The sequence below is a fragment of the Octopus sinensis genome, unplaced genomic scaffold (assembly GCF_006345805.1).
Source record: "Octopus sinensis unplaced genomic scaffold, ASM634580v1 Contig18750, whole genome shotgun sequence".
Lineage (NCBI taxonomy): Eukaryota > Metazoa > Mollusca > Cephalopoda > Octopoda > Octopodidae > Octopus > Octopus sinensis.
In genome coordinates, this window is record NW_021835997.1 from 270,516 (window position 1) to 342,604 (window position 72,089).

At 35.2% G+C, this 72,089-nt stretch overlaps 1 protein-coding gene, 1 long non-coding RNA gene and 2 pseudogenes across 2 annotated transcripts; 1 reads left to right on the forward strand and 3 right to left on the reverse strand.

The window, feature by feature from the left end:
• Window positions 1-25,723: 25,723 nt before the first annotated feature.
• On the reverse strand, window positions 25,724-26,433 carry LOC118761947. Its single transcript, XR_004997749.1, has 3 exons — window positions 26,303-26,433; window positions 25,846-26,272; window positions 25,724-25,812 (listed from the first exon to the last, which is right to left on the reverse strand). It is a non-coding gene; the product is annotated as an uncharacterized LOC118761947 (long non-coding RNA).
• A 778-nt stretch (window positions 26,434-27,211) lies between these two features.
• LOC115231705 lies at window positions 27,212-29,287 on the reverse strand (annotated as a pseudogene).
• A 10,784-nt stretch (window positions 29,288-40,071) lies between these two features.
• On the forward strand, window positions 40,072-43,859 carry LOC115231707. Its single transcript, XM_029801668.1, has 3 exons — window positions 40,072-43,201; window positions 43,319-43,519; window positions 43,675-43,859. The coding sequence occupies exons 1-3, from the start codon at window positions 40,072-40,074 to the stop codon at window positions 43,857-43,859; spliced, it is 3,516 nt and encodes a 1,171-aa protein (XP_029657528.1).
• A 6,580-nt stretch (window positions 43,860-50,439) lies between these two features.
• Window positions 50,440-56,882, reverse strand: LOC115231709 (annotated as a pseudogene).
• Between the last annotated feature and the right edge of the window lie 15,207 nt (window positions 56,883-72,089).

Here is a 72,089-nt window from a genome sequence, read left to right on the forward strand (position 1 = left end):
GAATCATATTCAAAATGACTCATTTCCAATTCAATAAATCGTTTATCCTTCAAAATAACTCATTATGACAACCTTATTGCAAACCATCCACTGCTTTAGCAAAGAATTGATGGTCAGCAAGGCAATGGTTTTATCGAATGTTACTGATTCTACATTGAATTTAGAGAAAAGTCTCAGTCCAGTTAAGACAACGCCACTTTTAATATCTTGTACAGACTTGTCTGTGTTTGCAGGTAAACCAAGTATTCCGGGACAGTCAATGTCGGGAATCATTTCAATCGATTTTAAAAAACCCTTAAAATCATTCAAATAAATATTTTTTACATTATATGTGCATTCTGAGGGGACTTTAAAATACCTGATTGTTGGAATCCTGAGCGCGGGAATTAAAATATTTGTTTATTAAGTGTTTAAGAATCCGCATATCAAATTGATTATCTACTCGGCCGCCGTAAACTGCGATTTCGAACAAGCCGTGGACTATTTCCAATCTGATCTTCCCAGAAGCTATAAATAAGGGTAGAATGGCCGAATATTACCCTTTGAAATTATTCTATTAAGTATTTCCAGACCAATTTTAAAATCCGAGTATGAAAACTCATAGAACATACTCCACCCCTAAAAGAATTGTTTTCAAAAATCAAACTTGTGGTATAAATCGACACCTCTCTTGCACAACCACGTGAAAGCACATGGGAGAAAATACTGCTTGTGACAAAGAAGGCATCGAAGATGTGATAAATTCATTAGGAATGGAACTAACACAGCGAAACATGTTATTTCTCACTCCGGGTGGAGCCTATATATAAACCAAAGAAATACTTCGTAAGTAATCTTGACACATATTTGAAGCAACGTGGATGGGAAATTACAGTGCTGTTCAGTTGACATAAATAAACGAAAGTCAGCATGTTGGTCTTTTAGAGAAGTAAGTTCCTATTGAGGTTTATTTTTTTAATTTTACCTTTTCCAACGATAGTAACCAATGTGTTACAAGATGGAGATTTTTCAGACAAATCCAATGCCCTAGTTTGGCAGTTTTCGCAAGTTCATTAATGGCAGTTTCGCACTGACCGTTCCCCATTGATATCTGATGAAATTGACCAAATTTGCCCATTTTCTCAGCCAATTCTTGAAGCTCTTCCGACGGATGTAAAAATCGCTTAAATTTAAAATTCAAAATAAACTTGAAGTTAAATCATTTAGTGAATAATTCCAACTTGATTTAATCATATTATGTAATAAATCGTCGAATATTTCTAAGGATTCAACTTTTTTGATTTTATCACGAAATAAACGTAGAATTTCATGTACTAACACTTTCAATAACTAATTTTGACTAAAAATTATCTTTTACATATTTTGAATCATATTGTGCTGAAAAGTCATAATTAGCGAACCTGAAAATTATTTTGCTTAAGTCTTTGGGACTAAATATACATTGAGGATTTTTATCCAAGTCAATTTTTTTTCTCAACTATAATTTATTAAATTACTCACAAGAAACCTCAACAAAAAACTTAACCAGGAAATTTATCAGTTCCATGTTTTTGTGTTCAGTCAATCCAGAGAAGCCAGGAAGTTTGAAATTCAAAACGTAATTATAAAATATTTTTTTTCATTTCCTCTTCTTCTGTCGGTCTAGCGAGATTTTAACCATTTTTAGTTCACTCGATATAGCACACTGGAATCTCAGAGGTGAATCGACTTGACAACACATGCCGACCAGTATCATGGTCACTAATTCCGCACACAATTTGAATTCCCTCAAAAAGAACAAATTCACGATTATCGTCGTAAAATCCATTATACGTGAAAATCTAAATTTATAACAACTCAAAACTTGTTGAAGAAAAGCAACAAGTTGAGTCGTTGCCCATTTATCTGGTTTACAATAATCAATGTTTTTTAGATATAAAACAATTCTTTCACAATCTTTTGGTCTGTAAACTCTTCCTGTCGCAGTGGTTAACATAATGCATAGTTGAGAAAGGCGGAGAATTAAATGTTGAGGACTCGTCTCTGTACTGCAGTAAATTGTGGTCAAATAAACAGATCTTCTGTCTCGACAACATTTTTCAAGCATTAGACTAGTAAATAAGAGCTCTGTTTATTAAAATACGTTTTCCCGCTTCCTGGTGGTCCAACCATTAGAAAGTTGTGAATATTGTCCGAATCTAATAGTCTTGTGTAGAAACTCATTTTTTGTTGCGCGAGTGCAGTGTTTACAAAAAACGTTTCTTTTACAGAATCGGCATCGAACTATTTATAATTTAGACAGAATACATCATCGGTGAAGGTTTTTAACTTTTCTCCGTCAAAATACCACCCAACTTGATCAGCTGATTTCTTATTTTCTCTAATAAGTTCAAAAACCTGAAAAAATAATAAATAAAAGAATTTACGTAGTGGGCTAAACGCTGACGGAAAATTGTTTTTCCGTTACTTCCGAATCCACGAATCATTGCGATGGCAAATTCCAACAAATTCGAAACTCCTTTTAGATGTGACAACCCACTATTAACTACTCCAACAGCACTAATCGGGATGACTGTCCCAATCTAGAAATTCTGCAAATTTGTGGAAACCTCTTTGAGACACCAATCAAAAACTTTGTGAAAATAAGTTTCAATCCATTCAACAAGTTTTTCGTTGTCTGAGCTAAATTTTTTAATCCAAGATTTCACAATTGCGGAGAAATCTATAGTTTCATTACTAGTCGGCATATTTTGTTAAAAAATACCTGATATAGGGAAATTGTGGCTGGAGGAGCATTCGTCAGATCATGAGTTTCAAAAATAAAATTGACATTTTCTCAAAATTTAATTCTTTCACCAGATGGGAGTGTCAAAAGGTGATTATCGTCGAGGACAGAATTAAGGGATTCGATCCATTCCGGGTCAATGTCTCCATCACAGACCACGAAAGAGAGTATTTCTGAGGACTCTCTAACAATTTGACAAGCAGCGCATGTTAAGATCCCATCAGTCCATTCTCGAGTGTCATAGTCAATCTGTCCTAACAACTATAATATATTTTTATTGTTTTTGATTAAAAAACTTGCAATTTTGTCACTGCTTTCGGGTTTAGGGCATATAGTCGGACTATTTGTCCATTTTTTATCAAAGCATTTTTTAATAATTTCCAAAGAGTCGACTTTCCTGATCCACTGGGACCTACATTCACGACCCCAATACGTTGTTGAATTTGCTCATGTAGTTCGAAAACCTTTTGAATCTAAGAAATTTTATACCCTTTTAATAAAAAAACCTGCATAGAAGATTCAGTAAGATTCATTTCAACATAACTCTGTTTCACATATTCAGTCAGGCTGTTGTTAGTGACATTGCTCAGATGAACAGACTGAAACACAGCTTTGACCAAATCATTAAACACGAGCGAATCATAATGAGACAATTTTGACAAAGTATTAAGACGCAGAGCTTCAACCACAACATGAAATTCAATATCATTATAACCAGCTTAAAAATGTTTTAACTGTTAAAAAAACCTTTTTCTCGATCTACTTTTTGGATAATATTTCCACAGCTTTTCAAAACTGTCTTAAGTGCCCGTAATCCCCAATCATAATGTTGACGATATGTAAGAAGACTTCTTGGAAATAACATAATAAATATCACTCGGCAGAAGAAAATATTGAAACAAGTTTTTTCCCAATTTTCTTAGCTTCAACAAATCCTTCAGAAAACAAAATCACTTCAGCGATCAGTTCATTGTCGGGTTTGGACATGACGACTGGCCGAAACAGTTGTTTTAAATTATCAGGAAGCTTTTGTCGCCCACCATATCCTTTTCCAGTCGGATTCATTATTATAAACATATTTGAGTTGAAATTGACATCAATCTGAAATGTTTGACCTTAAAATAGGAACATGAGAGATTGGACAATCAACTGATTATCCCCAATCTTATACTAACAAATCCAAAAATACGTAGGAAAGTAGTTCTTTCCATTCTTTAATGATTTTAACCACAGAATTGTCCGATGCAATGTAATTTGTCAATGAGAACGTAAAACTTGAACCCCAAAAGTCGAGTTCTCTCAATGATCTTCTAATGGCGATCTCACCTTTGGCCCTTTTATTTATTTCCTATAAAATTTAATTTTTATTTACTTTTATGATTTCGAATTGAAGAATAATTTCTTGTTTTTGATTCAAAATATCTCGAAATAAAAGTTTCTCAATTGTCATATCTTTAGGAAGTCTGATCAAATTAAAAAGTTCAATCCAGTGGTCTACGGTCAGATCATCACCTCGGAGCCATTTCAAGCATGGAATTAATTCCTAATTTTCCGTTTTTAATTTACTTTGAATTTTTCGATTTCGTTGCATAATTTTATGTTTATGAACGTTTTTTGTTCGGATTTGAGTTTGTTTTGCCATCGGTTAATCAAGTCAGTAAAATCTTCCGTGTTTGATCTGCAGTTGATAATGCGGAAAAAACCTGAATGAAATCCAGTCCTCAGATTCGAGCTTTTTTAATTCTGAAAAAAATTCTAAAAACAAATTCCATTTTTCTTGGCTCATAGAAATTTGTTGGATTATTTTTCCAATGTTTTCAAGTTCAGATGAATCAGCCTCAAAGTATTTGACATTCCGTCTAAAATAAAACATTTTATTTACCGTAAAATTTCGACTTGTTTTATAAAAATGTCAAAATTATTTTTTGAGAAATAATTTGATTGGTTTTTTCTTTGATTTTTTCAAAATCATCCTCGAAATCTTCGTCATTTTGAACTAAATGATTCCACCGCGATTTAATTTTATCAACTTTTTTCCGTGCTTCGATCACATCACTCGAAATTTGTTCTTTAATTGCTTTAATCTTTGAATAATTTAAAATTTTATGCCTGTTTTTTTAGCATTACGTCATAGTTATTTATCGTTGATTCGAATTTTTGAAAATTTCTCCGAGCCATTCCAACAGATTGAACACTTTTTCCCGCGACAATTTTTAACAATTTATTCTTTTTTTCAACCGAATCAATTTCAATTTTTAACTAAATATAATTTAGTAAATAAACAGAATTAAGTTCACGAGTCCATTCAATCTTCTTGTTGGAATATTCAACAACTTCTTCGACTGACTGAGGAGTCTTTTCCAATGAAGATTGTGCCTCGAAAATATTTTGAGTCAATTTTTTGTTCGTGGCTTGGATCGAATCACTCAATGTGACCACCAATGCCTCAAAATACTTTTCCAACAAGTCGTCGATAGCTACCTTCATCAAAACTGTGTTTATCAAAACACAATCCACTTTTATCTCACTTTTGTAAATATAGAAAACTCTACTTTGGAATTCTTTCTGCTTCTCTTCCTTTTGCTTTCATTTCTCGAAAGTTTTCCTCAAATTCTTCAATTTTCGTTACGTTTTTAGCAACAAAAGTCTCAATTTCAACCGAACTGAGAACAAACCACAGCTAAAAATATAAAATACAAAAAATAACTTTAAAACTGACGAGAATATCTTCTAATTTTTCAAAAATGTTCTCAATTTTATCATAAACAGATTTAATTCTGTCAACGTTTAAGTTTATCATTGTCGGAAAAATTCGATTTTGTTTTCCCGCGCTGACTCCTCTAAATTGTCTTGGAGTAGTGACGAATCTCCTGACTTCCTTCATGAAGCTCATTCTCGAGTCTTCAAGAGAAGGCTTGAATTGCAATTTATTTTGTCTAAACATTAATCGACTTAAAAATATGCTTAAAAATTAAATCTATTTTGAATGGAGAGAAAATATCATTAAATAATTCCATTCCAATCTGATATTGGAAATCGAGAGCTTTGAAAAGTTGGTGATCCCACTGATTTCTCCAACCCTGCATATCTTCCGGCGAATATCCCTATTTCGTGTTATTAATGAAGACTTGGGATTTAGGGATGTGAATATTTGCCGAAACGTGACCATTTCACTCTTCCACTGTTGTTGATTACGTAATAAATCAACGTCAAATAACATTATTGTCTGATTTTTTTATTTCTACAACAAACCTTGTCTATGAGTTGCTCGTGGCTTGACATTAGACGTCGATTTTCTTTGGAAAGTTTTTCGCTGATTTCTTTGAGTTTTTAAACATAATTTTCCAATTCTTCACAGTTTTTCCACGTGATTTCGTCGGTTCCTGTTTTAAGGTGGTTTAAAAACATTTCCGACCATTTTGTTTTTTTCGGATAATTTCCTCGAAGGCTCTTGCCGTGGAAATCATCATTGGTTTCTGACAGGGGATTATTTGACGGTTAATCGAGTTGTAAAAATGTGCGACCTGTTTTTTACTGGAACAAACTTTTTTATACTTTCCGAAGAGAAATTCCATAATTATAATATTTTTGTCCTTCGTTGACAATTTCCATTATTTTTGACGGAATGGTAAAACCGAGGTTTGACGAATGATGGACATCCTCCAGTAGGGCAACCAACTCGTCACTATAGCTTACTTTCAGCTTCCCATTTGTATGGTCCATCGTCATTACTTTGCCCGTGATGACCAGCCTTTGGATTTGAGTTTACAAAATTACTTATTTTCTGAGGAATCTGCTTTTTTGAGAATTTCTCGACACCAGTCGTTGTATTTATCCTGCTTCCATAATGATAGTTCTGTTTTTATGCCATTTAGGGTGTTTAGAAAATCCGTCTAAATCGCTTAAAATTGCTTTTCCAATCGCAATATATTCTTCTACCTATATAAATTATTTTATAAATTTGTTTTTGACTTTTTTGTTTTGATGGAATACCCAGGACATTTGATTAATAAATAAAGATTGGTGGATTATTCTAGAAGGTTCCGTCTTGTGTGACATAATTGAGTGAACCTCTTCTTGGAAATGTATTACATCAATATTCATTTGACTTAAAAGATTCTTTCTATTTAAAAAATATTAATATTTTTTTAACCTCTCGTCTATTAATTTCTCCTTAATTTGAGGCATAGCAACAAGGTCGGTGAATTGCCCAAGTTTTGTTAAAAGCTTAAAATAAAAAATATCCACTACTTTACACGAGTTTTGGCTGAATTGTATGAAATATTCTTTTAATTTATCAATAAAACATGGCAAAAAAGTTGAAATAATTTTTTCATGTTCAGCCACTGCTTTTCCCCAGTCCCTAGCCGTATACACACTGGATTGAAATACGTCCAAGTCTTATTTATTTAAAAAACTGTCAAAAGGCTTAAATATTTGTTATTTTGTAAACATCCTGTTTTCTTTATCCACAAATCTAGAAAACTGTTCACAACATGTTCTGATTTTTGTAATCTGAGGTGTAAATATTTCAATTTAACTTCTTTAATTCTTTTGCCTAATTGATTCGTCATTTTAGGCTTGAAGGGTCCCCCCTTCCATTTATGGGGAACGTATTGAGGCCAGAATTGTTCGGTGAGAGATATACACATTTCTTCGAATCTATCAGTGACCTTTATCCCCATTTCTAATAAATTTTTTGATTTAATAAAAGTTTCTTTCCAAATATTTTCCTTGCTGAGGACAGTTTATATTTGGCATGCAAAAGTGTTGTCTTAAACATTTAAGGAATGGTTTAATTACCTAAAACAAACATAAAATGCTCCATTCTGTTTTCTGGATAGTTTTCATAATCTGAATGGCGCCATAAATCGTCGAGAACATCAAAACAAATTTCAACAACTTCATTCAACTCGGAAATCCCAAAACATTAAAGTCCGTCGAATTTTCGACTTAAAGGAGAGAGAATTGTATTGTATTTATGAGCGATTTTTGATTTGATTTCACAATTTTCACAACTCAGGTTGGCCCAATATTCAAATTCGTCAAACGGGGTTAAAACAACTAAAAAATATCATTATGAATTATTTACATCCATAGTCCTGGGCTGTTGAGTTTTTGAGGAATTTTTTAGGACCCCAGTCTAGTTGTGATGTAATATTTTTGAGTGTCGGGTCCAATTTTTGTTTTATTTCTGAACAACTGAGTAAAGGACCATAAAGCTGGAAGCAATAAGCCTCTTTAGTTCAGATATTAATTTCTTCTTCCCAAACTTCAAATTGAAGTAATCCACAGTCAAAGGCCATCCTCCTCTAGGCATCCGCTTAAACCGATCTTTGACGAGCCCGAAGAGCTGAGTCATCCATTCACCAGGATTCGAAGAGTTGACAGAGTCACACAAAGCTTTCAGAGGTAGCAGACTTGTCGATATCTGCTGGGGAGGTCCAGTGAGTGAATTTCCGGAGGAATAAGGGTAATCTCCAAGTTTCGACCAAGTATAAATCTCGACGTATAAGCAATAGATTTTAATTATTTTTTCATTTTTTATTAATTTTAATGGGATTGTCTATTGGATTGTCTGGATTTTATATTTTTTTAAAAAATAAAAATTAAGCCGAAAAAACATATTTGTTAACTATTAGGAGCAGAAATTCTTGGAATATCTTCTCTTTATCAACTAACGAGGTCCGCCACGTGAATTCGTCCAAATAAGATTCAAATAACGATCGCGATGTTTTTAAAAATAAAATAAATTTACGAGTTTTACCAAATTACTGTGAAAAAATTTGCACTCGTCGATTTCCACTATCGACTCTTCTAAAAATTAAAATTAAATAAATTACGTAACCACGAGTCCCCCAAGTTTAATTGGACCATTTGCAAGAGACACCGTAATAAGTTCTCTGCAAAAGTTCGTCCAATCTGTAATCGTATTTTGCGAAATTTCTAGTTCGTACGAGATGCAATATCCTTCGTAATTTAATGCCCACATATACGTAAGCATCAAAATTTTCGCTAACGGGAAATGACTTCCTAAAATTAGTTTGAGGATGACTTACTGGAAAACCAGCTGTTCGTTCTTATACTTCGAGAAGTATTGCATTGAATACATACCCAAATTGCGTTGTCCACGTTTCTTTTTGCCTTAGATAAACGGCAGCGTCTCTATTTGTAAGAATATAGGTCTTACTTTACAGCGAACGCATTTCATTGTGTTAGAGATCAACCGCCTCTCTGCGCACCAAATTACACACTCTTCTATATTATCGCCGAAGAGCCTGTATAGAGACAATAACCGGTAATATTCCTGCATTATTTGCTCATTAGACTTGATTGCAGCCGCATCAAGAATAGACAAACCCATTTAAAATTAGACAATCCCATTAAAATTAATAAAAAATGAAAAAATAATTAAATCTATTGCTTATATGTCGAGATTTATACTTGGTCGAAACTTGGAGATTACCGGAATAAGGACGACCATGAACATTTAAATCCACTCTTCCATTACAATTTTCAATGTTATTTTCACTACGTATTCAATATTATCGCACTTAGCTTTCCATCATTAAATAAAAGGACTGAAAAATTTTACAGCACCTGGTCTAATGAAAGTTAATGTATCCTTATGTTATGAGCTTGATGGAATTCTGCATTTGGTTGTTTATGATATGAACTTTAATGTTTATGACATTTTGAATTAAGAGAATATCAGTTAAAATAAAGAGGAATATTGCAGAAATCAAAAAATTTACAGACAAAGAAAGGAAAAAGTCCAGTTTACAAAACTAATTCATTTATTGGAATCTCTGTAGTGGTTGATTTGGGAGAGCAAAGGACTATCTCCAGGTAGAACACACGAAATTGTCCTTTTTACATAATAATCGGAATCCCAGTTCAAATTTTCGATAATATCCTCCAATAAGTGTGCTTTCCCCACGCCATAACCAGTCAGTCCACATTTCAAACTCACAAAATGAACATGAAAATGATAAAATGTGGGTTGGTAATGAACAAACACTCGTAAGGAAGCTCTCGGAAAAACATACTCTCGCTCAATTTCTCTCTAAGTATGATTAATCACAGAATCTAACCATTCCGCTCTCCAAAATGTTTCTGAGGAGGGGAATATGACTTTGTCGGAGATCTCGAATGCTCATAATGTCGCCTCGATTGCAGATAGCTAGAGTGTAGAGTTCATCCAGCGCATTTTGATTCCACTTTAAATCCGGGACCATCACGAATCCTGTTGAAGGATCGGAATCTCGAAAAATCACTTTCTCACAATCACTGGCCAAGAGGTTTTGAATCCACTAAAAATAAAGTAGACAAAGTACTGTGGTATTAAATTGGCACGTTTTTAAGTAAGGGAGGACTGCATTGATGTATTCTTCGCCAGTTTCTCTTAACATGACCAAAGAAGATGGCTCGCTGTATTTCTCAATGTGGAGAGGGGTGGCTGGACAAATTAGAGTTGTGTTTAATTCTAGAAATAAGCATATAAACAATTCTTTCCCAGAAAATCAGAACACGTTTTCAAATGGCATCGATGATAGATGTCGTTAGAAATTTGATTTGAAAATTTGTTTGCTTCAAAGTCGACAATTTGATTGATTTTGGTGACGTTTAGATTTGAGTGCTGCATGATTACAATCGCGTCGTGTTGATTGTGTTTGAATAGACAAAATATTGTGTTTGATGTTTTATCTTGTCTTAAGACACGAACAAATTTCAACGTCTTAAAAACACCACTTAGATCCATTATCATATTTTTTCTATTAATTTTTTATCTAATAAAGTTATATTTCAGGCAATTTATTATTATAGCACATCCCGTATGGACATGAACAGAAAGAGGTACATTCCCACACGTGCCACACACGATATGATTTTTTAACCATAATTATCCAACTTCTGCGGTTTCTAGCTTACCTGTGGAGTTTGTCCTGGCTATTGCAGTTGTTTAGGGTTTTCTCCACGCGAATTAAATCAAGTTGCAAAACAGCCGGCTCCAGAATCCCTCTGTTTGATGTTAAATTTATTTCGCGGATGTGGAAAAATACCAAAATATTTCAATAACGACATCCCCACGGTTTCCGTGGAAGTCGACAACTCAGTCAAATCTATCCGTCCGTTTGTCCCTTTCTTACAGACATTGATCTCACTGGTCCCAGTGTGTATACTCATCTGATTAATCTTCAAACAAAACTTTACCAAAATATCGGAAGGTGATTTTATGTTTGAAATTTTCCAGAAATCGGTCACTATTTTTGATGGGGGCCCACGATTTTGATAAACTAAGTCCTCCCTTCTTGTATACGACTACTCCACCGTCGGAAATATGATTTGTCCCGTTGAATCAGTCAAGGGAAATGAACGGATTAGAAATGATGGAATCCTGTCAAGTTTTATGACTAAGTTCATAAAAGGACACTCATCTCAAGACTTATCTTCCACTAATTCGCGACGCTGAGAGGTATCCAGTGATCTACGACAGCAATGGAGTAGTTCTCTCAGTGGTCCATTTTGAGTTGGAAATTGGTAGGAAATATTCCAAAGTAACAACTCAAACTAAAAATATTTTTATTGAAATGACTGCAACGGACTACCGTCGGGCTGTCATTGCAATGGACACGATCGTCACTACTCTCAGTCAGTACTGTCTTCGGGAGGTTTATGACTGTGGGGAGTCAGTGAGAGTGGAGTATTCCGGCAGAGTGGATATAACTCCCTTTTTGTGGTGTTTTGAGACTTTCAGAGTATTTTTTATGGAGAGGAAATAGTTGATTGTAACAGAATGAATAAGCTTTTGAATGTTGATGAGTCTCCCAAGTCGATTCAGACTTATTTGGCCGAATGGGCTTGAAAAGTACTCTGGAAGAGGATGGAAGGTCCCTAAAAGTAGTCATTCCTCCCACACGTCATGGTAATTCCCTATTTTAACCAGATATCATTCACTGGCACGACATTGCTGAGGATTTGGCCATTGCCTTTGGCTATAACAACATTCCAAGCAGATTTCCTCCAACCCTGTCCGTGGGCCGACCAGTATGTCCATTCTTCGTTTATATTTAGTCCCCAATAAACAGTCTATGCGAGGCAGTTCGACTGGAGATGGCAATTATGGGGTACACAGACGTCTCCAACTTTCGTACTTAGTCCACTTAATTGTAGTGCTCCATTGAGAACATCAAGATGAATGTTGGTTGGCCTTTGGACTCTTGCGTCAAAATTCTGAACCCCAAAACTGCGGATTTTCAAGTTTAGTTATTGGAATATTGAAGGTCATTTGTAATTTCCTGTTTCCTGGTCTTCTAAAGTGCATTCGCTCGAACAGACAGTCGCCTCTTCCAATCAGCATATTTGAAGTTGTGGACATTGTTCTTAAGGATGCCTCGACGGGTGGTGTTGTTAATCTGACTAATTAGATGTGGGGACTAGGAATTATGCTCATGTCTGTGCACTCCATTGTAAGCGTTCCTATGCCTTCGAGTGGATTCATGGATCCCTGGATGATTTGTTGAACTCGTTAGGATTACGTCATGTTTCGATTCCTGGGGGTACATATGAGCTTAAACCAATCGGGGTTGATGGTCATGGCAAGTTTTTTTTGCCTGGACGTTGTGCCGACGTGGTTTGCAATGAACAGGTCATTGGGTTTTTTGGAGAATTGAGTCCTGTTGTCCTTAAAGAGTTTGATGTTCTTTTTAGTCTAGAAATTGATTTTACAACTTGGTTTTATATTATTCCTGATTTTTTGTTTTTTATTGACTTATTGAAAAGATTTTTTTAATTTGATAAAGAGTTTTAAATCAAAAAAATAGTAATGTTTGAAAACAGCTAAAGTTTCATCGTTAAAGATTATGTCTGTTTAATTTATTGGATTTATTGTAAAAGATTTTTTAAAACTAAAAAAGGTGTTTACTCAATAATAGATCGAAAATTTAACCGAAGAGGAGCTAGAAGGTTGAAGAATTTAAAAAATTTTAGAATTCTATCAAGTTTTCAATTTTTTTGATTCTGATAAAAATGGAAAAATAACTCTCCAAGAATTCCAAAGCGCTGTGCATTCTATTAATCTAAGTTTTAAAGAACATGAACTTGAAGAATTTATCAAAGAATATGACGAAAACAGTTTTTGTGCAGCATTAATGATTTAGAAAGTAATACAATTGAATTCCCAGAATTCTTGACTTTTATGTCAAAGAAATAACTTGTGAAAGATTTTGACAATTAAAATAGAAATATTTTCAGACTATTTGACAAAAATGGAGACGGAAAGATTAGTTCCCAAGAACTGAAAGACGCAATGCTTATGTTGAATAACAATCTGACAGAAGACGAAGTAAAACAAATAATGAATGAGGCGGACGAAGATGAAGATGGATTTATTGACTACGAAGGTTAAATTTCTTTAATAATTTACAGAGTTCATTTCTGTAATTTCAAAAGCAGAAGACAAAGGGAACTTATTCTAATTTTTAATTTATTTTTTGTTATTAAAATGTAGTAAAAATGCATTATTGACTTTGGGAATATTATACATACGATTACTAAACAAATAACCACTTAATTTCTACCTGGAAATTAATAGATAAAAAAACAAATTAATAATTGAACAAAACATACTTGAATATTTTTGTATACACAAGCGATCTTATAAAATAAAAGAGATTGTTAAGCGATATTTTCAAGAGAACCCTTGACTCAGCAGCCTTTGTTCTATTCTAAAGCCTGTGGTTCTAATAGATTTCGGGAATGGAATGACGCTTCTTTCTTTTCAAAAAGCAATTTTCTCGTCTGAAATATCACTTTTGTGGACTTATTCGGAAAATATAATCTAGTTCACTCTGTCTGCATTTCCCAAATTACCTCCGATTTTGCCGAGAAATCGGAAATCGTAAAATACCGGGCCGTTAGTAAAGACTTCTTTTTGACACCAACTTCTTTTTGACATCAAGTGAAGACTTTGGTTTTTCGAGCGGATATCCCTTGCGATAGTACGCTCTAATTCTTTCTCGATCGCGTCGGCTTCCCGTCCATGAAGCTTTCGAACACTTGACCGAATTCTTTTTTTGGTAATAAACAAATTCCGTTAAAAAAACTGCATCCTCGAAGCAAAAGCCTGTGACTTTTTTTGCGGGTTCTATCATCTCAAAAAGAACTTAAGACTCTAAAGAGTCGATCTGGTTGTTTCACCGTCTTCTTTGGCAATTGTGTCCGGAAATTGCGTCGCAATTCGCTGTGCTTAGAAGTTCTCCTATCTCTTTTCCATTAAATCTTTTTTTGAAATTAAGATTCTAAAACAAAGATGTACTATGTTTAATGTAATAGTTTTATTTAAAAAATAAACGTGAGATTTAGTAATAGTCAATAGTCCGAACATTATAAAAATCGAAAGTATTTAAATGAGACACTGATTTTCGTTCACCGTCAGCATTCTGTTCCCGATCTAATATAATAAAATTTCGCGATAAAAATATCAGAACACTAAGCTTTTTTTTACAAAATTAGTTACATATAAAATAACGGAAATCACTGTCTCATTGAAATACTTTCGGCTTTTAAAGATCTGAAAAATTCAAGAGTAAATGTATTTAATCTGATTTTATACAAAATATTTTTTGATTTGAACGTAAAAATTTTATTTATGAACTTTCGCGATGCCAAATTTTTAATGCAACGGGCTAAGATGTCGATGTGTACTCCACCTAGAAATCAGAATAACAACAATATTATTTATTATAACATTCCTAGACCAGGATGGACAACCGCATCGGAGAGGCAGAAGTCCGGTGGACGGAACATCGTTCTTGCCATTGCAGAAGGGACTGAGTGCACGATCCATGAGGACTGGGTTAAATTACGTCCTTTCCCAAGTGTTGGGAAGTGCTTCCAGAATGGCCAGGAATAGGTAGCCTACCCTGCTTCAGTGCTTCAATCGACGATTTCTCTAGAACTTATCGTTGAATGAAGAAATTTGACGAGACTCCTACTTCTGGCTTGCTAGTGAGACTGTCGGATGCGGTCACTCCGATAGTATGCCTTTCGTGTTCTAAACAACACGAGCACCAGAGTAGCAGTTTTCACTACCCTTGCAAGTTAAGGAGATATTTAGTAGGCATATCTCTCGAATCATGTTGTTCCCCTTGCGGACCGCAGAGTGACCCGAAAGATACCTCGGTGACAACTTAGGAGTTACGTTATGAGTTGCATCAATCGTGTCATATCTTACGTGATCGTGCGTAAGGCTCCATAGACAATGGACAAGATTTTTCTCTATTTCTACTCGCCACAGACAACCTATGAAGGAATAATCCAGAAGCCTATGTCAAAAAGTAGGTGAAAGGAAAACATTGAAACGAAGGTAGCCGCAAGAAAGGCTGAGCTGGAAGCTCTGACTGGGCACATTCATAATGTGGGCAATGCGGTCAATGGCAAGACTCCCCTCTTAGTGCGTACTGTACTTTGTCGAGAACGAACTGTCAAATGGGACCTATGCTCTCTTGATGACCGAGTCTTGTGGTGTTTCTGACATCCACAAAAATTTCGATGAGGCACTAACCCGTCTCTCGGACTGGAAGACAGTTGGCGTCGATAAGGTGCATAATTTTTTTATAAAAAAATGTAAAAAAATCCATGATTGCATGTCCCGAGCAATCGAACAGTTCACTTTGACCCTGGTTTGATTCCAGAATGATTATGTACTACGGTCACTTATTTGATTCCCAAAGTAAATAACTCGATAACCTGTATGAGACCAGCTGGTTGAATTGGTCTCAGTACGTTGTTCAGAGCTCTTTCAAATCGTAAGGCTGACGTACTCTTCCTTGGCAGCCTCTTGATACATTACAAAATTATCATGTACATTGCTTTTTGTACTCTCTGTTGACCATATTGCAGGTAACCTTTCAGCTAGTGTTATCTTCTGGTACTTGGATAAAGTGACGATAGAGGCTGTCATGAGCACATAAACAGAATCACCCTGCTTTCTCCAAGATCGAACTAACTTTAAACGGTGGCAAATGCGAACTTAATTTCCCTTGCCCCCGCCTTTCTGTGCCACACATTCTCCTCTCTCTCAGCATGATCGATGGGTTAAGGCTTAGGCCTACCAGCCATCTAAGAATCCTGGATCCGACCGATCTTATTGTTTAAATGGGGCGAATTTTACTTTTCAATTTTAACAGATCTAGTAAAACCACTTGGGTGCATACCATAAGAAATAAAAAATACACATCTACTCAAAGTAATTTGGTTTTTTTGTCTCTTTCATTTTTGCATGTTAAATGAAATAATTATTATTGATAACTTAATCGTGAACATTGAGTTCTTTAACCTCCTTGTAGTGGGTCCATTGATGGCAATGATAAAAAACACGAAGTGCCTTTTTGGTATGATTATGCATTAACTTGAGTTGCCAGTCGATCGTGAATAGAAGGTAAGCTGTCACAAACGAGGAATACAGAAAAGAAACGTTTATTCTAATATCAGAGCAGAATCAAAATTCAATGAGGCATGGGAAAATTTTGAACAGATATAAAAAAATACGAAAAATCTGAATTAGAAATAAAACAGCTCATTTGCCAGAATTAACTAATGATTGACGAATAAATTAAAATATTGTAGCAGACTCAAACTGTCATTGATTAGCTTTTTACTTGTAATTTAATAGTAAATAATAAGTGGCCACATGGCCGTATGGATAGTACTGCATAAACTCGAGTCACAAATCACAACAAAAAGCATATAAATGCGACCCTCCAATAAAAGCGACCTTCAGTGGTTGCGGGGCATGAAAAGGAAAAGCCTCATTTTTTACACCGACAAATTAAATCGGCATGGAAAGTGTGCTGAAACAATTGAATCCTATGTTTATTTTTCAAATCAATAATATTTAGTTTTTAATTTTTGACCGTTCGAGATTTTGAATTTTAGGTCAGTGAGAACGTAAACAATCTGACAAATCCCATCTTTCGTTTTGAAAAAAAGAAGGCTTGGCGAAACTGTACTTTTCTGACAAAAACAGTACTGTCACTGTGAACAAAGCGATGGCCCTTACAAAAAATCGATTACTAGGTCTTTGAATGACTTGGTTGAAGAAGAATACATTCTTCGCATACAAGCTGATGCACGTGAGGACTTCTTCGCTGGTGATTAAGGATGCCTGAAATGCCCAGTTTAGGGAGTTTCGGGGAAAGTGGGTCTTTTTAAGGCTTCTAACAATTCAGAAGATACATGGAAGACTGCTTGGCATTCCACAGTCAATGTCTTACAAATATGGTAGCATGGAATCTAACGGAAGGGAAAAACTGGAAAAATCAATTTAAATGCAATGAATGCACTTCGAGACTAGCTTAACTCACAGAAGAGAAAAACTGATTCTTACCCTAAAGGTCCTAATTTTTTAACGTTAACAAACAGGCCAGTTACATCGCTTCTCTACATTTGATGATATAATGACTGTCTTTTCTTTGGCTGATAAAAATATTCGAATCTGGATTTCAGAATAATCAGCAAAACTCTTATTCTAATATCAGAGCAGGAATAATTAAGTCGAATTATTATCTTAATTAATGTTTCTTCTTTTAGGACACCTACTTCGCTGACATGTTACGTATCCACACCTCTCCTTTTCTTATTGTAATAAGAAAGTCAACTCCTCTGACTGGTTTACTGACATTCTCAGTTCCTCTCTTCTAGCAATAAGACTATTCGTCTCCTCCGAAACTTGATGGTTGTCAACCCTCTTGCCATTTCTGTTTCCTCCATCCTTTTCTTGATTGTCACTGATTGGATTGACGCCATAGTTGAGAAATCTATATTCAATTCAAAATTACGTTTTTTGGTCTTGTAAAAGTGCTACTCCTACACTAAGTTTTGATCGACGCTTCAAATATTGTGGGACGCTTCTCTTGTTCTATTTAGACTGTTACGTCATTTAAATTCTTACCATCTTCAATACAATGATAACGATTGCCAATTTTTTGAAAAATGTTGGTTCAAGAGAATTCAGATATTTATATCTTGATCCTGACCTCGAATGACGAACCACGCCTTATTAAACTCCCAGTGAGTACGCGTTAACCAAAAATACTTGAAATACAACTAAAAAACGCAATTTGTTTTCTCTACAAGAAACCAATCCATTAAAAGTCTGTAGTTTAAGCTGTCTATTAATTTAACTACATTTGTTAAAAACAATTTCACATTTGACAAACAAATATTAAATTAATCTTCGACATCCGAATCTTCAAAATTTAATAAACCAAATATTTCACCTAAAATAAAGAAAAACCCATACTTGTTCTGCTAAATCTCGTTTTTCCTCCAACCCTAAACTCATCGCCTTTTCTGCCGTAAAAACATAAATAGTGACCTCGCATTCCTCGTAAATCAGAGAACAATTCGTCATTTATCAATAAATCAGATTTATAGTTATTTCTCTCCTTTTTCATTTCTAAGCATGGTCATCTGTGAGCTGACAGTTATTCAATAATCCTTGAAATTCCATAACTCTCTTCATTCCCCAGAGGTATCATTTCGACTAATTCGCACTGAGATTTGAAACAAAAATCTTTTATTTTCGTTTCTTAATTTATTAAAATAATTATTAGTACAAGTTTTCGCATCAAAAGAATCTAATTTCTGACAACTGCATATAAGTTTAATGGAAGGATTTAATTTCGATAGAAATATACTCGCATTCTCAAAGGATTCATAATAAGTAAATGATACAAAAAATACTTTATCATCAAAGAATAAAACTATGGCCTCTAATTTTTGTTGCTCATTCGTGTCAATTTCTGTTATTATGTTGATTTTGCAGGTATAATATTTTGTTGAATGTGACCAGACGGTTATATCTTTTCGAGTATAATATTCCCTACCTTCTAGCATTTCTATATTTATTTCTATGTGTGAATTATAACTCTTTAAATAATATTCTGAAGATTTCACAGCAAAACTCTTTAATAAACATGCACCGACCATTAATTATATAACAAAAATAAGAATTTAATAAATTTTTAATAAATATTAATAAACTCAAAAATAATTTTGGTACTTTTGTCGAAGTGGTCGCAGTTTTTTTAGGCCTTTTAAAAAATCTAATAATTTTTGAGGTGGAATATATTATATTTTATTTAAGTCGCTCTATCAATAATTTAAAATATTATTAAATTTTTTACTAATTTATTTTCTAATTTTTTTAATATTATGGCGAGCATGTACCTAATATTGATATAAACTGGCACTATAGGTCACATGGAAAATTCTGTTGTGGACTTATGCAACATCAAATTCCGACAGCTCCCAATAAGTAAGGAGGATGCAGTGCATTTTCTGCAAAATGTGGATATCCTTTCAAAATCACGTATATGTCCGAAGGGACATCAGATGGAATTAGTCTTGGGACCGAAGCTCAATTGGAAATGCTCAAGAGTTGGTTGTAGAGTCCAATGTTCTATTAAAAAAGGTATAATTTCTCTCAAATAATTCTAGATACCTGGTTAGAGAATTGTAGATTGCCATTTGAGGATGTCATCGCCTACATATACTTATGGAGTTACGATAGGCATACCTTCAAATGGCTTCATCACGAATACAATTGGGGTGAACATACATATGTCGATTGGGCTATGTTTTTACGTGAAGTCTGTGTGGAAAGCTCAAAGAGGAGCTGTAAGACATCATCTGGGATCTTATTTCGCAGGTTTTTTTAGTTAGTTATTTTTTCAGAATTTATGTGGCGAAAACAAATACAGAACTATAAGGAATCTTTTGCACAGATTGTAAAAGACATAAATTCCTTCTACAGTCCTGGAATTTAAACAATGAAGGCGAACTTTTGTTTTTACTATACTAAGGATCTCCATCGCTTGCGAAGTGCATCGGGGATCACTGGGATTATAATTAACTGGACTACTCAGTTTTACTGGTCTAATAAATAAATAATGGGAGAATAATGCGGTTTAGTCGTGGTCGGCCTTGTGCAGAGGATTTTTTAACTTCCAAACGAAATAATAGAAGCAGTACATTTTTAAGAATCTTTCAGCTTCATAAGACATCCTTGGTTGACTCAAGTATAATTAACTTTGATTTATTTAAATCTAATTAAGACTGATATAATTCTGCAGCATTACCAACCGAGTTTATTCGTCTTCGATTAAAAAATATAATATTTTAGATTCAAGTTGAGATAAAATCTGTCCGAAGCTGTTTTAAGTGGAGATCAAGAAACTCAGAAAATGGGATTTCCAATCTGAGAAAGTGGAACTAATATTCTACGAAAAAGTGAACATTGTCCCGATTTTACTAACTTTGATGCACTCATGAAAAGTATATGGAGTAAGGAAGATCAATAAATATGAATGAGTCAGTCATTGATAATTAAAAACAGACTAGGAAGTAAAATTGTGTATTTTTAAAAACAAAATTGTTCCATAGAAAAGGAACATTGAGCTAGATAGTAGAATACATTATATTATACTAGCTCGGCAGCTCGCTTCGCTCACCGCGACCTAGCTCCTGCGGAGGGCCTGTTTCATCAAACAACTATAAGTTTATGTAGATGTATAAAACTACCTGGTTTAATGTAACCCTATTCTATCGCCTGTTGATAAACGATGTTTGTCGTCCGTCCTTCCTTGGCATATATGAATAAATTTTCTCTTCTGCCTACCCTCGAGCATCCCACATACAGCTGTCCATGTGAAAAGCACTCATTCTCTAAAAATAACCCAACTACCTTTAATGACTGTCACTGGGCCTTGTTTATTGTCATTGCAAAACTCATCCTCAAAGGAAATTGCAGCCTTTTAAATCTAAATGGTAATTCATCAGAAATTATCGGAATTCGTGGAATATAAACATCCTCACCTCTATACTTACCTGTTAATATCGTCGCCTCTATTACGTTAGCCATTAAATTTTTGATAACTAACCTCGTTCCGTTGCATAATTTAGGTGGCGCAAGATTTCGTAATAAAACCACTGGCGGAAATGGGGCAGGCAGAGTAGCAGCAGCCAAAAAAGCGACACACAAAAAGATTTAATTAATTACCTTAAGGTGCCCGTTTTTTCTTCAGCTTCGTTTTTCTTCCTTCGGTTATCTATTTAAAAAATTATTTTTGAATAATAAAAAATATTAGAAAAAAAGAGGCATACAGAAAATAAATTCTATCTTTACGAAAAACTTATTTTCTTAAGGTCGTCTTCCCTCCTTCGGTTATCTATTGAAAAAATTATTTTTGAATAATAAAAAAGTTTAGGAAAAGAGACATACCGAAAATAAATTCTATCTTTACGAAAAACTTAACTAAATAGTGAATATTTTTACGCAAATTCTTCAGATTGCGCTGTCAATTGGTGGTAAATTGTGTTAATTATTGTGCTAATGTGGTTTCAACTATCAAAGTGTTTTTCAAAATCTGTTAATTGCACACTCTATTCAAGGTCGTGCGTCAATTGGTGGTAAATTGTGTTAATGATTGTGCTAATGTGGTTTCAACTATCAAAGTGGTTTTTCAAAATCTGTTAATTGCACACTCTATTCAAGGTCGTGCAATCTGTAATTGCACATTCTGTCAAAGTCAAATATAATAGCTTTAATTTTGATTCATGTCGATAATGGTATATGCATTTAATTTTAAAGAGAAAAACATAGGATGAATTGAATTTCTTTCTCGCGAATAATTAGGAGTTCATCAGTGTTAATATTCTCGCTGTCGTTTTCATCAAAGATATTCTTAACACGTAAGATTTTTGCCTGGAAGGTTTTAATGGACCTCATCATGAATGTCGAGGACATTCGCGTTGTTCATTTTAACCAAAATGCAGAAATTTTTTTTTTAATTTTTTTTTAGGGGGAAGGTTTTAAGGACCTCATCATGTAAGTCGAGGACATCGTAGTTGTTCATTTTGACCAAAATGCAGAAAAATTTTTTTTAATTTTTTTTGGGGGAAAGGTTTTAAGGACCTCATCATGTAAGTCGAGGATATCGTAGTTGTTCATTTTAACCAAAATGCAGAAACTTTTTTTTTAATTTTTTTGGGGGGGGAAGGTTTTAAGGACCTCATCATGTAAGTCGAGGACATCGTAGTTGTTCATTTTGACCAAAATGCAGAAAAATTTTTTTTAATTTTTTTTGGGGGAAAGGTTTTAAGGACCTCATCATGTAAGTCGAGGATATCGTAGTTGTTCATTTTAACCAAAATGCAGAAAATTTTTTTTTAATTTTTTTGGGGGGGAAGGTTTTAAGGACCTCATCATGTAAGTCGAGGACATCGTAGTTGTTCATTTTGACCAAAATGCAGAAAAATTTTTTTTAATTTTTTTTGGGGGAAAGGTTTTAAGGACCTCATCATGTAAGTCGAGGATATCGTAGTTGTTCATTTTGACCAAAATGCAGAAAATTTTTTTTTAATTTTTTTGGGGGGGGAAGGTTTTAAGGACCTCATCATGTAAGTCGAGGACATCGTAGTTGTTCATTTTGACCAAAATGCAGAAAAATTTTTTTTTTTTTTTTGGGGGAAAGGTTTTAAGGACCTCATCATGTAAGTCGAGGACATCGTAGTTGTTCATTTTGACCAAAATGCAGAAAATTTTTTTTTAATTTTTTTGGGGGGGGAAGGTTTTAAGGACCTCATCATGTAAGTCGAGGACATCGTAGTTGTTCATTTTGACCAAAATGCAGAAAAATTTTTTTTAATTTTTTTTGGGGGAAAGGTTTTAAGGACCTCATCATGTAAGTCGAGGACATCGTATTGCCAATTTGAAGTTGGTGTGCACACACAGACAGACAGACAGAACGACAGACAGACAGACACACACCATACCATTTTATTATTAAGATTTGACACGATTGTTCCTTTGCAGTTGATAAGTCAAGAGCAAGGATACAGACGTGCTTACGTGAAATCTTTCACGATGAACTAAATAAATGGGACTGAATGCCTGAAGGGAGAAATGAATGTCACCATGTAGATAGCGTCGAGTTTACTAGTCAAAGATGAAACTGACTAGTTAATAGCTTACTTTTATATGCCATGATTACATAAAGAAATGTGTATGAAAAAAATAAATAACATTTTTTTGAAAAAATTGTTAATAAGGGCCATAACCTTTATATCGAAGGATGTAAATTGTCATCATTGAAATGAACCCCAAAATGAAGATTACAAAATATAATATTTTTTGCTTCCGGAATTTTCTTAAGGAATATCTTTGCGCATCTGGAGAGACCTTAAATTAAGTAATCGACCTCTAAACCACGTATATAATCTGATTCGACTGTTGCAATTTTGGTGCTGACTGTATCTTAATATTTTCCTTATAACTTGGCGGATCCATATTATTATCACACGATCTACTTAACTAACAAATACAGACAATTTTATTTATTAATTAATATTTTTAATACAAAATAAAAAACAAATTAAAATTAATCATTTCTTTATATCATATTTTGATAAACAAATAAATAAGTATTTATAATTTTTTAGACTTGATAAATTAATCATAAATATTTTTCAGAGAATAAGGCAAATTTTAATGATATTACATTCATTTTCTCTCACCAACGGTGTGGGTAACCTTCACGTGGTGTTGTTTAGATCCTGTTTTAACAGCAACTAAAAGACCTTCAACAATCTCCCGATCTGTTCGTTGCCACATCGATCTTCTAGCTGCAATTGAGCGAGCACAAAGCTCTAGTTCCCATGCTTCTTTTCCCTTGTGCGGTGACATAGAGAAGAACTCAGGATCTTCATGACAGTTAAGACTGCTCCAATTGAACATAAATGGAATCTCTTGAAAATCCTTCGAAGTGAATTCATTTCTCTCAACACATTGTACCGATATTGCACTGTTTAAGAGACGAGGCTCTCTATGTAAACCAACTCTAAAATTCAAGCTATCATGTCTATCAAAAATATATTGATCATTGGGGACCTAAATGTAAAAAAAATCCAGCCTGGCTCTCAAATCAATGCCAAGACTAGCAAAACCTACAACTAATGTCGTAACTGAAAAATCTAGTCATATTGAACGACCCACACTTACACACAAGGTGTGATCTAAGATCTAACGAAATTAATACATCCACGGATCTTTTTCTCTCCTCCCCATCAATCGCCTCTTGCATAAATTGGTGAGTGATTCATGATCTCCCATCAGACCACAATCCAATTTTTATTTCAATTAACCTTCTATCACCTCGGGACATTTTTCGAAGAACTATCATCAATTAAAACCGGAAAATTGGTCCCCCATTGTCAAGATATTGAAGCTGCCTTCAAAGACTTCTCTGTAGGAGGACATAACTCACTGGAATCCGCTATCCAATTCTTCACATCAACACTATTAGCGGCTGATAAGAGATATGTGCTGAAAGGATTCCACAAAAATGCAAAACCGTGCTTCAACAGAGAAATAGTAAAAAAAAGACGTTTAATGAAAAGGAACAATCGCACAAACGTGCACGAATTGTCAATCCTCGATGAGAAAATCAATCAGATGATCGTAAAGCTTAAGAGAAATAAATGATCAGAATTTATTTCCACTTTCGACCACAGCACTAAGCTCTTGCATTTCTGGAGAGCTCTAAAAGGAAAGTGTTCATCACAAACAGCCGACACATCACGCCTCTGGCCTCAACCAAAAAGGGCAAACGAAATCGGTCAGAGAACAGGCAAATACTCTCATGAACCACTATATATACGAAAATCAGTTACATGAGGATAGATAAAGATACGTTGCTGAAAACTCAAGCTTGATAAAAACTTACTTTCTCTAGAAATAAAAATATCAATTTCTGAAATTAGTTAACTCTTTAAAAACGCTAAGAATACTCACGTTGGGTCCGATGGTCTTTGCATATACCATCCGAAAAATCTTGCCAAAATTGATTGAATGCACTGACTGATATTTTTAAAACATCGCTAAACTGTGGTTTAATACCTATGGTCTGGAAAAAATCACTTCAATTTTGAAGCCCAGCAAGAACCCTTGCGACCCCGCCTCGTCCAGGTCCAATCTCATGGTCATGGAACCTGTCTCTATCAAATCTCCAAAAACTCCTATTAATCAAAAACTCGGGCCCTTGCATAATAACTGGCTGCATAGCCCCCACTTTCATCGATCATCTTCATTGGGAATCTTGTATCCTTCCGGTTGAAGACCACCTGGTGATGTGGATGAGAGGACTCCAATTTTTCCACGAAATACAAGATCTATCTCATACATGCAAAAAAATCTTTATTCCAGAAAACAAAAGACATATTATCGCTGCAGTCGTCTCTCAAAAATACTCTTAACGAACAATGGGTAAACTGTGAAAAAAACTAATTCATGATTACATCTCATCTCGTGATAGCAGGATGCTTTAAAATAACAAATTTCTTGATTCTCCTCTGCCACCGGTCCATCCTTCAGAGCAATCACTCGAAAGGTACCTCCGTGTCCAGCTTGCACAACTTCGCTCCGGGCACTATTCACCTCATTGTTGAAACACACCGCTCCGTCACCCCTGAAGACCTTTTTTCCTGTCCTGGACCGTCTCACCTGTCACCACCTATTTGTATTTGGGATCTCTGGGAGCGCCCAATCTCTGCTTCCTGCTACCTAATTACAGCCGGCTTCCTACATGCTAGAGAAGCCGGGGTAGCTAACTAACTATTCTCTCGTCATGTTCTATACCTTTCCAAGTTCAATATGGGAATTTCCAAATTCAATATGGGATTTCCAAGTTCAAAGTGGGATTTTCCAAATTCAATATGGGATTTCCAAGTTAATTTTAAAATATTTGAAAAAATAGATAAGTTTAGAATAAAATATACTCAAAACTTGTTTAAAAATATATTTACACAAATTACTAAACTAACAATTTATTTAGGAAATTGTGCTATTTAATCATCAAGATTAAGAATCATTGCTGCTCCCCTTTTAATCCAATGATCGGCTGCTTTATCTCCAATTTTAACGTCCATTACAAACACCCGCATTTCAGCAAGATCGGACGTCATATAGACAGGACATTGGTATATTCCTGTTATTACTAGTCAAGAAACACGAATATAACCTTTTAAATTTTTCTTCTTTGCTTCCAAGTGCTTCAAATGTACAGAAGGCATATTATAAATTAGCTTCATTGGCTCTGGTTCCACCAGACTTGCGTTTTTAATGTCCCAACCTGCTCCTTGCAAGTGGATCCCCTTGATCAACACTCCTTCTGATGGAGATCATGTTACATTATTGTCGCTGATGATAAGGACGTTGAATTCAGAGATCAAATTGTCGAAAGGAACCTAATAATCAAGAAAATGATTTACATTGAGCGTATGGGCACTTGATTGCTGGACAGCGGTCAAAAAACTGATAGGGTGAATAAATGCCGAGATCAAAAATATTGTAGGAGTCCTTGAAGTGACTGTCCAAGTATTAAAGTGATGAACACGAGCATTAAGATCTCGAATCCAGGAAGCGAGCGGTTTTTTCGACGGATAAAGCTGTGATTATCAAATAAAAAACTTGGTTACCTTTCCCCACAATTTCGGGACCCTTCCATGATAGATTGACTGGAAAATCTCTTCCAATTCCGTTGACATTGACATGAGACCAAGAATGCCTTCTTCTACTTTATGTGCCGTTGTTCTAATAACATCCAGCAATTTATTATAGCCGATGACCTTAATAAAATTAACCAAGATCCTCACCTGCTGAACTAGCACAAAACCAATGATAAAGTTGTCGTTTTTACGGATTCTCAGAGCAGCCTCAATATCAATATTATTTTGAATTTGTTTTTTGATAGAGTTGATATTTTCAAGGACTCTGCTCTCTCCCGTGTCGTCATGGTCTCCTGATTGTTTAGACTCTGTCAGTAGGAGAGTGGAGAATTAATGGTTTGCAGCAGTTATTTCTGACTGAATTTCGCTATTTAGATGTAGTCCAAACACTTCTGAGTGTTCGTTATTTGGTAGAGTGTTGATATATTCGTGATATGATTTAAGAGGTCCGTCTTTTGGTACGTAGTATGTCGGCAAAGAAGACAACTTATAGTTCGTTTGAGTCAGAATGTTGTCGTTGAAATACTCATTTATGTACGTATTTAGCAAGGTTCTGTCTGAATCGTCTGTGACGTGACCACCATAAGTTATTCCAGCGATCAAATGTCTAAGAGCTTCCCAAGGTGTGGTAGAATATTCTTCAAGGTGAACAATTAGTATTTCATTGGAACCTTTCATAAGTATCAATCATATACCTCAAAATCCGCATCATTAAATTGGTATGGAACATTCCAACCAATTTTTAGGAATTTTTTACGTTCCGTAATTACTGCGTGGAAGAAACAGAGCGAAAACAACAATATTCGGTATTTCTCTGGCTTGGAGCGACGGTTTATTTGTGACTCACGAACAAGATTCTATAACCGCTTCAGGTTAGCTTTAAGACCCTTTAGTTGAGAGATTTAACAATAAAACTTTTGGAGACTCAGTGGTCATTTTAATCCCGTAGTGTAGAATTGAAATAGGGAAGCACGAATGAGATGCACTACTCAACCAAAACCGGAATTTAGGATGTATTTCAGTGTTCTGTAATTCATTCACAATCTTGTCGAGTTCTGGCATCCAACTAAGTGATAAGTGGCAATTAGCCAGGAATATCCAGTGCCCCTTTAATTATAGAATCTACCTAACTTCTTTAATTCCTTCTTTTATCATTCTGTTGGCAATGAATGACTGTCCTTGTCCTAGAGAAAGGGCGTGAAATTTTTTGCCATGTTGTATTTTATGGCGATCTGTAAGAGTGCCTGAGTCGGGTCCTAGTTTAGGGACTCATTCAAACACGACTAACAACTCCGGGAGACAGTATGAAGATTAAAGGAGTTTGTGGGTGAGAATCGATGAACACATCTTGCATGTTAAGAGGAGGAGGCTCGACGTACTTCGATCCAAGATTATTCGTTACGAACGACGCCACACATATTGGGACGCGGTCGGGACGGATTGACCGTATAATCAGCATAAAATACCTTAGTACCAGGAAGTTGATGATTCTCTGGTTCCGAGCTCTGATACCAGAGATGTCAGTATTTCCCATATTGTTCGAATGAGGACATAATTCCGTGGAAATTTGTAAGTTTGTCTAATTCCGTCGCGTGATCCCACGATGATTCCGGAAGCCAATGGGAACATGGATTATCCATTTGTTGTTCACGGTCTATAGACTGTAAAGGTGAATAAACTATTTTTTACTTCGCCGCCTCGTAAGAAAAAGTTATATTCATCCATATTAATTTTCCCCCGCTGCTTCCATTATTCTTACACAGATCTGGAAGGAAAAAAGTAGTTTATGTCGCTCGAATAGTCCGCGGCACGTTGTTCTGAATATGGTACAGCGACAAACTTGTAAATAAGATAAGTGTGGTATTCGTTCAGATTTGAAATTCGCTCCTCAAGCTTTGAGGACCTGGAACTTTTCTCTATAGAATAGTTGAAAAGGTAAATATAGGATTCCAGCGAATATTGATACATGTGATCTACCCCGCCCATTTGATTCAGAATAAAAAATAAAATTGAAGCTCTTTGGGCGCACGGTAGATAACTTTATTTAAGTATAGAGCTAGAACTTTACCTCTCTGATTGCATCGATTTTTTCCTCGGTCTGGTGGACAACGTTGAGTTGGTTAGTCACTTCTGATGCAATAGATTTTGAACTATTAAGGGTCTCCACAAGGTTTTCATCATCCAACAAAGACCCTTGAGTTTCATTTAGGAGCCTATTTTTATATTATTTGGGCAGCATCAAAATTTTATCTTCAAGTTATTGATGTTTCTTTTTTCCATTGGCTATGTTTTGGACAATGGCGTTCTTTTGTTCTTCTAACTCAGGTCGTTTTTTTCTGACGACTATTGCGAGTAGTTGTGTCTTCAAACCTACACGTTTTCCAAAAGTACGTGATGCCCATAAATAACATAATTTTCAATTTTATTGATATAGTCCTTTGAATGAAAATCAACGACGACTAGATTCTAAATAATTTGATGATTCTGACATTTGATTCCTCCATTGTCTTGATCCAATTATTTGCCTGTGATTGCGGATCGATGATAATTGACCATCTAGTTCCTTTTGTTATCGAATGGCATTTTCCACTGAGAAATCTCCACTCGGCAGGTTTTGTGAACTCCATTTTTTGACAAGACTCGGATTTGTCATAAAATCAATAAAACTAAATTTGTCCGAGCAGCAAATATTATTTTCTTTTAACTACAAAATATTTTTATTGCTATTACTATTGGAATCCACTCGTCAAAAATCATCTTGTTTCTGTATTGAGACAAAAAAGGTCCCGCATATGTAAGGAAAGTCTTCGAAATGACGCAATCACCTGGAAGATTTTTTATTTTTTCGTCCAGTTCCCTTTAGTTATTGATTGCAAAATACACCATGACTGTCACTTGCCACCGCTCTCTTTCATTTGCCAAGCCATTGACAAGTTTTTCCGCTCTACTAAGCATCGTTTCCACTCGCTCAGCTTTTTGTTTCAGTTCCTCCTTTTGCTTCAGTTTATCGTCATATTAGAATGTGTAGATTGTGTAGATTTAAAAATGTAACTTTTAATTAGAATTGATTATTTAAAATTTAAAGCATAAATAATGAGTTTGCCCGATTAAATTGACATTAATGCCCGAGAATTCGAGCCAACAATAGGCTATGCATGTGCTGCTTGGGGCAACGAACCGGCTAAAAATCGAAAAAATTCAAGAAAGATCTATCAACCTACTGAAGGACCATACCGATAGGGAAATTGTCCATAGAACACTGGAGTCTCTCGTAGAGGCAAATGGGGGGGGGGGATCGTGGAAATGGACCTCAAACCATTCACCGTACATACAGAAAGTGTGTGGGGTCACGGTCGGAACATCGTGAAAAGATGGCTCGACTGTTGAGAAGTGTCGGAATCACCTGAACGTGTTAGTTAATGGTTAAGACGGTGATTTTGTTTGGCTTAAATAATAATAATTAACATAATTGCCCAGATTAATGACTTTGCCCGTAACATAATCATTTTTTTATTTAACTCAAGAATCACCAACAGTTAATTAGGGTAATTAATTAGGTGATTTCAACAATTCTCAAAATCTTTCTCAGCTTTTCCCGATGTTGGACTCTGGACCCAACGCAAAAGCGGGACGGGCGAAGAACAGTTGTCCAAGTCTCAACCATTCGACAGAGATTTTTTTGAATGGTTTGTTAAAAAACGATCATTTTTATTTACAATCAATGAATATCTTTTGATTTTTTTAGAATGCATAATAACAAGTAAAATAGAGTAGTTAACTAATTTAGATGAGTCGCCGAGCGGATGGACAGGCAATTTCCACGTAATATCGCGAACGATATCCGCTGAAAAAGCCAGCTCGTTTCACGACTGTCGTGACTCCTCCTCGAGATGATTAAACCAATCTCTGAGAGGAGTTTGAGGGCTTTGGGTCCAATTATCCCACTGGTCTCAAAAGCCAGGGGAATGAAGCAGCAGGTACAGGTATCTTTTGATGTCCATGTTTCTAAAAATGACAAAAGTTTGTAATATTCAAGGATTAGCATGAAATGGATGGGCTGAGAAATTTAAAAATCGACATTGCATTGCTTTCCATGCTTTATGTGGGGAAAATAAATTTGTTGAAATCTCTATGATTGAAAATTTTACAGAAAGCCCCAAATTAGAATAATATTGTTAAAAAATGTTTTTAATTTGGACGAAACTGGATTATTTTTAAACTTTTGTCGAACAGATCATTAACTGTTGACTCTGACAAAAATCTGTCTAATAAACCGTTATGTTGAGTGGCCTGCTCATACGTAAACCAAGGCTAGACTGCTGGCCTGTTCCCACATTGACAATGTGGTCAAAGAAAATGCTGAGTCGAGAAAATGCTGAATATAACACCATTTTTTGATTTTAATAAATTTATTCGAAAATAAAAAAAACAAGAGAATCGGCCATCCATGCGATTATCATGTGCCTGTAGTCGTCAATAACGTTGACTTGCAAGTCCTGGACTACTCTGTAGGCGTCCTGTTCCAAGTAATCCTTGATCGTCTTGACGAGCCCCTTCTCCTTCAAGGCAGTCCTCAACTTCCTCTTGGAGGAGTGATTGGACATGATATTCCACAAAATACGCCATTTGATAAGCATTTCCCACTCATGCTGCTCGAGTGCACTCAAAAAATCCACGCTGCTTTAAAGGGGGAAATTTTATAATAATTTACAAGTGGAATACAAATCAAATAAAAAGCATGGATGACATATGGTTATTTCTCAGAATAGCTTTTAGAATTGAATAAAAAATGATTTTTCAAAAAAGAAAAATTCTAATTTTACTTGATAATGCTACGTACACTCACATGATTTAGAGTTCAGTAACATCAAACTCAGTTCAACGTTCTTCCAATTTTCTGACCTGATTTTTGAAATATCCGTCGAGATCAAATCTTCTTTGATTCCTCTCGTACCTAAAACTTTCTTCATACTATTCCAAGAGACGTCTTTGATCCCAATCAGTCGCAATACGCATTCCAGAATGTCTCTGACAATATCGGGGGGAACTCTCATGGATTTTATTTCTGTGAGAGAGTCGGTGGTTATTCCGCGAATTGAAGCATTTGCAGCTTCAATCGTATGTTGAACTGCTGACAGCTTTTGGTCAATTGGTTTTTTTCTCTCTGTAATTTTATCGGTTTCTTCAATTATAAGTTATTGTAGTTTTTCAATTTCTTCTCTCTGATTTGTTGTTTCCTCTATATTATATCAATCAAAATGATACTTGCATAGTTTGCGTTATTTGCTGGAGAGCTTCGTCTGCTTTTTGTTGCTTTATTAGCAGCAACATTGATTTTTCAGCTGCCACAGTCCTCAAATTGTCAACCAACAATTTAGATTCGTTTAATTTATTTAATCCGCTCTAAAAATGAATATGCTATAACTACCATTATTCGAGCAACCCTGGATTCTAAAATCGTTTTCTTCTCGTTCATGACCTTGTGGTAGGTTGATATAAACAAAATATATTTGAATGGAGATGTGTCAATCAAAATATCCTGACAGGATTTATTAATTTCGTAAAAATAAGTCGCCAGCTGTTCATCCACAGTTTCTTTATTCATTTTAGAAGTAACTAGATCATTCGATTTATTTAATTTTGATAAAAGAAATTCCGGAATCTTGTAAAAATAGATTTAAGAAAGAACCAGTCTTATAGTTTCAGTTTTCCAGTTATTCTGCCAAATAATGTTGCAATGTTTAAAGAAAGCTGGATTCTCTTGACAAACAGTAGAAAAATTGTCAGCCTTATCATTCATTATAAGAACGATATCCGTCAAAATTTGTCTCAGAACACATCTCATTTAAAACGGATATCAGCGACTCAAGTTCCCCGGTTTTATACAAGCCAGGGATTTCTCCAGAAGACAAAAAACTGTTGATCATTTTGTAGTAAGATGGATTTTTCAAATGATGATCTTTCAACAAAAATATTATTTTTTCTCCTTCAATACCAGCAGATTGCATTGCCTGAAAATATTTTAGAATTTACTAACAGCTTTCAAATAGTCTTTAAATTGTCTTATTTCATACATTTTCCCTATTTTTGGAGTTATAATCTTTATTCCATGCATATATGCAGTAAGCATAACCGCGGATGTCCTTCCAATTCCGCTACTCCCAACGAAGAGAACAGATTTGTTTATTAAGTGTTCATTTTTTTACTTCAACAAATTTGGTGACCTGGATTGAGTTTGTTTGCCATCGGTTAATCAAGTCAGTAAAATCTTCCGTGTTTGATCTGCAGTTGATAATGCGGAAAGAACCTGAATGAAATCCAGTCCTCAGATTCGAGTTTTTTTAATTCTGAAAAAAATTCTAAAAACAAATTCCATTTTTCTTGGTTCAGAAATTTGTTGGAGTATTTTTTCAATGTTTTCAAGTTCAGATGAATCAGCCTCAAAGTATTCGATATTCCGTCTAAAATAAAACATTTTATTCACCGTAAAATTTCGACTTGTTTTATAAAAATGTCAAAATTATTTTTTGAGAAATAATTTGATTGGTTTGTTCTTTGATTTTTTCAAAATCATCCTCGAAATCTTCGTCATTTTGAACTAAATGATTCCACCGCGATTTAATTTTATCAACGTTTTTCCGTGTTTCGATCACATCACTGGAAATTTGTTCTTTAATTGCTTTAATCTTTGAATAAGATATTTATTTGAAAAGAAAATATAAGTTAATTAAGGTTGCTTAATTTAAAATTTTATGACTGTTTTTTTGAAATTACGTCATAGTTATTTATCGTTGATTCGAATTTTTCAAAATTTCTCCGAGCCATTCCAACAGATTGAACACTTTTTCCCGCGACAATTTTTAACAATTTATTCTTTTTTTCAACCGAATCAATTTCAATTTTTAACTAAATATAATTTAGTAAATAAACAGAATTAAGTTCACGAGTCCATTCAATCTTCTTGTTGGAATATTCAACAACTTCTTCGACTGACTGAGGAGTCTTTTCCAACGAAGATTGCGCCTTGAAAATATTTTGAGTCAATTTTTTGTTCGTGGCTTAAATCGAATCACTCAATATGACCACCAATGCCTCAAAATACTTTTCCAACAAGTCGTCGATAGCTCCCTTTATCAAAACTGTGTTTATCAAAACACAATCCACTTTTATCTCACTTTTGTAAATATAGAAAACTCTACATTGGAATTCTTTCTGCTTCTCTTCCTTTTGCTTTCATTTCTCGAAAGTTTTCCTTAAATTCTTCAATTTTCGTTACGTTTTTGGCTCAATTTCAACCGAACTGAGAACAAACCACGGCTAAAAATATAAAATAAAAAAATAACTTTAAAACTAACGAGAATATCTTCCAATTTTTCAAAAATGTTCTCAATTTTACCATAAACAGATTTAATTCTGTCAACGTTTAAGTTTATCATTGTCGGAAAAATTCGATTTTGTTTTCCCGCGCTGACTCCTCTAAATTGTCTTGGAATAGTGACGAATCTCCTGACTTCCTTCATGAAGCTCATTCTCGAGTCTTCAAGAACACTTTTTGAACACTTTTTAATGACCAAAGGACCAGGGTAAGCCAGTTAATTATAATCCCCCGTGATCCCCCGAATCAAGCGAGGGAGATCCTTCTGAAAGGTTCAATCCTGCTCACAATGATCGGACAGAGACGACGATGTCCCAGGGCCAGAGATCTAGAAGTCCTTTTTCGGTAGGCATTAAGTGCCTCCTGAGCGTTTCCATATCCGATTGGAAGTTCCAACTGACATGGTGGACCCCATAACGCCACGCTAAGACCGGAAGAAAGGTAAGAGATCCCCATTTTTCGACTGTGTCGTGCCAGAAGTACTCGTTGCCTCACGGGCAGGGGAACGATAACGAGAATTGATCCCAGCATGAAAACTAGCCTCCTTCGGAATCGAACTCACGACTGTCCAGATCCATAGCTTAGTCTTCAGCCAAGAGAAGGCTTGAATTGCAATTTATTTTGTCTAAACATTAATCGACTTAAAAATATGCCTAAAAATTAAATCTATTTTGAATGGAGGGAAAATATCATTAAATAATTCCATTCCAATCTGATATTGGAATTCGAAAGCTTTGAAAAGTTGGTGATCCCAATGATTTCTCCAACCCTGCATATCTTCCGGCAAATATCCCTATTTCGTGTTATTAATAAAGACTTGGGATTCTAGGGATGTGAATATTTGCCGAAACGTGACCATTTCACTCTTCCACTGTTGTTGATTACGTAATAAATCAACGTCAAATAACATTATTGTCTGTTTTTTTATTTCTACAACAAACCTTGTCTATGAGTTGCTCGTGGCTTGACATTAGACGTCGATTTTCTCGGCAAAGTTTTTCGCTGATTTCTTTGAGTTTTTGAACATAATTTTCCAATTCTTCACAGTTTTTCCACGTGATTTTGTCGGTTCCTGTTTTAAGGTGGTTTAAAAACATTTCCGACCATTTTGTTTTTTTCGGATAATTTCCTCGAAGGCTCTTGCCGTGGAAATCATCATTGGTTTCTGACAGGGGATCATTTGACGGTCAATCGAGTTGTAAAAATGGGCTTATTTATTAAAAAAACTGTCAAAAGGCTTAAATATTTGTTCTTTTGTAAACATCCTGTTTTCTTTATCCACAAATCTGGAAAGCTGTTCACAACATGTTCTGATTTTTGTAATCTGAGATGTAAATATTTCAATTTAACTTCTTTAATTCTTTTGCCTAATTGATTCGTCATTTTAGGCTTGAAGGGTCCCCCCTTCCATTTATAGGGAACGTATTGAGGCCAGAATTGTTCGGTGAGAGATATACACATTTCTTCGAATCTATCAGTGACCTTTATCCCCATTTCTAATAAATTTTTTGATTTAATAAAAGTTTCTTTCCAAATATTTTCCTTGCTGAGGACAGTTTGTATTTGGCATGCAAAAGTGCTGTCTTAAACATTTAAAAAATGCTTTAATTACCTAAAACAAGCATAATATGCTCCATTCTGTTTTCTGGATAGTTTTCATAATCTGAATGGCGCCATAAACCGTCGAGAACATCAAAACAAATTTCAACAACTTCATTCAACTCGGAAATCCCAAAACATTAAAGTCCGTCGAATTTTCGACTTAAAGGAGAGAGAATTGAATTGTATTTATGAGCGATTTTTGATTTGATTTCACAATTTTCACAACTCAGGTTGGCCCAATATTCAAATTCGTCAAACGGGGTTAAAACAACTAAAAAATATCATTATGAATTATTTACATCCATAGTCCTGGGCTGTTGAGTTTTTGAGGAATTTTTTAGGTCCCCAGTCTAGTTGTGATGTAATATTTTTGAGTGTCGGGTCCAATTTTTGTTTTATTTCTGAACAACTGAGTAAAGGACCATAAAGCTGGAAGCAATAAGCCTCTTTAGTTCAGATATTGATTTCTTCTTCCCAAACTTCAAATTGAAGTAATCCACAGTCAAAGGCCATCCTCCTCTAGGCATCCGCTTAAACCGATCTTTGACGAGCCCGAAGAGCTGAGTCATCCATTCAGCAGGATTCGAAGAGTTGACAGAGTCACACAAAGCTTTCAGAGGTAGCAGACTTGTCGATATCTGCTGGGGAGGTCCAGTGAGTGAATTTCCGGAGGAATAAGGACGACCATGAACATTTAAATCCACTCTTCCATTACAATTTTCACTATTATTTTGAGTAGATGCGTCCATAGATATGGTTATTCCATTTTGTAAACCAACCATCCGTACACCACAAGAAATTTTTATCTCAAAATCATATAATTTAAAAGAATTATAGGAAAAAAATTATAAATAATTTGATGTTGATTTGAACATTGTTTTAAAATTCGAGTTTTAAACATGTAAATCTAAAAAAATATTGACTTACCAAGAAAGTTCTGCATGGTATGATAAAGACTAATGTTATTTTCACTACGTATTCAATTTTATCGCACTTAGCTTTCCATCATTAAATAAAAGGACTGAAAAATTTTACAGCACCTGGTCTAATGAAAGTTAATGTATCCTTATGTTATGAGCTTGATGGAATTCTGCATTTGGTTGTTTATGATATGAACTTTAATGTTTATGACATTTTGAATTAAGAGAATATCAGTTAAAATAAAGAGGAATATTGCAGAAATCAAAAAATTTACAAAGACAAAGAAAGTCAACAAAGAAAGGAAAAAGTCCAGTTTACAAAACTAATTCATTTATTGGAATCTCTGTAGTGGTTGATTTGGGAGAGCAAAGGACTATCTCCAGGTAGAACACACGAAATTGTCCTTTTTACATAATAATCGGAATCCCAGTTCAAATTTTCGATAATATCCTCCAATAAGTGTGCTTTCCCCACGCCATAACCAGTCAGTCCACTTTTCAAACTCACAAAATGAACATGAAAATGATAAAATGTGGGTTGGTAATGAACAAACACTCGCAAGGAAGCTCTCGGAAAAGCATACTCTCGCTCAATTTCTCTCTAAGTATGATTAATCACAGAATCTAACCATTCCGCTCTCCAAAATGTTTCTGAGGAGGGGAATATGACTTTGTCGGAGATCTCGAATGCTCATAATGTCGCCTCGATTGCAGATAGCTAGAGTGTAGAGTTCATCCAGCGCATTTTGATTCCACTTTAAATCCGGGACCATCACGAAGCCTGTTGAAGGATCGGAATCTCGAAAAATCACTTTCTCACAATCACTGGCCAAGAGGTTTTGAATCCACTAAAAATAAAGTAGACAAAGTACTGTGGTATTAAATTGGCACGTTTTTAGGTAAGGGAGGACTGCATTGATGTATTCTTCGCCAGTTTCTCTTAACATGACCAAAGAAGATAACTCGCTGTATTTCTCAATGTGGAGAGGGGTGGCTGGACAAATTAGAGTTGTGTTTAATTCTAGAAATAAGCATATAAACAATTCTTTCCCAGGAAATCAGAACACGTTTTCAAATGGCATCGATGATAGATGTCGTTAGAAATTTGATTTGAAAATTTGTTTGCTTCAAAGTCGACAATTTGATTGATTTTGGTGACGTTTAGATTTGAGTGCTGCATGATTACAATCGCGTCGTGTTGATTGTGTTTGAATAGACAAAATATTGTGTTTGATGTTTTATCTTGTCTTAAGACACGAACAAATTTCAACGTCTTAAAAACACCACTTAGATCCATTATCATATTTTTTCTATTAATTTTTTATCTAATAAAGTTATATTTCAGGCAATTTATTATTATAGCACATCCCGTATGGACATGAACAGAAAGAGGTACATTCCCACACGTGCCACACACGATATGATTTTTTAACCATAATTATCCAACTTCTGCGGTTTCTAGCTTACCTGTGGAGTTTGTCCTGGCTATTACAGTTGTTTAGGGTTTTCTCCACGCGAATTAAATCAAGTTGCAAAACAGCCGGCTCCAGAATCCCTCTGTTTGATGTTAAATTTATTTCGCGGATGTGGAAAAATACCAAAATATTTCAAAAACGACATCCCCACGGTTTCCGTGGAAGTCGACAACTCAGACAAATCTATCCGTCCGTACATCATTTGTCCCCTTCTTACAGACATTGATCTCACTGTTCCCAGTGTGTATACTCATCTGATTGATCTTCAAACAAAACTTCACCAAAATATCGGAAGGTGATTTTATGTTTGAAATTTTCCAGAAATCGGTCACTATTTTCGATGGGGACCCACGATTTTGATAAACTAAGTCCTCCCTTCTTGTATACGACTACTCCACCGTCGGAAATACGATTTGTCCCGTTGAATCAGTCAAGGGAAATGAACGGATTAGAAATGATGGAATTCTGTCAAGTTTTATGACAAAGTTCATAAAAGGACACTCATCTCAAGACTTATCTTTCACTAATTCGCGACGCTGAGAGGTATCCAGTGATATACGACAGCAATGGAGTAGTTCTCTCAGTTCCTCCAATCATTAATGGTCCATTTTGAGTTGTAAATTGGTAGGAGAATATTCCAAAGTAACAACTCAAACTAAAAATATTTTTATTGAAATGACTGCAACGGACTACCGTCGGGCTGTCATTGCAATGGACACGATCGTCACTACTCTCAGTCAGTACTGTCTTCGGGAGGTTTATGACTGTGGGGAGTCAGTGAGAGTGGAGTATTTTGGCAGAGTGGATATAATTCCCTTTTTGTGGTGTTTTGAGACTTTCAGAGTATTTCTTATGGAGAGGAAATAGTTGATTGTAACAGAATGAATAAGCCTTTGAATATTGATGAGTCTCCCAAGTCGATTCAGATTTATTTGGCCGAATGGGCTTGAAAAGTACTCTGGAAGAGGATGGAAGGTCCCTAAAAGTAGTCATTCTTCCCACACGTCATGGTAATTCTCTATTTAACCAGATATCATTCACTGGCACGACATTGCTGAGGATTTGGCCATTGCCTTTGGCTATAACAACATTCCAAGCAGATTTCCTCCAACCTTGTCCGTGGGCCGACCAGTATGTCCATTCTTCGTTTATATTTAGTCCCCAATAAACAGTCTATGCGAGGCAGTTCGACTGTAGATGGCAATTACTGGGTACACAGACGTCTCCAACTTTTGTACTCAGTCCACTTAATTGTAGTGCTCCATTGAGGACATCAAGATGAATGTTGGTTAGCCTTTGAACTCTTGCGTCAAAATTCTGAACCCCAAAACTGCGGATTTTCAAGTTTACTTATTGGAATATTGAAGGTCATTCGTAATTTCCTGTTTCCTGGTCTTCTAAAGTGCATTCGCTCGAACAGACAGTCGCCTCTTACAATCAGCATATTTGAAGTTGGGGACATTGTTCTTAAGGATGCCTCGACGGGTAGTGTTGTTAGTCTGACTAATTAGGTGTGGGGGCTAGGAATTATGCTCATGTCTGTGCACTCCACTGTAAGCGTTCCTATGCCTTCGAGTGGATTCATGGATCCCTGGATGATTTGTTGAACTCGTTAGGATTACGTCATGTTTCGATTCCTGGGGGTACATATGAACTTAAACCAATCGGGGTTGATGGTCATGGCAAGTTTTTTTTGCCTGGACGTTGTGCCGACGTGGTTTGCAATGGACAGGTCGTTGGGTTTTTTGGAGAATTGAGTCCTGTTGTCCTTAAAGAGTTTGATGTTGCTTGGCCTTCTTCGATATTCGAAATTGATCTTTCTTTCTTTTTAGTTTAGAAATTGATTTTACAACTTGGTTTTATATTATTCCTGATTTTTTGTTTTTTATTGACTTATTGAAAAGATTTTTTTAATTTGATTAGAGTTTTAAATCAAAAAAATAGTAATGTTTGAAAACAGCTAAAGTTTCATCGTTAAAGATTATGTCTGTTTAATTTATTGGATTTATTGTAAAAGATTTTTTAAAACTAAAAAAGGTGTTTACTCAATAATATATCGAAAATTTAACCGAAGAGGAGGTAGAAGGTTGAAAAATTTTAAAAATTTTAGAATTCTATCAAGTTTTCAATTTTTTTGATTCTGATAAAATGGAAAAATAACTCTCCAAGAATTCCAAAGCGCTGTGCATTCTTATTAATCTAAGTTTTAAAGAACATGAACTTGAAGAATTTATCAAAGAATATGACGAAAACAGTTTTTGTGCAGCATTAATGAATTAGAAAGTAATACAATTGAATTCCCAGAATTCTTGACTTTTATGTCAAAGAAAAGTTGTTGTGGTGTTGTGCATGTCCGTTCCTAATGATATGAGGAAATCGAATCCTAGGGGCCTTCCTGCGAAAAAGGATAAAAATAACATAACAAGTGCAGGAGTGTCGTCTCTGGGGCTGGATAACAGCACAAGGACTAGTATTCATGACAATCCAATTGCTGGGAATCCTACTATCCCAACTAACTTGCATTCCCTTTCGGCCATTATCGATGATGCTATTTGTGTTTCTGAAGCTGAGTGGGTGTCTCAGATTGTTTATGCCACGAAGCAAAGAATTGGGAGGATACCAAGAGGTGGATGGAACCTTATCCGTGAGAAGTTTAATTCAAAATTCTCGAAGAGTGCAAGTCTCAGTCAGCTCAAAGGAATGGTTAAACTAATGAGAGTGGATAATAATTATGGAAGCAATTGCCATCAGAAGCAATTTCTTGAGAGCTCAGAAATTTCCACTTTTAGAAAGTGTCTAGAAGAGTTGAATATACAAATTAAGAATATTGAATCGATTCCAAGGGATTCACGTAAACCAACTCCAAAAATTCAAAATAAATATTTGAAAACTGATATATTGACAGGATTGAATTCGGCGATATATTATATTACGAAAGATAATCATCCTAATGATATCAATAGCATTTCTGATATTCTATATGCTGCTCAATGTGCGTATTTATCTCTAACCATGAGAGACAAAGCACAGAGCACATGGGTAGAAAATATTGAAAAGAAAATTTCAAAATTATCTGCAGAATTGGAAATTGTTAATGCCCATTCCAATCAAACACTACCTCCATCTGAAAAGCAAAAGGTAATGGATGTTCTCTGTCGCTATGGGTATAAGAAAACTAAGAAAGGTGAGCTGTCGAGGATTCAGATATTATTGCAAGACCTGATTAGGATTAACAATAAGAAAATAGAAGTTCATAATTCAAGGAAGCAATTTCGTAAGGATAATCAGTGCTTTGAATTAAATCGAAAAAGATTCTATCGAGACTTAACAAAGAAAGAGGAAGTGACGCTGTATGGATTTGATGATGAAGAATGTGTCTCTTTTTGGCAAAAAGTCTGGAGCGAGAGAAATGAGAGGCCTCAATCTTATGACGTTGTTGGAAAACGAACTACTTGTGCTGAACATATGCTTCCAGAGTTTACGGAAGAGTTTTTTGGAAATGTTATTAACTATCTTCCTGACTGGAAGGCATGTGGATGTGATGGGATATATAACTTTTTCATTAAGAAGATGGAGTCATTACATGGATTTCTGTGTCACGAGATAACCCGAATAATTAATGGAGAATACATGCCTGAAAGTTGGTTTTACACTGGAATAACATATTTGATTCATAAAAAAGATGATTGTGAGACCCCGAAGGACTTACGTCCTATAACGTGTATGCCGACATTGTATAAACTTGTCACCAAATGTGTTAATGTAAAACTGGCTGATTTTGTCGAGGCATTTGGCCTAATTTCAGACAACCAACTTGGAACGAGGAAGTATTGTCAAGGCGCCAAGGAGCAAGCTCTCATTAACCAATGTTTGAACAAGGAGTACGGGAATGGCCTTTATTCTGCTTGGGTCGATGTGAAGAAAGCATATGACTCAGTTGATCATGATTTTTTGTTTCACGTTTTGGATTGTTCTGGAATCCCGCTTTGGATCGTAAACTTTGTGAAGAGCGTAGTTAAGAAGTGGGCAGTAAAGCTGCATATGGAAGGTAGAAGAATTGGATCAGTGAAGTTAAACCGAGGAATTTTACAGGGAGACTCATTGTCTCCTTTACTATTTGTTATGGTATTAGATCCTCTAAGCAGGATCCTTAATTCCGTGTTTCCAAAACTTGAAATTAACCAGGAAGATCCCAATATGTTAACATATTCTACTAATCATTTGCTATTTATTGACGATCTAAAAATATTTGCTCTCAAACAAGACACTTTACTCAAAATGATGGAAGCTGTTAACGGATTTTTTAAAATTGTTGGTTTGGAGATGAATTCAGAAAAATCAGCGTCTAATTTGGAATCATTATCATGTTGTAAGACTATTGATGGAATCAATGGATATCGGTATTTGGGTGTACTTGAAGATGGTGGAAGCAATGTTCTTAAGAATAGAGTTATGGACTCTATCTTTGAGAATGTTAAGAAGAGGATAACTATGCTATCGAAAACAAAACTCAACTCTGTGAATCTGTTTCGTGCTATAAATGAATATGCATTGTCACTATATAATTATTATATTGGGCTAATCAATATTGAACCTTCTGAATTTGATGATATTGACAGACAAATACGGCAATTGCTTACGTCGCTCAGATTACATCTCAAACCTGCAAATAAAGAGAGACTGTATTTAAACCGGAAGGCTCTTGGAAGAGGGCTTTCATCAGTTACTTTCAAAAGTGAACTAATGCTCTTTCAGTTCCTTACGAGTCTGGAAAATATGTCAACTATATGCTTACGGAGGGCGGGGATTCTGCGTGTAATTAAAATGAATAAATGGCATTTGGCTATGATCGCAGGATTTCTATCCTCCAAATATGCAATTATTGATAAGAAGAGTATTACTATAGAGTCTCTAAAGTCCAGTCAGATACAATATTTACAAAAGAAAATTAGTTCTAAAGCACTACATTCTGTGCTTTTCAAATGTGTGGATGAACCTAATGTTGATTTACCTGCATCCTCAGAATGGCTATCTTATGGAAATAATGGGCCACGAAGCGAAGCATTGTATTGTCTTTTGCAAGATCGAAACTTGTTCTTTGCATCCGCTGACTCATTATGCAATCATTGTAAGAAAAGCAAGAAAACTGTTGACCACATGGCTACTCAGTGTGGTAAAATGCTCAACAGTGATTATCTCCGGAGACACAACGAAGTTGTGAAGTGTATTCACCTTAACTTGTGCCGAATGTATGGACTCAAAAAAGCAAGACGATTGAAGGGACATTCTGTTCAGTCAACACTGTCGACGGGAAAAGTTGAAATCAGGGTTGATTCTACAATCCTCACCGAAACAAAAGTAGAATATAACAAGCCAGATATCTTTGTCCACGACAAAGTCAGAAACGAAATAAATCTAATTGAAGTGGGTATTACTTCACAGGATCGCCTCAAGCAAGTGGAGGTTGAAAAGTGTCACAAGTATGACCTATTGGCAAGTGAGCTTTCGCTTCTGTATAGCTGTCAAGTAAAAATAATTCCTGTGGTTATGACATGGGATGGAGTTGTCTCGAAATGCTTCAAAAATTATATGAAGAAATTATCTATTGAAGCAGGAACGAGGACATACATCCAATCCGTTGTACTGAAAAGAACGCTCGAGAGTATGATGATCGAACACAAGCACGGAATGAAGGTATCTGGTGAAGAATACGCTTCTGCTTCCAACCGGTATGTGGAGATGGCATGCAAAAATGAAGACGACCCAATGAATGCTAAAGAAGATGCAATGGTTGAATCAGATGTGGTAGTGGGGAGTAAGAGGCAGCTGGAAGTAGACTCTTCTTCCAAGAGAAGGAGAGTGGATATCAGCGAGCTGGAGTGAGATCTGTTTAGTTTCTGATTAACTATTAAGTTATTATTGGTTTAAAAACGAATTAAATTTTCTTGTCAAAGAAATAACTTGTGAAAGATTTTGACGATGAAAATAGAAATATTTTCAGACTATTTGACGAAAATGGAGACGGAAAGATTAGTTCCCAAGAACTGAAAGACGCAATGCTTATGTTGAATAACAATCTGACAGAAGACAAAGTAAAACAAATAATGAATGAGGCGGACGAAGATGAAGATGGATTTATTGACTACGAAGGTTAAATTTCTTTAATAATTTACAGAGTTCATTTCTGTAATTTCAAAAGCAGAACACAAAGGGAACTTATTCTAATTTTTAATTTATTTTTTGTTATTAAAATGTAGTAAAAATGCATTATTGACTTTGGGAATATTATACATACGATTACTAAACAAATAACGACTTAATTTCTACCTGGAAATTAATAGATAAAAAAACAAATTAATAATTGAACAAAACATACTTGAATATTTTTGTATACACAAGCGATCTTATAAAACAAAAGAGAGTGTTAAGCAATATTTTCAAGAGAACCCTTGACTCAGCAGCCTCTGTTCTATTCTAAAGCCTGTGGTTCTAATAGATTTCAGGAACCGAATGACGCTTCTTTCTTTTCAAAAAGCAATTTTCTCGTCTGGGATATTACTTTTGTGAACTTATTTGGAAAATATAATTTAGTTCACTCTGTCTGCATTTCCCAAATTGCCTCCGAATTTGCCGAGAAATCGGAAATCGTAAAATATCGGGCCGTTAGTGAAGACTTCTTTTTGACACCAACTTCTTTTTGACATCAAGTGAAGACTTTTGTTGTTCGAGCGGATATCCCTTGCGATAGTACGCTCTAATTCTTTCTCGATCGCGTCGGCTTCCCGTCCATGAAGCTTTCGAACACTTGACCGAATTCTTTTTTTCGTAATAAACAAATTCCGTTAAAAAAACTGTATCCTCGAAGCAAAATCCTGTGACTTTTTTTTGCGGATCTATCATCTCAAAAAGAACCTAAGACTCTAAAGAGTCGATCTGGCTGTTTCACCGTCTTCTTTGGCAATTGTGTCAGGAAATTGCGTTGCAATTCGCTGTGCTTAAAAATCCTCCTATCTCTTTTCCATTAAATCTTTTTTTGAAATTAAGATTCTAAAACAAAGATGTACTATGTTTAATGTAATAGTTTTATTTAAAAAAATAAACGTGAGATTTAATAATAGTCAATAGTCCGAACATTATAAAAATCGAAAGTATTTAAATGAGACACTGATTTTCGTTCACCGTCAGCATTCTGTTCCCGATCTAATATAATAAAATTTCGCGATAAAAATATCAGAACACTAAGCTTTTTTTTACAAAATTAGTTACATATAAAATAACGGAAATCACTGTCTCATTTAAATACTTTTGGTTTTTAAAGATCTGAAAAATTCAAGAGTAAATGTATTTAATCTGATTTTATACAAAATATTTTTTGATTCAAACGTAAAAATTTTATTTATGAACTTTCGCGATGCCAAATGTTTAATGCAACGGGCTAAGATGTCGATGTGTACTCCACCTAGAAATCAGAATAATAACAATATTATTTATTATAACATTCCTAGACCAGGATGGACAACCGCATCGGAGAGGCAGAAGTCCGGTGGACGGAACATCGTTCTTGCCATTGCAGAAGGGACTGAGTGCACGATCTATGAGGACTGGGTTAAATTACGTCCTTTCCCAAGTGTTGGGAAGTGCTTCCAGAATGGCCAGGAATAGGTAGCCTACCCTGCTTCAGTGCTTCAATCGACGATTTCTCTAGAACTTATCGTTGAATGAAGAAATTTGACGAGACTCCTACTTCTGGCTTGCTAGTGAGACTGTCGGATGCGGTCACTCCGATAGTATGCCCTTCGTGTTCTAAACAACACGAGCACCAGAGTAGCAGTTATCACTACTCTTGCAAGTTAAGGAGATATTTAGTAGGCATATCTCTCGAATCATGTTGTTCCCCTTGCGGACCGCAGAGTGACCCGAAAGATACCTCGGTGACAACTTAGGAGTTACGTTATGAGTTGCATCAATCGTGTCATATCTTACGTGATCGTGCGTAAGGCTCCATAGACAATGGACAAGATTTTTCTCTATTTCTACTCGCCACAGACAACCTATGAAGGAATAATCCAGAAGCCTATGTCAAAAAGTAGGTGAAAGGAAAACATTGAAACGAAGGTAACCGCAAGAAAGGCTGAGCTGGGCACATTCATAATGTGGGCAATGCGGTCAATGGCAAGACTCCCCTCTTAGTGCGTACTGTACTTTGTCGAGAACGAACTGTCAAATGGGACCTATGCTCTCTTGATGACCGAGTCTTGTGGTGTTTCTGACATCCACAAAAATTTCGATGAGGCACTAACCCGTCTCTCGGACTGGAAGACAGTTGGCGTCGATAATAATTTTTGAGGTGGAATATATTATATTTTATTTAAGTCGCTCTATCAATAATTTAAAATATTATTAAATTTTTTACTAATTTATTTTCTAATTTTTTTAATATTATGGCGAGCATGTACCTAATATTGATATAAACTGGCACTATAGGTCACATGGAAAATTCTGTTGTGGACTTATGCAACATCAAATTCCGACAGCTCCCAATAAGTAAGGAGGATGCAGTGCATTTTCTGCAAAATGTGGATATCCTTTCAAAATCACGTATATGTCCGAAGGGACATCAGATGGAATTAGTCTTGGGACCGAAGCTCAATTGGAAATGCTCAAGAGTTGGTTGTAGAGTCCAATGTTCTATTAAAAAAGGTATAATTTCTCTCAAATAATTCTAGATACCTGGTTAGAGAATTGTAGATTGCCATTTGAGGATGTCATCGCCTACATATACTTATGGAGTTACGATAGGCATACCTTCAAATGGCTTCATCACGAATACAATTGGGGTGAACATACATATGTCGATTGGGCTATGTTTTTACGTGAAGTCTGTGTGGAAAGCTCAAAGAGGAGCTGTAAGACATCATCTGGGATCTTATTTCGCAGGTTTTTTTAGTTAGTTATTTTTTCAGAATTTATGTGGCGAAAACAAATACAGAACTATAAGGAATCTTTTGCACAGATTGTAAAAGACATAAATTCCTTCTACAGTCCTGGAATTTAAACAATGAAGGCGAACTTTCGTTTTTACTATACTAAGGATCTCCATCGCTTGCGAAGTGCATCGGGGATCACTGGGATTATAATTAACTCAGTTTTACTGGTCTAATAAATAAATAATGGGAGAATAATACGGTTTAGTTATGGTCGGCCTTGTGCAGAGGATTTTTTAACTTCCAAACGAAATAATAGAAGCAGTACATTTTTAAGAATCTTTCAGCTTCATAAGACATCCTTGATTGACTCAAGTATAATTAACTTTGATTTATTTAAATCTAATTAAGACTGATATAATTCTGCAGCATTACCAACCGAGTTTATTCGTCTTCGATTAAAAAATATAATATTTTAGATTCAAGTTGAGATAAAATCTGTCCGAAGCTGTTTTAAGTGGAGATCAAGAAACTTAGAAAATGGGATTTCCAATCTGAGAAAGTGGAACTAATATACTACGAAAAAGTGAACATTGTCCCGATTTCACTAACTTTGATGCACTCATGAAAAGTATATGGAGTAAGGAAGATCAATAAATATGAATGAGTCAGTCATTGATAATTAAAAACAGACTAGGAAGTAAAATTGTGTATTTTTAAAAACAAAATTGTTCCATAGAAAAGGAACATTGAGCTAGATAGTAGAATACATTATATTATATTTGACACGATTGTTCCTTTGCAGTTGATAAGTCAAGAGTAAGGATACAGACTTGCTTACTTGAAATCTTTCACGATGAACTAAATAAATGGGACTGAATGCCTAAAGGGAGAAATGAATGTCACCATGTAGATAGCGTCGAGTTTACTAGTCAAAGATGAAACTGACTAGTTAATAGCTTACTTTTATATGCCATGATTACATAAAGAAATGTGTATAAAAAAATAAATAACATTTTTTTGAAAAAATTGTTAATAAGGGCCATAGCCTTTATATCGAAGGATGTAAATTGTCATCATTGAAATGAACCCCAAAATGAAAATTACAAAATATAATATTTTTTGCTTCCGGAATTTTCTTAAGGAATATCTTTGCGCATCTGGAGAGACCTTAAATTAGGTAATCGACCTCTAAACCACGTATATAATCTGATTCGACTGTTGCAATTTTGGTGCTGACTGTATCTTAATATTTTCCTCATAACTTGGCGGATCCATATTATTATCACACGATCTACTTAACTAACAAATACAGACAATTTTATTTATAAAAAACAAATTAAAATTAATCATTTCTTTATATCATATTTTGATAAACAAATAAATAAGTATTTATAATTTTTTAGACTTGATAAATTAATCATAAATATTTTTCAGAGAATAAGGCAAATTTTAATGATATTACATTCATTTTCTCTCACCAACGGTGTGGGTAACCTTCACGTGGTGTTGTTTAGATCCTGTTTTAACAGCAACTAAAAGACCTTCAACAATCTCCCGATCTGTTCGTTGCCACATCGATCTTCTAGCTGCAATTGAGCGAGCACAAAGCTCTAGTTCCCATGCTTCTTTTTCCTTGTGCGGTGACATAGAGAAGAACTCAGGATCTTCATGAGAGTTAAGACTGCTCCAATTGAACATAAATGGAATCTCTTGAAAATCCTTCGAAGTGAATTCATTTCTCTTAACACATTGTACCGATATTGCACTGTTTAAGAGACGAGGCTCTCTATGTAAACCAACTCTAAAATTCAAGCTATCATGTCTATCAAAAATATATTGATCGTCGGGGACCTAAATGTAAAAAAAATCCAGCCTGGCTCTTAAATCAATGTCAAGACTAGCAAAACCTACAACTAATGTCGTAACTGAAAAATCTAGTCATATTGAACGACCCACACTTACACACAAGGTGTGATCTACGATCTAACGACATTAATACATCCACGGATCTTCCCCTCTCCTCCCCATTAATCGCCTCTTGCATAAATTGGTGAGTGATTCATGATCTCCCATCAGGCCACAATCCAATTTTTATTTCAATTAACCTTTTATCACCTTGGGACATTTTTCGAAGAACTATCATCAATTAAAACCGGAAAATTGGTCCCCCATTGTCAAGATATTGAAGCTGCCTTCAAAGGCTTCTCTGTAGGAGGACATAACTCACTGGAATCCGCTATCCAATTCTTCACATCAACACTATTAGCGGCTGATCAGAGATATGTGCTGAAAGGATTTCACAAAAATGCAAAACCGTGCTTCAACAGAGAAATAGTAGAAAAAAGACGTTCAATGAAAAGGAACAATCGCACAAACGTGCACGAATTGTCAATCCTCGATGAGAAAATCAATCAGATGATCGTAAAGCTTAAGAGAAATAAATGATCAGAATTTATTTCCACTTTCGACCACAGCACTAAGCTCTGGAAAGCTCTAAAAGGAAAGTTTTCATCACAAACAGCCGACACATCACGCCTCTGGCCCCAACCAAAAAGGGCAAACGAAATCGGTCAGAGAACAGGCAAATACTCTCATGAACCACTATACGAAAATCAGTTACATGATGATAGATAAAGATACCGTTGCTGAAAACTCAAGCTTGATAAAAACTTACTTTCTCCAGAAATAAAAATATCAATTTCTGAAATTAGTTAACTCTTTAAAAACGCTAAGAATACTCACGTTGGGCCCGATGGTCTTTGCATATACCATCCGAAAAATCTTGCCAAAATTGATTGAATGCACTGACTGATATTTTTAAAACATCGCTAAACTGTGGTTTAATACCTATGGTCTGGAAAAAATCACTTCAATTTTGAAGCCCAGCAAGGACCCTTGCGACCCCGCCTCGTCTAGGTCCAATCTCATGGTCATGGAACCTGTCTCTATCAAATCTCCAAAAACTCCTATTAATCAAAAACTCGGGCCCTTGCATAATAACTGGCTGCATAGCCCCCACTTTCATCGATCATCTTCATTGGGAATCTTGTATCCTTCCGGTTGAAGACCACCTGGTGATGAGGATGAGAGGACTCCAATTTTTCCACGAAATACAAGATCTATCTCATACATGCCAAAAAATCTCTATTCCAGAAAACAAAAGACATATTATCACTACTCTGGCCGATCAATGCAGTCGTCTCTCAAAAATACTCTTAACGAACAATGGGTAAACTGTGAAAAAAACTAATTCATGATTACATCTCATCTCGTGATATCAGGATGCTTTAAAATAACAAATTTCTTGATTCTCCTCTGCCACCGGTCCATCCTTCAGAGCAATCACTCGACAGGTACCTCCGTGTCCAGCTTGCACAACTTCGCTCCGGGCACTATTCACTCATTGTTGAAACACACCGCTCCGTCACCCCTGAAGACCTTTTTTCCTGTCCTGGACCGTCTCACCTGTCACCACCTATTTGTATTCGGGATCTCTGGGAGCGCCCAATCTCTGCTTCCTGCTACCTAATTACAGCCGGCTTCCTACATGCTAGAGAAGCCGGGGTAGCTAACTAACTATTCTCTCGTCATGTTCTATACCTTTCCAAGTTCAATATGGGAATTTCCAAATTCAATATGGGATTTCCAAGTTCAAAGTGGGATTTTCCAAATTCAATATGGGATTTCCAAGTTAATTTTAAAATATTTGAAAAAATAGATAAGTTTAGAATAAAATATACTCAAAACTTGTTTAAAAATATATTTACACAAATTACTAAACTAACAATTTATTAGGAAATTGTGCTATTTAATCATCAAGATTAAGAATCATTGCTGCTCCCCTTTTAATCCAATGGTCGGCTGCTTTATCTCCAATTTTAACGTCCATTACAAACACCCGCATTTCAGCACGATCGGACGTCATATAGACAGGACATTGGTATATTCCTGTTATTACTAGTCAAGAAACACGAATATAACCTTTTAAATTTTTCTTCTTTGCTTCTAAGTGCTTCAAATGTACAGAAGGCATATTATAAATTAGCTTCATTGGCTCTGTTTCCACCAGACTTGCGTTTTTAATGTCCCAACCTCCTCCTTGCAAGTGGATCCCCTTGATCAACACTCCTTCTGATGGAGATCCTGTTACATTATTGTCACTGATGGTAAGGACGTTGAATTCAGAGATCAAATTGTCGAAAGGAACCTAATAATCAAGAAAATGATTTACATTGAGCGTATGGGCACTTGATTGCTGGACAGCGGTCAAAAAACTGATAGGGTGAATAAATGCCGAGATCAAAAATATTGTAGAAGTCCTTGAAGTGACTGTCCAAGTATTAAAGTGATGAACACGAGCATTAAGATCTCGAATCCAGGAAGCGAGCGGTTTTTTCGACGGATAAAGCTGTGATTATCAAATAAAAAACTTGGTTACCTTTCCCCACAATTTCGGGACCCTTCCATGATAGATTGACTGGAAAATCTCTTCCAATTCCGTTGACATTGACATGAGACCAAGAATGCCTTCTTCTACTTTATGTGCCGTTGTTCTAATAACATCCAGCAATTTATTATAGCCGATGACCTTAATAAAATTAACCAAGATCCTCACCTGCTGAACTAGCACAGAACCAATGATAAAGTTGTCGTTTTCACGGATTCTCAGAGCAGCCTCAATATCAATATTATTTTGAATTTGTTTTTTAAAAGAGTTGATATTTTCAAGGACTCTGCTCTCTCCCGTGTCGTCATGGTCTCCTGATTGTTTAGACTCTGTCAGTAGGAGAGTGGAGAATTAATGGTTTGCAGCAGTTATTTCTGACTGAATTTCGCTATTTATATGTAGTCCAAACACTTCTGGGTGTTCGTTATTTGGTAGAGTGTTGATATATTCGTGATATGATTTAAGAGGTCCGTCTTTTGGTACGTAGTATGTCGGCAAAGAAGACAACTTATAGTTCGTTTGAGTCAGAATGTTGTCGTTGAAATACTCATTTATGTACGTATTTAGCAAGGTTCTGTCTGAATCGTCTGTGACGTGACCACCATAAGTTATTCCAGCGATCAAATGTCTAAGAGCTTCCCAAGGTGTGGTAGAATATTCTTCAAGGTGAACAATTAGTATTTCATTGGAACCTTTCATAAGTATCAATCATATACCTCAAAATCCGCATCATTAAATTGGTATGGAACATTTCAGCCAATTTTTAGGAATTTTTTACGTTCCGTAATTACTGCGTGGAAGAAACAGAGCGAAAACAACACTATTCGGTATTTCTCTGGCTTGGAGCAACGGTTTATTTGTGACTCACGAACAAGATTATATAAACGCTTCAGGTTAGCTTTAAGACCCTTTAGTTGAGAGATTTAACAATAAAACTTTTGGAGACTCAGTGGTCATTTTAATCCCGTAGTGTAGAATTGAAATAGGGAAGCACGAATGAGATGCACTACTCAACCAAAGCCGGAATTTAGGATGTATTTCAGTGTTCTGTAATTTATTCACAATCTTGTCAAGTTCTGGCATCCAACTAAGTGATAAGTGGCAATTAGCCAGGAATATCCAGTGCCCCTTTAATTATAGAATCTACCTAACTTCTTTAATTCCTTCTTTTATCATTCTGTTGGCAATGGAGGACTGTCCTTGTCCTAGAGAAAGGGCGTGAAATTTTTTGCCATGTTGTATTTTATGGCGATCTGTAAGAGTGCCTGAGTCGGGTCCTAGTTTAGGGACTCATTCAAACACGACTAACAACTCCGGGAGACAGTATGAAGATTAAAGGAGTTTGTGGGTGAGAATCGATGAACACATCTTGCATGTTAAGAGGAGGAGGCTCGACGTACTTCGATCCAAGATTATTCGCTACGAACGACGCCACACATATTGGGACGCGGTCGGGACGGATTGACCGTATAATCAGCATTTTCTGTAAGTCATTGCAGGCATTGTCCCACTCACCTGGATTTTTAAACCTTAGTACCAGGAAGTTGATGATTCTCTGGTTCCGAGCTCTGATACCAGAGATGCCAGTATTTCCCATATTGTTCGAATGAGGACATAATTCCGTGGAAATTTGTAAGTTTGTCTAATTCCGTCGCGTGATCCCACGATGATTCCGGGAGCCAATGGGAACATGGATTATCCATTTGTTGTTCACGGTTTATAGACTGTAAAGGTGAATAAACTATTTTTTACTTCGCCGCCTCGTAAGAAAAAGTTATATTCATCCATATTAATTTTCCCCGCTGCTTCCATTATTCTTACACAGATCTGGAAGGAAAAAAGTAGTTTATGTCGCTCGAATAGTCCGCGGCACGTTGTTCTGAATATGGTACAGCGACAAACTTGTAAATAAGATAAGTGTGGTATTCGTTCAGATTCGAAATTCGCTCCTCAAGCTTTGATAACCTGGAACTTTTCTCATAGAATAGTTGAAAAAGTAAATATAGGATTCCAGCGAATATTGATACGTGATCTACCCCGCCCAGTTGAATTCAGAATAAAAAATAAAATTGAAGCTCTTTGGGCGCACGGTAGATAACTTTATTTAAGTATAGAGCTGGAACTTTACCTCTCTGATTGCATCGATTTTTTCCTCGGTCTGTTGGGCTACGTTGAGTTGGTTAGTCACTTCTGATGCAATAGATTTTGAACTATTAAGGGTCTCCACATCATCCAATAAAGACCCTTCAGTTTCATTTAGGAGCCTATTTTAATATTATTTGGGAAACATTAAAATTTTATCTTCAAGTTCTTGGAGTTTCTTTTTTCCATTGGCTATGTTTTGGACAATGGCGTTCTTTTGTTCTTCTAACTCAGGTCGTTCTTTTCTGACGACTATTGCGAGTAGTTGTGTCTTCAAACCTACAAGAAAGTGAAAATCAATTACCCTGCTGTTTGACACCAAAGTTGACTAATGACATTTTTGAGAACAATTCTGGGAGAATAACAAGGGTTCGAAAGTTTTGTGGTCACGTACATAAAGAAATTTGGACTGACTGTACATTTCTTTGTGATTTTTACTTTGATCACTCCACCTTAATTAAATGACACACAACTTCCTAACATTATACCATCTCAAATGGCCCGCGGTAAAAGTTTAAAAGTGTATTTAAAATTCAAAATTATTATTTAACACCAAATAAAAATACAAGGATCTAGATTCTAGAATATAAATAAAAATAAAAAAATTATTACTTAAAAAATAATTAATACACTTCATGTTTGCAAAAAACAAACCTTTACCAGAATTGGAATCTCTTGATTGGTTGCTAGACTTGGCATTTTTAGTAGCTAACTTACAATTGAAAATTATTGATTTGAAATGTGACTCAGATCTGAAGAATAAATTTACCATGGTGGGCTTAGACACCTTTTATAAATATCTCTTGCCGAAGTATCCCAACTTAACAGCCTTAGCTGCGAAAATCTTGTCAATGTTTGGAAGTACATATCTATGTGAACAACTTTTCTCTTTAATAAACATAAACAAAGCAAAATTTCGATCAAGGCTCACCCACACTCATCTAAGTGAGATTCTAAGATTGACGGTAACTTAGGATTTCACTCCAGATATTGACGCTATTATGAAGAAAAAAAGATGTCAAGTTTCTGGAACATATTTTAATTATAAAAATTAATAAATGTGTTGTTAAATGATTTTAAATGAAAATTATAAATTAAAAATCATAGTATGAATTTTGTTAAATCAAAAATAAATAATCCGGCCCGCGGAAGAAATGAGTTTGACACCCCTGATCTTGTTCCTTTTGTTATCAGAATGGCATTTTCCACGGAGAAATCTCCACTCGCAGGTTTTGTAAACTCCATTTTTTAACAAGACTCGGATTTGCCATAAAATCAATAAAACTAAATTTGTCCAATTTGTCAAATATTATTTTCTTTTAACTACAAAATATTTTTATTGCTATTACTATTGGAATCCACTCGTCGAAAATCATCTTGTTTCTGTATTGAGACAAAAAAGGTCCAGCGTATGTAAGGAAAGTCTTCGAAATGACGCAATCTCCTGGAAGATTTTTTAATTTTTCGTCCAGTTCCTTTTAGTTATTGATTGCAAAATACACCATGACTGTCACTTGCCACCGCTCTCTTTCATTTGCCAAGCCATTGACAAGTTTTTCCGCTCTACTAAGCATCGTTTCCAGTCGCTCAGGTTTTTGTTTCAGTTCCTCCTTTTGCTTCAGTTTATCGTCATATTGGAATTTTAGTTCAGCGATTTTTATTTCAACTTCATGGAGCTTGGCTTCGGCCTCTGCCAGTTCATTTTGTTTTTGTTCTAACTGGCTTCGGCCTCTGCCAGTTCATTTTGTTTTTGTTCTAACTGTGATTGTGCAAGCTTTAATCGTTGTCTCTTTGGCTCAATGACTCGATAGACTTTTCCGTACACCTCGATTGCTATTACCTGAAGGAATATTGTTTCCATCACTATCTTACCCACATTCACAATGACTTAGCTGCAAATGATACAAGTCCAACAATTTCTGGCTGGAAATCAGTTTGGTGAACATATCCACCGATTTTTTTGAGTACTCGGTCACTAATGTTGTCCTTATCAAAGTTTTTTTTAGCTGTGTGGTGAAATTTGAATCACCTAGGTGATATATAAAAAGTTAGCACTCAATTGTCTTTTAGCTTCTACCCAAGAAGTTTCATTTCCTCGAAGGATCATCACAGCCTCTAAAACCTTCTCGACAAGTGGCGGAGGTTTACCAAACGATCGGATCTCAGTTATATCTTTTTTGCTTAAAGAATCCAGAGCCTAATTATGATTTGTAAATAATGCCGACTTTTATGGCCTCTTCAAAAAGAGGCAACACTTCATTCAAATCTTTTTGTGCCAAATTCGCCATGTGCTGACATTTTTTCTCATCTTCCTGAATTTTCTCACTTTTTGTGGACACCAACTGCGTTCAATTTAAATTTTGGAATAGAGAACCTTTTGTTGTTCGTCGGCTTCTCTCCTTTGGTGTACAATAACAAGCAAATAATCGTCGCATTGCTTCTGGAATAAAGCAACATTTTCCTTGGCTTCTTCAAGTTCTTTTAACTTTACGGACACTTTAGATCGTGTGTCGTCGTTTTTATATAATCCATTCTTCAACTTGTTGGCTTCTCGACTCAAATCCGTCAACTTGTCATGAAATAGCCTTCGATGTATAAGTATAATATATTCGAACGAATTAAATCCTTTTATCAATTCCAGATAAATAGAGGGAGAGTATGCTATTCCTTGTCTGTTACCTATCATCTCTTTAGCGTAGTGTTTGACTGTGCAGTGAATAGACGGAAACACGTTCACAATATTGCTTGAAAGTTTCGTCTTAAGTAATTTTTATATGTCTACATCTAAGTAGTTTTCCATTTCTGAGTTTTCGATGTATTTATTTGCAATTTCTTTCAGTGCTTCGGTAGGCCAATCATTAAACCACTTGATGGTGCAGCAACTCACAATACTTGGATACATTCGAAGTCTTTGTCTATTTAAAAGTAGAACGAGCAAGAACATACCTGAACGTGTTATCTAAAGGGTTAAGACAAATGATGAGATGTAAGTTATTTCGTGCTCTTTCAACCAACAGCTTGTATGCATTTTGAATGCTATTCTCTCTTCCTAACGAAATTAGCGGTTCTTCCATGATATTTCTAATCTACAAAATCCCCTATTTATTAAAAACTTCTTCAAACTCCTCTGATTTATAAAGAGTTGGAATATTTCCACTTTTTAGTAGATTGTTAATATCTTCTAAAAACAGTTCTTCAGCTATGTCTGTGTCAGAGATTATAAAGACTGTCGCCTTATCTCCAATTCCAACTAAATTTATCAGTTTTTTCAATTCTTAAAATCTGAAATCGAAAAAATACCTTCATGAAAATCTTTTCGATTTATTGTGACTTTTGAGTTAATTTCAAATATTTCAAAATTGAGAATATGAGACGAAACCGACCTGATCCCCCTGCACCTATCAAAAGGCAGTGTCCATTGATTTCTCTTATAATTCTAGATATTGCAGAAACTATATTGTTATCATAAAAAAATTACCATGTTCTAATGCATCTTCGAATAAAACTAAATCTTGTTTTAACACATTGGGTTTTGAGTTCTCCTTGAGACATTCCATGTCTTTAACATCTTCATATACTTTGTTCTTGTTCATAAAATCAACTTTGACATTTATAATTAGGTTCTTTACCAAAAATAGGGGATTTTCGATTGTTACAAACATTGTGAAAAGTCATGTCAAACAAGCTTCCCAATTTGTCAGACAATATTGAAATAAACTCGTCGTAGTCATCCGAGTCAACGAGCCGATCGTTAAAAACTCTATTAAATTACATTTTAATATTTGGGACTATGAGGCTGTTAGAGAGGGAGAGGAGACTGAGGATGTGCCTTCACAGTTGCTGTTTGAGCATAGAGGGTTGAGGGATGTTAAAGAAGTACATTGGTGGAAAGAGGGGTTTCTTGGAGGCATTTCTGTTGAGGGATTTGATATTTTTAAAACTATTTCGGCTTAATTGTTTATTTAAATTTATTATGTTGTTAGGTTGTTTAAATTTGCCTGAAAAAATGGAAATAAAATTAATATCCAATGGACTACTTTATGTGGAGTAAGTTCAGGATCTTTCTCTCGACCAACTCTCCCACAGTTTGTTATAATAATTAAGGCAAGGAGTGGGATATATGACTGAGGAGGAGTATAAATCACTGCAGTCAGTCATTGAGGACAAATTGTCTCCTCCCAAGTATCCATTCTTTACCAAAGCGTTTGAAATTCTACTGAAGGAGGGCAACAAACAGAAAATATCAACCCACTCCACCAACATTGACCATCTGCTAGACGGGGGAATTCCTTTTGGAAAAGTAGTGGAAATTTGTGGATGACCAGGCACTGGAAAGACTCAATTCTGGTTATTTTAACTTACAGCAGTCGCAGTCATCAACTCTGCATTTCTTTATTCGAGGCTGGACTTGAGAAAACTCTTTTTGTGGATCCTCAGGGAACATTAATGGCAGACAGACTGATGGAGATGGGAGGCAGTGCTGTCTTGGACACAATTCACGTGTCTAATCCCTCTTCTTATGAGGAGATGACTAACATGCTTACTTCACTGTTAGATGTGTCCTTCAATGACTTCAAACTTATAATAATCGACAACTTGACTTTGCTGTTTTGTCAGGATGTGGACAAATCAGTAAAATTGTCTATTTTGGCTGATATTTTGACTAATCTGGCAATAAGCAAAGATATAGCTGTATTTGTGTACTCATTAGTAAGGTGGTGGTTACCAATTGGAATGCGAGAAGGAGGACTGGCGATGTAATATATACTATTCCTGTTTTGGGGGAAACATGGAAGAGAGCTGTCGGCTATAGACTTGTCCTTGACATTACTAAGCTCAATTATGATGGACTAGTCAGGCAGGCCAGACGTTGCCTTCTTGATAAATCACCAGAAGGAAGAAGAACCAGCTGGAATTACTTTTGTATTACGGTTGGGTTGTATTGAATACTATCCAGGACAAAGGAATATGCGACGGTTGACGACTCATTTCAGTCCGTGCTCCTCCGCACGCCAATCCGCCCAGAATTTCGGAGGTTTGGTAGGTCCATCTATTTTTATTGACAGACACAAACGCAGTCTCTTTCTTTAGGCCGAAAGGCTGTCGGTTTTCACTAGAAGGGCTATATTCCTGCAGACAATTTTCAAAGTAACTCCAAAATCCAGCTCTTCCTGCACAGGAGTAATTCTGTCTCCGAAGCTGCCTCAGTCGAGCTAGTCCAATCAAGACATTTTCGCTGAGGATATATCCCTTTTCCGACTCTGTGAGGGGACGCTGGTTGTATAATTTGTCCTCAAATAGTCCTTCCATCAATCGAGTCTTTGTATACTAAATTGGTTGCAGAGACTAACCCTCCACCAGTCCTCTTCTGATGTGATCGCCAGGAAAGAATTGGGGTCATTGGTCATTGAGATGTACTTCAACACAGATTTAAGATGTTAAAATGATTTTTGGTATAAAAAGAAACCCACTTTCAGAACTGCCAAGTAAACATGTTTAGTAACTAATGACTTGGAGATCTCAACTCCCAGTTTGGATGCCTTGTCCACTGTCCTAGGCGGCCTTGATCTCCGAAAGTTAGGTTTCCGAAACTTGCAAAGTAAGCACTGGAAGTTTTGTAACCATTTGCAACAACATGGCTATGTGAATCTGGATTTTCATCTTTACTATATATAAAAAAAGAAACTCTCTTGGTTTTGAAAAGAATTGCATTGGTTAGAATTTGATCTTACTCAAGATGTACTTCACCAGAATTATTCATGAGAGAATGCAGGCGAAGGATGCATGGTGTGGTTGTCCTTGATGTGCTCAATGCAACTGGGGAGGGCCATGAGGGAGTTGTTGAAGGAGCCTGGAGTGTAGAAAAAGGAGGACCTGCCTCCCGGACTGTGATACCGTGGTTATTGCCTACTCTCTCACTGCCGTCCGAGTCGACGAAGGACAGCTGAGTGAATGAATAAGGGAACATACTACATTGAATATTGCATAACTGCGGGAGGACGTGGGATTGAGGCCAGTCGAGCACACTCGCTGTTGTTTGTTGCCTGCAAGTGGAGAGGACTGAGAGAATGGAAACGTACTGCTTCAAATTTTCAAAAGTGGGGAGTAAAGAAAGGTGAATCCGAGTGGGAAGGTGGGGATCGAGAAGGAGGGGTTCTACGCATACTGGATAGAAAAAGTGAGTGAGAAGTAGAAAATATACTTCATCGACACGGGGATAATTCTGGACGTGCGGAGAGGAGCACGGACGTCTTTCGTGATAGATAGTCCCAAATTAATTTAGGTGTTTTCCAGACATTGTGCAATAGAGCTACATCACCAAAATCCTTGTTTAGTTTCCATTTTTATTCTAGATACTGTTCCCTTTCCAACTTTAAACATCTTGGATATTTCCCTGTCGGATGTGGAGTTTATTTATATAAATGAAATTTTAGAGATTATATAGATTTAAAAATGTAACTTTTAATTAGAATTGATTATTTAAAATTTAAAACATAAATAATGAGTTTTCCCGATTAAATTAACATTAATGCCCGGGAATTCGAGCCAACAATAGGCTATGCATGTGCTGATTGGGGCTGTGACCTGGCGGCAACGAACCGGCTAAAAATCGAAAAAATTCAAGAAAGATCTATCAACCTACTGAAGGACCATACCGATAGGGAAATTGTCCATAGAACACTGGAGTCTCTCGTAGAGGCAAATGGGGGGGATCGTGGAAATGGACCACAAACCATTCACCTTACATACAGAAAGTGTGTGGGCTCGACTGTTGAGAAGTGTCGGAATCACCTGAACGTGTTAGTTAATGGTTAAGATGGTGATTTTGTTTGGCTTAAATAATAATTAACATAATTGCCCAGATTAATGACTTTGCCCGTAACATAATCATTTTTTTATTTAACTCAAGAATCACCAACAGTTAATTAGGGTAATTAATTAGGTGATTCCAACAATTCTCAAAATCTTTCTCAGCTTTTCCCGATGTTGGACTCTGGACCCAACGCAAAAGCGGGACGGGCGGGGAACAGTTTTTGTGAGGAATTGAATCGGGGTGATGTACTTCTGGTTGCTAAGGTCTTGGTCTTTTAACAAGTAATCCTGTTGGATGGTTAAGATCAAAATACCTCATGCAAAATCTGTCCTTAGAAGAAAGTGTTTTATACCCGAAAGATCCACAGCCGATGTAGTTTAAAGCCAACTTTAATTCTTTGCGTTATGTCAGATGTATAAAGTCGGGATCCATATTCTTGGAATTGATATCAGCAAAGCGTTCGATTGGATTGATAAGAATAAACTATTCAAATTGCTAATGAATATTGTTGAAAAAGACAGTAACTTTAAGGCCAAAACAGTTCAGGCCAAAATAAAGTCTTGATTCTCACTTTGAAATCGAAGTTCCTTCTTTCCAATACTTTTTTAAAGATATCTTCAAAATTCTTTCGCACGGCACTCCCCAACTTGTCTACTCATAGTCAGAAGACTTCAATTTTATTGTCAAGCTGGATGTCAGTAATGCTTTTAGCTGTGTTCGACGGGACAATTTACTCGAGGTGGTCTCTTTACGATGCCCAGAGTTCCTAGCGTTTAATCATCCCACTACAATAAGAAGAAACTATAAGAGAAGAGTAATTAATGGTCTTTCTACTTTGAAATTAATTAAAAATAATTAACTCTCTGGCTCTCTTTTTTGTAAAAAATTAAGTGGCTGGCACAAGCAAAACACTTACGTGCTTATGGCAACGCAGAAGTGCTATTTACATTATTGTAAAAATGGTTGTTATAATTTTAGGTTTTACAATTATAATCTTGTACAAATATGTGTATGAGAGCAAAAGTTCTCAACCTACGCGTTTTTGAGTCGCTAAATATATTTTGGTGCATCGCGAAAAATTTTAAATATAAAAAAATTAATTTAATTTATATGAATTTTGTCAAGATTATCAAAAATGTGCCTCGTCCCCTTTTCATTATTTATGACGAATATTTAAATAACGAAAGAATGCTTTCAAATAAATTAAAAGGACATTTCCAAACAAAACATCCTGAAATGGTTAACTAATTGCCATCTTTTTGATGGAAAATTATAATGGTTTCAGAAAAGGCAATCAATTATTTATGTGAACCCATTTTACGATCTACAATTGAAGAAATTGTTAATAAAATTGATTTGAGACAAAATGTATTAAATGTAATGGAATATGCACTAATGGTGCAAAAATAAGTACCGAAACAAATTATTACTGGCAATTCATTAGCATTAAAATATCAAATTAGCATGTAAAATACTTTTTCTCAAAATATTCTACATTTAACCAATATTTAGGCTTCATTAAATACATATACAAAATTATCTTTAAAAAATGTTGAACAAAAATAATAATCAATGTTGAAAACACCAACGCCACAACAAGAAGCAAACGAAAACGCATAGAACACGCTGATAGAATCATTAAAAAATTAATATTTACTAAAAATATATAAATCAAAAATTGATTATTGACAGCGCTCTCCATAGTGAACAGGAAATATTAATGCAATCTGCAACCTGGCCGATTAATTTCTGATTAATTTAACTTTCCATATTTTTAATAAATTCCAGTTATAACAAAAAAAAATCTGCAATTACAATCTACAAAAACAAATATTAGTAAATCTCATTAATATATTAATTATAAAATGAACGTCAATTTTTTGTGAACTAATAAATATTAAATTTAATATTTTTACATCTGTATATTTAAAATTCTTTAAAATGAATAAACTACACGCTCTGCAGTGGTTAGCATGGTGAAAATTGAAAACGCTTGTCATTTTCACAAAAGAAGGAAATAATTGAATTTTATCATAAAATAGACATAACACAGACCGTGATTTATCCCTTTATTTTAATGTTTCTTGAGCTGCATAAACAAAATTCTGAAGGAATACTTACTTTTCAAAATGACCAAAAAAGAAGAAAATTTACTTGTCCAAGTCTCAACCATTCGACAGAGATTTTTTTGAATGGTTGGTTAAAAAACGATCATTTCTATTTACAATCAATGAATATCTTTTGATGTCCATGTTTCTAAAAATGACGAAAGTTTGTAATATTCAAGGATTAGCATGAAATGGATGGGTTGAGAAATTTAAAAATCGACATTGCATTGCTTTCCATGCTTTATGTGGGGAAAATAAATTTGTTGAAATCTCTATGATTGAAAATTTTACAGAAAGCCCCAAATTAGAATAATATTGCTAAAAAATGCTTTTAATTTGGACGAAACTGGATTATTTTTAAACTTTTGTCGAACAGATCATTAACTGTTGACTCTGACAAAAATCTGTCTAATAAACCGTTATGTTGAGTGGCCTGCTCATACGTAGACCAAGGCTAGACTGCTGGCCTGTTCCCACATTGACAATGTGGTCAAAGAAAATGCTGAGTCGAGAAAATGCTGAATATAACACCATTTTTTGATTTTAATAAATTTATTCGAAAATAAAAAAAACAAGAGAATCGGCCATCCATGCGATTATCATGTGCCTGTAGTCGTCAATAACGTCGACATGCAAGTCCTGGACTACTCTGTAGGCGTCCTGTGCCAAGTAATCCTTGATCGTCCTGACGAGCCCCTTCTCCTTCAAGGCAGTCCTCAACTTCCTCTTGGAGGAGTGATTGGACATGATATTCCACAAAATACGCCATTTGATGAGCATTTCCCACTCATGCTGCTCGACTGCACTCAAAAAAATTCACGCTGCTTTAAAGGGGGAAATTTTATAATAATTTACAAGTGGAATAAAAATCAAATAAAAAGCATGGATGACATATGGTTATTTCTCAGAATGGCTTTTAGAATTGAATAAAAAATGATTTTCCAAAAAAGAAAAATTCTAATTTTACTTGATAATGCTACGTACACTCACATGATTTAGAGTTCAGTAACATCAAACTCTTTTTTCTTCTCAAAATACAACATCGAAGTTACAACCCCTTGTTAAAGAAACAATAAAATCATCCAAAGACAGGTATAGACAATTCCTATGTGCATAATTGATTGAATTTTATATTAATGATGACAATGTAGATCACGAAAAAGTTACGGAAAGATATTCATAAATCAAGCTTGGTTAGAAGTATCGGAAATGACAATTACAAATTGTTTCAAGAAAGAATTTGAAAATGCCTTAATACAGAACCTGACAGAAATGGAAGAAATAAATTATGAAAATTTTTTTATTTTTGAAAATTATCAAATTGACGACAAAAACTATATACAGAACTTTGCTAGAAAACTAAAAAAGTTGAAAAGAAAAATGAAAAAATTTATGTTCCGACACTATATGAAGCGAGTGATATGCGAAGGCGATTGAATTATGGTTTCTTGAGAATGATTATAAACAAAAAACAAAAGTATACAAAAATACAAAAAATGTAAGAAATTATCAAACTAATCATATTCGAAAAATCACCGATTAAAATCTTTAAATAATCTTTGTAATTATTCTTTAATATTGTTTATTTTTATTTTGATTCCATGTTCTATTTTTTTGTTCACTTTAGAGCGGGATGACTGTATAATCCGATTTCTGCAAAACTTTTGAAAAAAGAGCTAAAAAATTTAGACTCGTTCAGATCACCTTTTTCTATAAGTTTTGAATACCAGTTGCCAGCCTCATTTTGGTGACTAACTAAGTGTTGTTTCTTTGAACTCCAACGGATCTCCCTCTGGGTGACAAATAACCTCACGTTTGTTTATTCAAGAAAGAAAATATTCACTAATCAAATAAAATATGACTAATCAAATAAAATTTTGATCTGATTGCATAGAGCAGTTGTCTCGTCCTGTCATACGTCCTAATTCCTGTCACTGTCTGCTTACAATGAAATTGATTATCAAAGAATGAAAAGAAAACGAAATTGAAATAATAGACCAATCAAATCTGTTAATGACGATCCAAAATATAACAAATGAAATTAAATTCGTCGTATGAAGGTTTTTAAATTTAGTTACAACAAAAGGCTTTAAGTTGAGGGAATAATTTCCGACAGTCCCCCTGGTCAACACCAAGAAGAGGCCGACTGCTAATATGTTGATGAATGTCCCTAAACGTGACCCAGTGGATGTGTTGGCCATCAACCCGGGGATTAAGGTTGACGCTGAGGCCATGTCTTTGGAGGAGATAAAGAAATTCTTGGAGGTATTAAAAAGGAATTTATTTTATGAAAATTTTAGTTTTCATTATAATTAATTGTTTTAATTAATTTAGCTAAATTATTTTATAAAATAATGAATAAAATGTACTGACCTAATTTACGTCCTTGTGGTTTTGCTAATATATTTTTCCACATTAATTACTAACCCTCTTTAGAATGAATATTCCTTTCCGAAATATCGCATTAGTTCTCTTATCCACCTGTCTATCAATTTCCGACACCATTTCTTTAATAATAGTACTATTTAACTAAACAACCCACAAAGATAACAAATAATAACATGACAAATCCACAAAAAATTCTCTGTCAGGAAGCCGACTTTTCTTCCTCTAAACAATACACGACAGGCTACCTGGTGACATTAAACCCGCCCGAGGGATGTTCTAACATTCCCTACAACGAGTACAACCAATACAGAATTGCAATAATAAAACGAAATGGCTGCACATTCATGGACAAGGTCACTCCAATATACCATTTCAGATAATCAATGTACAACGTGCTGGTTTTGCGGGTGCTGTGGTATATGACCCCAATTCATCTGAATTACTCACAATGCGTAGGTCTGTTGGTAATTTGTAATGTTTTAATAATACTAGATGACCACAGAGTAGTCAATATTGAGGCAATGTTTGTGAATCAGTTCGGATATTTTGATTTGCTTAAATATTCTAACAATAAAAAGTATTTTCTTGTGTTTGATGTTGTAGTTATAAGGCATCCTTCAAAGAATTTCCAAGGACAAAAATGGAGTTTTATATATTTGTGTTTGCCTGTACTGTGGGTGTTCTGTTGGTGGTGGTCATCCTCGGAATAGTTCTCATTTGTGTGTAATGACCAGATAATCAAACTGTCCTTGTATTACTACGGCATTTGGAAACAGAAACTGCCAACAAGACAAATAAAGAAGATCCCCGTCAAAACTTATGGCAAAGTGGAGGATCAGTTTTGTGAGGCGTGTGCAATATGTTTGGACGAGTTTGGGGAGAAGGACAAAGTGCGGGAACTGCCTTGTCTCCATTGTAGTGATTGTCCCTTAGTTTAGTGTTTCATGTCAAGTGTATTGATCCCTGGCTTGTGAGAGTGCATCGGCTGTGTCCTCTTTGTAAGGTCGATGTGCTTAAGCCTCATCAAATTGAGGAGAACGTAGAATTTAAATTCAGATCATTCTAAACTACACCAACATTGCATTTACATATATTTGCGCTATTTCGAATAAGGTCTGGGTGACTTTACTTGTTTTTTGGTGTTGTTTTTGGGGAATATAATCAAACTTATTTTTAAGACACAATTTCCCAAAGTCGCAGGCCAGCAACTCGTCACTCTCCCAAGAGGCGGGAAGGAAGATCAGAGGGGCACCGATGTCGACGTCCTGCATTATTCGAGTCTGTTTATTTTCAGGATAAAGAACATTCTGGAATATTCAAATTCACCTACATTTTCATACTGATTTGAGTTAATATTCAAAAATCCTTTGATATGAGTGAAATGCTCAAAGAATGACAAGATTTCCATAAAAAATGAATGCACATATATTATCTTGATTGACGTCATTTTCAATGTCGTTTTCACATCAAAGTCCCTGATAGTTTTCATCGGAAGAATCATGCTTCACTCTACAATGAACACGAATAGTAAAGAACTTGTTGATTTGTAGGAACAGAGGGCAATCCTTCCAGGCAATCACCTTCTCCCTATATTTAGAGCCATTTTCTGTCCTGTCGAGGAGAATTAGATTGCACATACGAACATCCAATATTGTATTAGAAAGTTTATCTGATCCAGACAGAGTGAACGAGTCCATGATAAATTCAGCCAACATATATTCAGGTTTCTTTAATCCAAATACCATTCTCCCGACGGTCAGGTCAAATTTCATTTCCCGCGGAAATTTATTCCTATAAACAGCTGGAGTCGAGGTCACGTTTTCCTTTAAAGAAAGAACGTCAAAAAAATCTATCAGAAATATCCAACATTCCAAATTGAGGATCACCGAGAGCGAGTGAAGTCGAACAAAAAGTGAGTTAAAAATCTAAAAGAAATTAAAAATGTCTATAAACCGATGGAAACGGAATTTTTAAACAAAAACTAATAAATTTCATTTCTATGAAATGACTTTCACATGACTCTTCCCCAACTAGCAAATCACGTCTAAAATTAATTAAAAAATGAAACTTTTCAATAACGAGGGAAGAATCCAAGCTTGATCTGTGTCTATAAAATATGTTTTATCGCCAAAATCAACCAAAGAGGAACTCAACAAAACATCACTGTCCATTCCAGTCACATTCCGTTCGTTCGTGATCGAAATCCCGGACAAATGTGCTTTAAATTTATAAAAATGGCGTTCGACTGGAGCAAGCAATCCACCAATGTCATTTATATAAATCCTAACAAATTCTGTTCTCTTTTTAGGGTCACAAAATCCAAATTGAACGCAGGAAATCTCAAAAGCAAAAATCATTTTTGATAAACTCATCATTTCAGACATTCCCATTTTTGACAAGATTTGTTATCAAACATATCCAAAGTATCCTGGCTATGTTCGGCTCCGTAGACCAACGAAAGCTGGGAAAGACAACAAACAAGCAATTCGAGGGTGGATTTGTCTAATTTAAAGACAACCGGATTAAATATATTCAAATTGAACAGTATTTTTGTGAAACGTGACTCAATGTCTCGTTCTTGACATTTTTTGAGTAGAAGCAAGTGCAACGACGTATATTTCAAACTTATTCTTGTCTAATAAAATAGAATTGTCGATTAATGAGGCGTGAATGAAATATTCCGAGACAATATCTCGACAATTCGACTTGAAGTGATAAAGACATAGATCTTTGACTGAAATGTTGGCAATTGGCTTGATTCGGCTGTTGATGGTCAAATAATTCCTCACGTTCAACAGGTTTCTGGGCGAACCGAGTTCTCCGTGCAAAAAGGATCCCGTTTTTAGTCTAATTTTGCCAAGGTGCACCGAAAAGTAATCATTCTTTCCAACTTTGAGCAAAATCACTGAAATTTGAACTACAATGTGCAAATTTATATTTGAAAATAAATTCATGTTCTGTTTTTCTTTGACATTTTGATTCGCTTCGAAAACACGATCTTCCTTGAGGGGGGAAATGTGTGAATTTGTTGTAGAATTGTAAAAAATGGGACAAAAATCTACAATCAATAGAGAAAGGTTACCTGGGAGAATTTAAATAGCGAATTGAAGCAAGTTTAATCTCTATATTTCTCATTCCATTCACTCCACAGTTCAAAGCAGAACAACGAATTGCCTTTGATGATTCATTCTCAGCCCCAATCTCTGCTATCACAGAATCTTGACTGTAAACCAAAACATGGCTGAGATAAGACTCCAAATGTACCTCACTACCCTCTAAGAATAACTCAAAAAACCACATACTGATAGATATATCACCATCGTAAAACACGATTTCAGAATGAATGTTCATTGTTGGTTCCAGACTAGGCAGAATTATGCAAATTTTATGAACTGTCACGTGAAGATTGAATGATGATGCCCCCTTTGACTCAGCATAAAAGATATTCACAGAAAGAACTGGCAAATTGTTCAAAAAAGTCAAAAATTCATGCCAACAGGTAATATTTCCTTTAAATGAATAATGTTAAGTTACCAAAAACATACAAGTCATTAAATGCACAGTTCGCTGTCACCAAATAGTTACTGCCGATTTCAACATGAATCAAAATCAACGGATTCGTGTAGTTCTCTCCCAATAAATTATCACCGACAGTCTCTCCCGTTTTTTCTTGGTCATTAATTACGGAATTTCGGTAGGAAGAAACAATCCAACCCTTTTCCGAGGAAAGTAAATCAAAGACATCAAGTGATGTTAAATTAAAATCAATTTTGCACTTATTTAATGAGAATTTTAACTCTGATGTAATATTATTCAACACCAACCAAACAACCATTTTTTATTAACTCAACATTGACCACACAAAATGAACATTTTACTGAATTTCTTCCAAATCCCTTTGTTTTGGGTAAATCGGAATCCGCAGAGTAAGCCGAGTCATCATAGTCTTCTGAATATGAGTCACTTGTCTGAAAGGCTTGGGACAAATCAGTCGAAAGGAGATGTAAGTACTGTTTTAGTATATCTAACTGCATTAGAGAATAAAAAAAGCCATAAACCCTATAGTTATCTAAAGGTAAAGAAAGTTCCTCCACAGTCCCCTCCATGAGTAATTGAGGCCATCCTTCATCAACAATCGGGACTATACGCCTGTTATACTTAATTCTAATAAAACAACCTTTTCAGAATGACAGACACGTTTAACTTGTCCAACAGACTGAAACTTCCACCAACTTTCGATCCCTCAAAAATTTGAAATCCCGCCAAATCAATACAATAACTGAATAATCAATATTTAAAACCCGTCGTAGATTGATTCCCTGAAATCTGCTTCCAACAGTGAGTCCTGTCTTAGATCTCCTCAATGTATTCTGTGGGGTAGAAAAGGGGACTTCTGTCTCCATTTTCATAGGAAACTTACCTTTTCTGAGATTCTGGATTTTCAGGTGGTCGAAACTGACCAAAATGATATTTCCTTCAGTCCCCAAATCCTTAAGCATCAGTTGAGGACCGTTCAAACTCAAATCGACCTCCCAACGTTTGTTTTTTAACTGAATTATACTTTTGATATAATTATACTCTGTTGTCATTCTCTACGAACTGGTAACACAGCTGCCACAAATTTTCCTGTACAGCAGCCTCAAATCTGAGTAGATTTTGGTGGAAAATGTCCTTTTTTTACTTTTTGATCAAATTCGAACAAATTGACCATTTTTTCGAAAAGCCTTGCAAACTTGACTGCCAAACCATGCCAATAAACCACACGAAATGGCATTACTTTGGAACATAACCTAACACAGTTATATATATAGTGATAAACAAGTAAAAATGACATCGAATATACCTATAATCACTATATACCCCAATCAACACCATCATGTCCTTCATCAAACAGAGTCACTACGAATTGGCTCAGTTTAAAATATCCTCTGATAAAAATATAGTCCTCGTTGATGACTTTTATCTCCTCTTTGATCCTCGTCAGGATATCGGCCAGTGTTTCGCCTGAGGGGATAAGACACCTGACTTACTAATTCTATCCACCTCCTGCACTTCCAATGAATCCCCTGTACTCTGTTTACTTAATAAATTGACAATTTCCATTTTTTCTTTCAAACTCTATTTTTTAAAAAAATAACAAAAACCTCCATTTCTGGTGGACAAAGCCCCAATTCCAACAAATCTCCGTACATTAAAACATAATCAGCCATTTCAGTGGTTAAATCCCCATAACTCACAAACAGTAGGAGATTCGAATGAGAAATACCAAGTTTTTTGACTCATTTTTGAATTTCTCGACGAATTTAATAATAATTTGGAATTGACTGAGTTTAATTAGTACATTGAGGTCATTTATTTAAACATCCACAGTTAATCTTTCCTTTTTGTCCTCCTTCTGAATTGAAGGGGACTTTTGTCCTGATCAAAGGAAACAATCGCATTCCAACGGTCAACGAGATTCTAAACAATTTAAATTAATAAATACATTTAAATAACATGTTGTGTCTTGTGTGTACATCATAAAACCAGTTATTATCAGTTTTGTTTTATTGTTGCGTAGGTGGTAGTTGAGCATTGAGTGTTAGGACAGTGATCGATAATCTCCAAGTTTAGTCAAAGTATAAACCACAAGATAATAAATTATTTAAAATTTTATTAAAATAATTCCTTGTTAGAAATAAATAATTAATATTAATAAATTAAAAAAACACACATCGTCAATAAACTTCAGTTAGCATTTTTTTTTAATTAAAGAAAATTAAAAAAATCTTATTTTTTTAAAGCTAAATTTAATTCCTATTTGTTTTTTTAGATATCACTATATTTTCTTTGTGACTGTCACAGTCCAGACATGGGCCACGCCTTACGTGAGTCACTTTTCAAAAATTTATAAAAATAAATAAATAATAACTAAATAGATGTACCTTACTCCAATTATTCCATATTAGTGTTTTTTATGTCTTTTTTTTGAATGAAAGTGCATATTATTCACCCACAAAAAACAAACATAACGCATTTTTGACCCGACATAACGTTTTATCGATTAACTTAATTTTTTTATTTAGAAACAATTTTAAAATATTAAAAATTATTTTTTTAATTTCCTTAGCCGACTAAAAGGTACTTTTTCAACAATTTCCCCCTCTTCATTTTCTAAATCTAATGTTCCTCCGTCCTGTTTTATCACTCTGTATGCAGATGTATCTATCTGGTCATACAGAGGATATTTTCTTGTGTTTTCATTTATATCTTTATCCATCCGTAAAAGTGCGTAATCTCCTACTGATATTTCCTCTTCATCAAATCTCTATCTTCTCCTTGTTTTTATTTTTCCCCCCGCACTTTCCAAATTGTTAGGTACGTCTTCTTGCATTTTATTTACTTCTCCGCTTTCTTGATACACAAAATCTACTTCTTCGTATTAATTTTCTCCTTATCGTAAAATAATTTCATAATTACTAGTAAAAGCCAATGAAGACTGGATAATGTAATCATCTAGTTTTTTTGATATCCCACTCCCATAAAAATTTTAAATGGAATATACTTCGTAGTTCACGTTTAGAATTATTATATTTGTAGACAATTCTTTTAATAATTGCATGATATTCTCCAAACATTCCATTTGAAGCGCTTGTAGAAGAGATCCATCGTTTTATAGATTGGTTAAATCTTAAAATTAACAAAATAAATATACCGTTCTACCTGACCTTGTATACGTGGGGCACATGATCTTCCACATGTGCTTAGTGCCAAACTTTGTACACATTTCCTCCATCATATTGTTTTTGAACTCCTTTCCATTATCTGTTTGCAAGATCAATGGAACTCCAATCATCATAAAAATGTTTTCAATAATAGGCACTATTTCTGTGGCGCATTTGGTTCTCAAAAGTTCTACAACCCCCTATTTTGAAAAAGAGTCAATTAAAACGAGAATCTGGATAAATCGTAATAAATACCCATTTAAAGCTGTTATTTATTTCTGAATATCTTCTTAAATCGATCAAATCAGCAATGTATCTATCTCTTGGGCCTCTTGCAATAATAGGAGTGATAACCGACCTTGTAGGTAGCAATTTTTTGAACTGAAATTGAATAATTTAACTAAATACCTGACAATAAGTACATTTTTCAATTATTTTGCTAATCTCTTCCCGAGTTGCACCATATATCTTTCCCTTAAGCATAGAAAACATTTTATCTCCTCCAAAATGTACATAACTGTGCTCACACTAATCATAATTAAATAAATTGATACTTCTATATATTTCAGCTTTAACTCTTGTTCTTCTATGCAGAATAATCTGACTTTTTTATTCTTTTGGTATATGTAGGCTATATTTTTTTCAATAAGTATTCGGTTAGCAATCCTACGTATTCTAGTCATTTTTGTTAATTTCTTCCTCATCATTTATATTTACATCATTTTCATCTTTAATGTTTCCGCAATTTTCCATTTTTTATTGTATCATTTTCTGCATATTCATATGTAAGAAATTCTTCAATATCGAACGGATCAAAAATATCTATGTATCTTGCTATCTTTGAGAAAAGAATTT

What these genes read in the sequence shown, in the direction of transcription:
- LOC115231707 (XM_029801668.1), top strand. Translation starts at nt 40,072, where the DNA reads ATGAGGAAATCGAATCCTAGGGGCCTTCCTGCGAAAAAGGATAAAAAT. An exon ending in CAAGTATGACCTATTGGCAA is followed by an intron (nt 43,202 to 43,318) that starts GTGAGCTTTCGC and finishes CTATTGAAGCAG; the next exon opens with GAACGAGGACATACATCCAA. An exon ending in ATCAGATGTGGTAGTGGGGA is followed by an intron (nt 43,520 to 43,674) that starts GTAAGAGGCAGC and finishes AACTTGTGAAAG; the next exon opens with ATTTTGACGATGAAAATAGA.